The sequence below is a fragment of the Amborella trichopoda genome, chromosome 2 (assembly GCF_054954075.1).
Source record: "Amborella trichopoda isolate Santa Cruz 75 chromosome 2, AtrichopodaSantaCruz75HAP2 v2.0, whole genome shotgun sequence".
Classification (NCBI taxonomy): domain Eukaryota; kingdom Viridiplantae; phylum Streptophyta; class Magnoliopsida; order Amborellales; family Amborellaceae; genus Amborella; species Amborella trichopoda.
In genome coordinates, this window is record NC_142337.1 from 10,787,040 (window position 1) to 10,859,128 (window position 72,089).

At 36.0% G+C, this 72,089-nt stretch overlaps 3 protein-coding genes and 1 long non-coding RNA gene across 11 annotated transcripts; 2 read left to right on the forward strand and 2 right to left on the reverse strand.

The window, feature by feature from the left end:
• The first annotated feature begins 4,573 nt into the window (after positions 1-4,573).
• On the forward strand, positions 4,574-27,369 carry LOC18447933 (phospholipase A I-like protein). 5 transcript variants are annotated; one of them, XR_016049124.1, is made up of 19 exons: positions 4,928-5,764; positions 6,885-7,032; positions 7,323-7,401; positions 7,519-7,672; positions 7,807-8,016; positions 8,594-8,839; positions 8,937-9,099; positions 9,224-9,484; positions 9,678-9,799; positions 9,883-10,044; positions 10,170-10,231; positions 11,527-11,731; positions 11,908-12,044; positions 12,179-12,320; positions 12,428-12,625; positions 12,938-13,412; positions 14,611-14,827; positions 15,162-15,251; positions 26,639-27,369. XR_016049124.1 is itself a non-coding variant. In XM_020675897.2 (18 exons), exons 1-18 carry the CDS (start codon positions 5,294-5,296, stop codon positions 27,086-27,088), a joined length of 3,930 nt encoding a protein of 1,309 aa, XP_020531556.1. In that variant the 5' UTR covers positions 4,574-5,293; the 3' UTR covers positions 27,089-27,369. The 5 variants fall into 5 exon arrangements, 3 of the variants coding, with proteins under 3 accessions (XP_020531556.1, XP_088714093.1, XP_020531557.1); XM_020675897.2 differs by lacking the exon at positions 10,170-10,231 and having other exon boundaries at positions 4,574-5,764; XR_016049125.1 differs by lacking the exon at positions 15,162-15,251.
• Positions 27,370-30,751: 3,382 nt separating this feature from the next.
• GDC1 (Ankyrin repeat family protein) lies at positions 30,752-32,419 on the reverse strand. The gene is made up of 2 exons (XM_006858021.4): positions 32,056-32,419; positions 30,752-31,146 (listed from the first exon to the last, which is right to left on the reverse strand). The coding sequence occupies exons 1-2, from the start codon at positions 32,383-32,385 to the stop codon at positions 30,889-30,891; spliced, it is 588 nt and encodes a 195-aa protein (XP_006858083.3). The 5' UTR covers positions 32,386-32,419; the 3' UTR covers positions 30,752-30,888.
• A 6,882-nt stretch (positions 32,420-39,301) lies between these two features.
• LOC18447938 (nicotinamidase 1) lies at positions 39,302-44,771 on the reverse strand. Its single transcript, XM_006858022.4, has 5 exons — positions 44,576-44,771; positions 44,160-44,343; positions 43,265-43,398; positions 42,264-42,449; positions 39,302-39,603 (listed from the first exon to the last, which is right to left on the reverse strand). Exons 1-5 carry the CDS (start codon positions 44,714-44,716, stop codon positions 39,523-39,525), a joined length of 726 nt encoding a protein of 241 aa, XP_006858084.1. The 5' UTR covers positions 44,717-44,771; the 3' UTR covers positions 39,302-39,522.
• Positions 44,772-50,125: 5,354 nt separating this feature from the next.
• LOC110008446 (uncharacterized) lies at positions 50,126-52,292 on the forward strand. Of its 4 annotated transcripts, none has more exons than XR_016049126.1 (5): positions 50,126-50,452; positions 50,590-50,688; positions 51,479-51,530; positions 51,659-51,799; positions 51,911-52,292. It is a non-coding gene; the product is annotated as an uncharacterized LOC110008446 (long non-coding RNA). The 4 variants fall into 4 exon arrangements; XR_016049129.1 differs by having other exon boundaries at positions 50,127-50,452; positions 51,659-51,707; positions 51,911-52,039; XR_016049128.1 differs by lacking the exon at positions 51,911-52,292 and having other exon boundaries at positions 50,127-50,452; positions 50,640-50,688; positions 51,659-51,792.
• The last annotated feature ends 19,797 nt before the right edge of the window (positions 52,293-72,089 follow it).

Here is a 72,089-nt window from a genome sequence, read left to right on the forward strand (position 1 = left end):
TTGATGAAACCTTTTTTGTTTGAAAGTAGACTTAATTTTATGAGTGACAATCCAATTTCAGCTAGAAATAAAGTCATATGATTGGTGAGAAAAATCACGGAACTCAATGGATAGTTCTTGAATTTTGCATGGTCAGAATTAACACCCTTCATTGTTGAGTCCATAACTCTCAATTCCTATTGGATCTCCCACTGAAATTTTGTAGGTAAATCCTACTCTTAAAGACACAAAATATCACTGAAGTATGTAATAGAAAAATACCTCATTATATTCTTCATATCACTACTCCAAAATAGCCTAGAATGTTCATTATGCAGAGTGCCTTTTCGCTGTTGAAATATTTCAATAATTCTTAACCGTGGGTGTATTTCTTTACCATAAAGGTCATTAGCTTTCTTATATCTCATTTTCCAAGCTTGATCTAAACTCAATATCAAGTATCAATATCTCTGATACCAATGAAAGCAAGATCTACGAGATCTTTTATAGGGGAATACACTTTTTTTTTTTTTTTTCTTCACCCCTTTCTTTTGGTAAAAGATCACTTACATGTGGTCTTATAAGATAAATTTCAAAATAAAATCAACATAACAATAAAACCAAGATCTTAACAACTTGATGCCATTTAAACAACTATGCACTATGCTTGAGAATAAAAGATAAGATTGTAAGAAACAAAAGGAAGCGCACCGAAGATTACCTCAATCGGGCTTATTACACCCCACACGGAGTCACAACCATCCGATGGTGCAGGTTAGCGTCAATCTCGAACCGGGAAAGCAAATTTCGACCATGCCACACCAATGGAATATGAACCCCTTTGATCACAAACTCAAATCCTAAGTGAATTCTCTTAGCAACCTAGTTTGAGAGAGATAGATTCTCTTTTTGCTAAACCCTAAAACCCTTAACCATATATTCATATTTGAGAGATATGAGAGAGAAGAACTCCATAACCTAAACCCTTAGGCCATAACCTAAACTTAGGTTCTTTCACAATGTGGGAGAGAGAGATCAAACATGAGAAAGAGAAACTTTTTTAAGACAGAAAGAGATAAAAAGATAAGGTGTAGATATTTTGTATAGAGACAAATTTTTTTTTTCTAGGCTTGAATAAGACTAAGGTTTTTCAGGGTTTTCCTTGGCTTGCCTCTTCTTGTGAGATTGAACATAGACTGTCGATCAAGGGTGACTTGTAGGATGAGAGATCTAAGTCATCCATTCCATAGAGATCTGAGTCATCCATTCCATAGATGGGCCATCAACATTATGTAAGGTGCATGGACCATTATCCCCCTTTCCTTAACCATTTTCCCATCAATAGAAATTATATAAATTAAATCTAATTAAAATATTATGTATTGTATAAGCTTTCACAAAATATTCCAAAGATATATCAAGTCAATATACACTTTCAATATTTTTGTCAATATATGGTCAAACTATTCCATATCTTATTTGACCACATGCCATAACATAATATTACCAAAACATGAAATAACTTAAACTCCAAGAAAGAATCTAATGGGTGGGGCGTGCCACCCATGTGTGGCACATGTGAGCCCCACCCACTTGACACATGGTGGGCCCATGTGCACTATGGGCTCCTCCATGATATTTTATATAATTTTAGATTATAAAAAAAAATTCTAAAATATTATTTGAATTTTATAATTTTGTAAAATCAATATTTTAATTTTTATAAATCTAAAAAAATTATAAATAAAATATCAAATGACTCATAAAAATTCAAATAATAATTTTAAAAATAATTTCTATCATAAAACAAACATAATTAAATTAACTTGATGGGAAATGGATCCATATGGTTAAGGAATTTAATCTGCAATCATGAGACACTCTACAGTCCAAGCAGGGGCTCATTAGCGGGTCTCAAAAGTCTGGCGGATGAGCCAAGGGGTCGCAATCCCAGTCTGTGGATTACAGGTCCTCCCTAAGAAACAAGTAAAGGTCACCAAGACCTTAAGAACCACAGCTCTATGACGCATAGGGTTATCTCTTGTACATGCATACGTTTCACCCTAAAAGGTTGATTTCTGGCTTTTCCGAACGATCTATCGATACGCATGCCGTGTGATGGTACATGGATGAGGTTTTGGCCCCTGTTTCTGTAGGCCACCATAACAAACAAGGGTCACACAGTCCTTCGGCTCACTCATCCGGGCATGTTCTCAGACCTCATCAAGGGCTAACCCATAAACCCTCATTGGTTTGTTCTTCATGTCCATGTAACATGGGTTTTTTCCAACTGACTGGCCTAGATCGTTAAGCATAGATCGGTATCAGTAAACCATCGTTTGCTTAGTATGGTCTACGATGGACCACACTTCCACTGAGTTCATGTTCCACTATATCATTTCATTTTCCAAGTACTCATAAGGCCTTTAACGGCCACATAAACCCAACACTATAGAGATATTTTTCCTAGTTTAAAAGTGCCAACTAATATCTTCTTATTTCTTAATAATAATACTCATATTTAGAGAAATTTACTAGAAGTTGGAAATAGACATAAGAAACTTGATCCAATTTGACACAATCCATGGACAAAAGTACAAAGCTGCCCAGCAAATTTCATCCCTTTTTAAGTCTTTACTCTTTAGACTTTACTAGTAGAAGTTCTACATCATTACCAATTCTTGAAGGATGTTTTTAACGGGAAAGCTTTTTATGTTCCCCCCTACAACATAGAAGTTCTATCATCCCCCTACCATCCAGCCGTCTATTTTTTATCAAGAGAGCCACTTACCGTTTGATCTTAGATCCGATGTCTTAAAGTATTTTATTTTTAGTTTTTTTAAAACACTTTTTCTGAATATGAAATTTGAAACGTGCCATCTTCTCATTGGGGTGCATCTATAAAAAATATTAACAATAATTTTTCGATAAAATAGAATAACCAAAGTACCTCTTGAATATTTCAAAGGTATTTTTATTATTTATTTTATTGAAAATATTTTTTTTTATATTTTTCGTTAGTGAGAGTTTCATAGAGGAATGTACATCCAAAATCTGGTGTCAAAACAGTTTATAGAAAAATAAAATAAAAATAAAACAATATAGAGATGTGACATTGTGATTGGGGCAATCTTACCCTCCATTAAAAAATATACGGTTGGATAAAGAGGAGGAGAGAACTTCTATGTTGTCGGCGGGAACATAAAAAGCTTTCCCATTTCTAACAGCCCTCATCATCATTCAAAGTATTTTTCTAATTAATTAATTTAGTTACATGAATCATCCTTTGTCATTCAGTTCCAACGGCCAGTATGCTTAAAACTCGATCGTAAATAATACTCGAAACTCTTTGTTAATATTCAGTCGCTCTTGGTTAAGTTTACAATTTTGAATGCCCACCTTATTGCCCGAACCCAACCGAAGACGAAAGAAAAATTCAAAAATTGACTTGGTTTCATGTGTGGTCGGTAGAAGGGCTATCTAATAGAAATGTAAAAGTTTTGGTGGTCTGCTATATCACTCTCAAGACAAGGTCCAGCATCAATAAAAGAAAAAAGGGCACTTATAAAGCCTTAAAAATTTCAATTGGACACAATTTCTATTATGCCAGCTTGCATATTGTAGAAATGCGGGCTTGGCAATAAATATGCTTTTTAAATATAATTTGACCCTAATTTTTAGAAAACATATCATCTTTAACATGAAGATCATGAATAGGAAAAACTTGTTTTTTTTTAAAACTAAACATAATAATTATATCAAAAAATTATTTGGACAGTAAGTTATACTTTTTTTTAGATGGAACATTTATTTGCATCCATTTTTAATATGGATGCTTTATACCTCTGTACAGCATATTGTAGAACTGCAGTCCAATCCACATAAAACAATTTTCCTTTTCAATTTGTCACTCGCACGAAACAAATTTTTCTTTTAAGTTGTTCAGTTGTAGGAATCGAATTTGTAATGTAAAGGGCCATTCATCAACACCTAACGACCAACTAGACTCCTACAAAAGGTTGATTTGAAGCTCAAAACTCTATATCATGTACTTGTCAAGTGATGATTACATATAGGGCTCTAATAGATAAATTATTATTTTTTAGTTTTTGTTGATATAAATTTTTTTTGTTAAAAAAGTAAAAAAGCCCAAATGTTGTGTTTTTAAGTGGCTGACCATGGTCTCGGGGGACCAGCTGATGCAATCACTTCATAAATAAAACAATTTGTTTTGAAAAAATATATGAAGATATCATTTTTTTTTATACATAAAAGTGATAATCACTTTGATCGTTTTGAAAATAATTAAAATTAAAAGAAAAATTACTTCAGATTTTTTAACTAACTCAAGCTATCCAATTCTTTATAATAAAATAAATAATCTTATTGTATACCATCCCAAACCATAAACCTTCTTAAAAGCAATCAAAGGCCGGTAAGGACTAATACTTTTACTGAAATGACAAAATGTACACTTCTTAATGGTACATAGCGGAGAAAAAATTTGACATTCTTGTCCAGTAACAAAATAACGATCCAAGGCCCTGGTGCTCTAACTTCTAACTTTAAAAAAAGAAAATCCAAGGGTCCGAGTATTTTGGGAAAAGTTTATGTAAGGCTGCGAACTTATATTAAATGCCTCGGTATTGGAGACCTCCAATAGATTATCCCAATGTCCTAAAAAAAAAATTTTAACTCTAAAAAATAATATCTCTTATAATAAGGTTTTTTAGATTGTTTATTTTCAAAATTTGTAAATATTTCTTGCTCGTTCTCTACTAATTTTAAAGATTGTCTATTTCCAAATTTTATAATTAAATATACAAATAAATTTTCAAACCATCGCAAATTTTTTTAACCCCAGACTAAACAAATTTTCGATGTGCGCCATGGTTCTACAGTTTAAGGAGGTGACCTTATATAGATAGTCTCACCCTAAGAAGAGGCCATCTTATAGGGTGGGGAGGTTGTCATTCACCTTTCTCCAATTTCGTTGATTAAATTATGTTTCATGCGCATGGTTTTTCTTTTGTTTTTATTGCCAAAGGGCACGCACAAAGTCATATATGAACAAATTAAAGCATCCAAAAACCCAAATTTCTCTAAAAAATAAGTTTTATTTTTTGATTGACAACAAACGCTTCAAAGGACGCGAGTTCTGTCTCCAAAGTTCTGATTTTGATTGACGGCCGGGGCCCATCAATTTGCAGAGATCTCCGTTAAATCCCCACATCAAAATTCAAACCAAAAACTGGCTTTGATTCTCTCTCTCTCTCTGTGCAATTAACCCAACAAGAAGAAACCAAGATAAACCATGTCATGGGGGCTTGGGTGGAAGAGGCCCTCTGAGACATTCCACCTAACACTTGGTTATGGGCATTCCCCTGATGATGAAGAAGAGGAAGAAGAAGGCCCAGAATTCTCAACAAAGATTGATCTTGAATGGAATGCAGGTGATGAAGAGGATCAGGTGGCTTTAAGGCTCCAATCTAAGTTAATGGTGGCCTTGCCTCTACCTCAAGACTCTGTTTCTCTTCAATTACTACATCAGAGTGGAGATGGAGAGGAAGAGAGAGTGAGTGTGGAGATGAAGGTTTTGCAGAGGAGAGAGCCTCTGAGAGTGGTTCAGATGTCTAAGACACTAGGTTCAGGGCAACAGAGTGATGGGGTTGGAGTTTTAACGAGACTGGTCCGGTCTAATTTGCCTCAGGCCGAAGGATCGCTTTTGTTGGATCAGCATTGGTTGACTGTTACTGAGCTTAATCTCCGTGCATGTGGATTAACGGTACATTTTTTTTTTTTTTCTTTTTTATTTTTTCCGATCTGCTTTTAATTGTTGCTATATTTTCCATTATCATAATTCTTAGAGTTTTTGTTTATTATTGTTATGGGAAATTTGATCTTAATGGATTTTTTTTCTTCTTCTGGTTTTTGGTAAACTGAACTGATTTGAGTTGTTTGGTTTTCTTGAAATTTGGCCCCCATTATTGGATTGGTTCCTTTTCAGTGTAGGCTATTTAAAATTTTTTGTCTTTCTTACTCTCATATGTGGGTTTTGCTGGTTATCTTTGAATTCACTTTGTTGCATTGTGCAAAATGCGAATGTTGTTTTGATTTATTTAGCGTTCTTATCATAAACTCAATCTTGTGCGTCATGAATGGGTAGTTTAGCTCGCCTGGAGGCATGAAATGAGCCTCTGTGATCCCTTCCCTGTCTGTTTTCATTCCGCAATCCTGAATTTCTGATTCTGTGAGATCGTCCTGAGTTATTTGATTCTTTTGATCTTGATTGGGTTTATGAATATGTCTTATTCGGTGGAGCTATACTGCATTTTATCACCGAATTGGAAATTTAATTTATCTCTTTATGCATTTCCCTTACATTTGACATTTTTAGGTTCCTTGTCGGGGAGGCTCTTTTATCTCTTCTGCCATTGAGTATTTAATGTTCAAATTTGATTGTCTAGGAAATCACTTAGCTCTATAAGCCTTTTTTTAAGAATTTTTACTTTGATTTTGTCTTTAAATAACTTTGAGATAGGTGGTAAAAATTTATGTTTGCTTTTGTTTGGATTTCTTGGGTCTCATGAATCCTTGAGTGTGTTATACCCTTGTATATATTTTCGGTTTTTGGCCTGTGATCCTGCAATGTAGCCACTGTCTTTGAATATTATTGCAAACTCTTTGGAATGGTTGGGAAGTTTGAACCCATGCTTGAATGGATGGATAGTAATGTATGGTGGAACTAATTCTTATGGGAACTCCAACTCATACTTGTGGATTTGTTTTATGAGAATCTTGAAATTCATCCACACTAACTTCTTTTTCACTATATAACTAATGTCTGCAACCATGGTATTGCATTTTACCATTGTTGACATGTATTCTCTTCAAAATATTGTTAGGTTCTACCTGTTGAACTAACCCGATTGTCACTCCTGAAGAGGCTTTATCTTGACAACAACAAATTGTCACTCTTGCCACCAGAACTAGGTGTATTGAAACGTTTGAAAGTTCTCACAGTTGATCACAACATGCTGGTTTCCATGCCAGGTAAATTTTAAATTTCTCCAGGAGCATGTGATCTGAATGATTATTTTGATTTTGTCAAGTCATTTCATTTCGTAATCATTCAATACTTCTATTTTTTTTGGATTTAAGAACATATGATTTTTTTTTTTTTCTGTTTTCTGGCAATGAATCCAATTGTGTTTTTACTGTTATCATGTTGATCAATTTTCAGATACTGTGCTTACTGTGCCAAATATAAAATGCTTTGTTATTGAAATACATTGATATGAATCGTGATTATTCACCTCGCCATGTTTGAATTGGATAAGCAGTTGAGCTCAGGCAGTGTGTGGCCCTTGTGGAATTATCTCTGGAGTACAACAGGCTGGTTCGCCCTCTTCTGGATTTCAGGTCATAAAATCGGCCATTTTATTCTGTTGTACTGTCTAAGCTAATTAATATTATATTCATCAGAATTTCTAGATTAGTGCCCGCTCAATCTGAAGTTCCTCTTCAGTATATTGGCAGGGCTATGGCTGAACTAAGAGTTCTTCGACTGTTTGGAAATCCTCTTGAATTTCTCCCTGAAATTTTACCTTTGCACAATCTCCGCCATCTCTCACTAGCAAATATCAGAATTGAAGCTGACCAGGACTTGAAATCAGTCGATGTTCGGATAGAGGTAACATATTGTCACTATATCATTACTTATGTGACATTTATTCATTCACTTGCTTAATTCTTCCCATAGCAATTTTCTAACCTTTTGATAAGTGTTCATAATTATTTGTTTAAATTTTTTTCATTCTTGAACAGATGGAGAACAGCTCATACTTTGTTGCATCTAGACACAAATTAAGCGCTTTCTTCTCCCTTATATTTCGGTTCTCGTCATGCCAGCACCCTTTGCTGGCATCTGCACTCGCCAAAATGATGCAAGATGAGGCAAACCGTGCTACTGTTGGTAAAGATGAAAATGCTGTGCGGCAGCTTATAAGTATGATAAGCAGTGATGACCGTCATGTGGTATGTAAATCCCCCCTTTTTGCAGTAATTGGATTCAGGTGTTTTGTTCGTTTTGGTGCTTATTATTGTAATGGCAATAATCATAGTCTGGCAGTAAGTCAAACCATGAGGAGTATGGTTATGTCCTCCGGTTTTTTCCATATATTCACCTAGAAACTAGAAAGAAAATATTTTGTAAACAACTCAGCTAAACAATGTTTCATTTTAGCTAGCTTTCAATAAGTTAAGTTCATCCAAATGGGACTTCATTTCATGAAATTATCATCCAAAATTTGCAGTTGGTGTTTGTTTCATTTGAAAGAGAGGAGAGTTCTGATTTAGAACTGTGAAGTTCATCTTGAAATATTGGCAACTCTTTGGTCTCTGTACTTGAGTTACATCTTACACAGTGCAGGGATGTGCTTCCATTTCTGAGTTGGCTTGATGGTCCGATTACTGATTTTTTTAACCTAGAGACTTTCCAAAAAATTGCTGATCATGAGTACCAAATTCTTGAATCAATCTCTAGGTTTTCGTAAGTTCAGTTATATTATACTATTCTTATTATAGTGCGTTATTGTTCTTTTAATCGTTGCAGGTGAAACAGGCATGCTCTGCTCTTTCATCTCTGGCTGGGGATGTTTCTTTGGCTATGCAACTGATGAAATCTGACATCATGCAACCCATTGTTTCAGTTCTGAAATCCTTTGTTCCTGAAGAACTGATTTCTGTATTGCAAGTTGTTGCGACCTTAGCTTTCGCCTCGGATACAGTAGCTCAGAAAATGCTAAGCAAAGATGTATTAAAATCTCTCAAAGCCTTGTGTGCCCACAAAAGTGCTGAGGTATTTAATCTTGAGTTTTGTTACATAGATTAGTCGCTTGCTTCTGCTGGAAAGTTTATTGCATAGCTGAAGTATTGATGATTTGTTCCCTCATTAGGTACAAAGGCTTGCCCTTTTAGCAGTTGGTAATTTATCATTTTGTTTGGAGAATCGACGCACATTAGTCACTTCAGAGAGTTTACACGAACTCCTCCTTCGCCTAACTCATGCGACTGAGTCGCGTGTGAATAGAGCTGCTGCACGTGCTTTGGCTATTCTTGGTTGGTAGTTGTACTATCAGATTTAAATATCTTGGTCACATGAATAAAAAGGGGAGAGAATTTTTCACTCACATGGCTATTTGATGCCTCTCAACTGATTTAGAGTTTTTCATGCCTTCTTCAGGAGAAAATGAGAATCTCAGAAGGGCAATAAAGGGTAGACAAGTTGGAAAGCAAGGATTACGCATATTGGCAATGGATGGAGGTGGTATGAAGGGTTTGGCCACTGTGCAAATGCTCAAGCAAATTGAACAAGGCACGGGGAAGCGAATCCATGAAATGTTTGACCTCATATGTGGCACTTCGACCGGTGGCATGCTTGCTGTTGCTCTTGGAATCAAACAAATGACCTTGGATCAGTGTGAAGAAGTATACAAGAAGCTTGGTAAATACATGGTTCCACAACTATAGGAAGACATGGGGCATTTCTCCTTTTTTTCTGATGATTTTCATGTGCCCATTTTTTAACTTGTGGTTCCTTACGAAAGCTATGGGGTTCCATAACTCTAAGATACGGGGGAATTCTCTTTTTTTCTGATGATTTTCATTGGCCCATATTGTAACTTGTGGTTTCTTAGGGAAGCTGGTCTTTGCTGAGCCAACCCCAAAAGATAACGAAGCTGCTACTTGGAGAGAGAAGTTGGACCAATTATATAAAAGTTCTTCTCAAAGTTTTAGAGTAGTTGTACATGGATCAAAGGTACGGAAGCATTATGTGCACTTTTAGACTTGTTTTCCTTTAGTTTTTGGAATCAGGGTGGCTTACAGTGCATTTTATTGCAGCACAGTGCAGACCAGTTTGAGACGTTGCTGAAAGAATTGTGTGCTGATGAAGATGGAGACCTCTTAATAGAATCAGCAGTGAAAAAGGTACCCAAAGTCTTTGTGGTCTCAACACTGGTCAGCGTCATGCCTGCACAGCCTTTCTTGTTCCGTAATTATCAGGTTTGCCTTTTTGCTTATTTCTTCTGGAGAGAGTAGCTTTTGCTGACTACTTGTGATCCTTCTGTTTTTATCAGTATTATATCAATATTTATGTGTAGTCTGCAATTTTTGATGTTGGCTGGTAGGTGGTAAGAAATCTTGAGGACAAGAACTTTCTAATGCAGGAGGATGTGTATATTTGCTAGTGGTAGAGATCTATCCCTGAAAACCAATTTTAACAAGTAACTATAGATAATCATTTTTCCAATCAACCCCCCCCCCCCTTCCACCCGCTTTTTTCTGGTGCATTGGATGATTACTTTAATCAATTTGGATGTGAACTCTTAATTGGCACAAGAAGCTTGTGCTAATTGACTGCAACTCTCAGAATTGATGTAGCTTAACTCAAAATGAAAAGAATGGTGAGTCAGTAACTGGCTAGCTTGCAGTCTTGTTGATTCCTTTCCTCATGGATATATTTGGTTGAACTCTCAAAAATTTGAATGAGTGTGCATAACATGATATTTATGTACCCAATGGGACATAATAGTGTTTTTCCCTGGAGATGGAAAATTCGTCCACTTGGTCTTATCAATTTGCAAATTCTTCCTCAGCTAGTTAAAAGAATGAAATTGGCTGCTATTGTGCAAATTCTTCCTCAGCTAGTTAAAAGAATGAAATTGGCCGATATCGTGATGATACTAGGTAGTATAGATATCATTATGGGAGAAGTTGATCGTTGAAATAATAATTGATACGACAGATCACGTAGGTGACATCTTCTCGGGCTAAGATGCTATGATGAGGGGTACCAACTTTGTGGAAGGCTTCTATCCAAAGTACTAAGCTATCCAATGTAAAATCTCGATATACTATGGCCTAGATCTTGGCAGGTACGAAAAACCTGAAGCTAGGTTAAAAATGATTTAGAATTAAAGCTTTAGAATCAGAGTAATATGTTGCAAAGGATGGTCTGTCTCACATATCTCTGGTACATGAATAAATGAACTCCTATGTGTACACGGTTATTGTCCCCGGATATGTGTGCTCTTCTTTGTCATTGTCATTCAAGGTTTGCTAATTTTGTTGGAAGTCAAAATTGCTGTTTTGTATGGAACTCCACAAAACAACATTTACAAAAATATAGAACAACTTTCCGAATAGTGAATGTATACACATGAAAGTTCCATACTAATTAAAAATTATCCCTAAATATAGAACCTCCACAGATTCCCTCGTGAGCTACCATTAGAGTGAGGTGCACTCAAATATCTGTCTCCCAGTATCCATGATTCCATCTATAGCACATTCTGTTTTTTATGCATTAATTTTGTTTTTCTGTGGTTAAATAGTGGTCTATATGCTTTTTTAATTAATTTTAATCTTTTCATGGTAAAATATTGGTCCATATGCCCTTTGAATTAATGTTAACCGGCATTGGTTTTTTCAAAGTTTATTTGGCAGCAGTTCTACGGGGGGCTCATTTATCTTTTGGAATTGCAGTATCCTGCTGGAACTCCAGAGGTGACCGTTGGGGCATCAGAAAGTCCAGCTATAGGTGGGATTGGCACGCCCATTATAAATGGTCAATCACAGGGTCAAACTGGGCCTAAACGCTGTGCTTTTATGGGAAGTTGTAAGCATCACATGTGGCAGGCTATACGAGCATCATCTGCTGCTCCGTACTATCTTGACGATTTCTCTGATGGTATTTGGAGATCTTCTTATTGTTTCCTTTGATGGGTTTATTCAACTTAGTCTAGATGGGGTATTTGGAAATGAATTGTGTAACGTCAACCAGTTGGGGTTAGTTGGAAGTGAATTTTGGTCTATCAGTATTACTGGATCCAATTTGGTAATGCCTGCTGTCTTGTTTTCTTCTAGATATATATCGTTGGCAGGATGGCGCAATTGTGGCAAATAACCCCACTATAATAGCTATAAGAGAAGCACAACTTTTATGGCCTGATACAAGAATTGACTGTCTTGTTTCCATTGGGTGTGGAAGTGTTCCTACCAAGGTATGTCAGGAACATGCTTTTTGATCAATTTATTTGGTTTTCTGAATTTCGGGTGATATTTTGCCCCTGTATCCATATTTCCACTCCTTTCCTCCCATTTAATTGTAAATTTTGCTTTAATGTTTCATCCCTAGGCTCGAGGAAAGGGTGGCTGGCGTTATTTAGATACAGGTCAGGTGTTGATTGAGAGTGCATGCTCTGTGGAGAGAGTGGAAGAAGCATTAGACACATTGCTGCCGGTGCTTCCTGATATACAGTATTTCCGGTTCAATCCAAGTAAGCCTTTTTCACCTTAAATGGGTCTTTCTTACTACGAATTGCACCTTCTCCCACTTATTTTTTTACTGGACATATGAAAGTGTAATGGCTTGCCTGGTTTGCAGTTGATGAGAGGTGCGACATGGAACTGGATGAGACTGATCCTGCAGAGTGGCTTAAATTGGAAGCTGCAACTGAGGAGTATATAATGAACAGTAGTCAGGCATTTAAGAATGTCTTTGATCGCCTTGTTCTTGATGAAGAAAAGTGGTCAGAGAAGTTCAGATCACTTAATTTTTCAAACTCAAAGCCTAGCAATACAGGTTATTGTTTTTATATGCTCTATTTTTCTCTGTTAAATTAAATAAATTTGAGTTCAGGAAGTTCAAGTCTTGTTTGCTGATGCAGGGGTGGTTATAAATTAGTAAGTTTGAAATTGTAACTTCAGAGAAAAAGAGAAACTACTAGATAAACTTCAAAACTTGGGGCCTTCTTCTAAGTTGTATTAAGTTAGACACCCTATGGGGTCTTCTTCAAAGTCATATAGAGTTAGAGAAACTAAGGCTCAGAAAACTTCAAATTCTTCGTGTGATGATCTAGGGAAAAGCCTGAAATGTCTGATGTATTTATTACAGGGCATGATGAAAGTGGCCCATGCTTAGGTTGGAGGCGCATGGTGCTCTTGGTAGAATGCAGTCATGGACCAGATACAGGGAAATCTATTTCTCATGTTCGATCGCTTGAGACATTCTGTTCTCGTAATGGAATAAGGCTGACTCAGATGAAGCGAATGTTGGATTTCTCGAAGCCTGGAACAGCAGTTCCGACACCCTTCACATCACCATTGTTTAATGGAAGTTTCCCATCAACCCCACTCATGTTCAGCCCTGAAAATAATCAGCAGAGAGCAAATCGTATTGATCTTGTGCCACCTCTGAGCCTGGATGGTTCTCTAGCAAAGACAACTGTTTCTCCACCTCAATCACCACATTCAGGACCTAGACAACTCTCCCTGCCCGTTCAATCATTGCATGAGAAACTACAAAATCTGCCTCAAGTTGGGGTTGTCCACTTGGCCCTTCAAAATGATTTAATGGGTTCTATTTTAAGGTCAGTTATCTCATTTTTTTTTCACATGCTCATGGAGTTATTTACTTGTCCCAAATAACTTCATCATTCATATATATATATATATATATATATATATATATATATATATATATATATATATATATATGGAAAATGTTTCTGTGAGCCAATGAGCTCACAAGAAAAAATGAGCCCAATGGTTCAGATTGAATCCGGGCCGATCTAACGATCACAGATGCCCGATAGTGTTTGAATTTTAATTGTTTTTCTACAAATCCAAATCATTTGAAATTTTAGACGTGCGTTGATAAAAAATAGGTGAATATTCAAAAAATATTAAAAAAATATTTTACATGAAAAAATATGACCAAAATACCCATGTAAATTTTCGGGGGTATTTTGGTTATTTTTAATTTGCGGATTATTTTTTTTATATTTTTATTAGGTGAGGCTTGATGAGAAGAGTATTCACCTAAAATTTCAAGTGATTTGGATTTGTATAAAAAAAAAAATTAAAATTCAAATACTCTCGGCTGTCAGATCGGTCCAGATTCAATCTTCGCCATTTGGCCTATACTATTCTGTGAGCTAGTGGGCTCACCCTAGCATCTTCTTATATATATATATATATATATGGGAAAAGATGGGATTAGCCCATTAGGTCATATGAACAAATGAGCCCAACGGCCTAGATTGAATCTGAGCCGATCTGACGATCACGGATGTCCGGTAGTGCTTGAATTTTAGCTTTTTTTCTATAGATCCAAATGACTTGAAATTTTATGTGTGTGTTATTTTCATCAAGGCGCACGTAATAAAAATATAAAAAAAATTATCCGTAACAAATAAAATAACCAAAATACCTCTCAAAACTTTTCAGGGGTATTTTTGTCAATTTATTTCATGTAAAATATTTTTTTGCTATTTTTCGAAGATTCACCTATTTTTGATGAACACACACCTTAAATTTCAAGTGATTTGGATTTGTAGGAAAAAAACTAAAATTCAAATACTACTGGACATCCGTGATCATCAGATCGGCCCAGAATCAATCTGGGACGTTGGGCTTGTATGTTCATATGATAGTGAGCTAATCCCATCTTTTCCCTATATATATATATATATATATATATATATATATATATATATATCTATATATATATTGGACAAAATAACTTCATGGTTTATATTGTTTTTGGTAATTGGTTGAACATGGCAGTTGGCAAAATGATGTTTTTGTGGTAGCTGAACCTGGAGAGCTTGCTGATAGATTTCTACAGAGTGTTAAGTTGAGTTTATCCTCTATGACAAGATCTAGAAACAGGAAATATGCTTCTGCGATCACAAAGATTTCTACTGTGTCTGATTTAGTAGCTCACAGTCCTTATTTTCAAGTGGGAAATATACTCCACCGGTATATGGGGCGTCAGACACAAGTATGTTACCTCTCAAAATTTTTTCCTTCTTTTCCTATTGGGACATATATGATATGTCAATGGGCTATGGCCAAAATGCAGTCCATATGGCAATCAACATCCCTTAAAATGATGGAAGGTGATGAGACAAGTGGGACTGACCAGAACAGGACATGATCGCAGTTTTGGTCCCCACCCTCTCCCCATCTCTGTCTGTCATCTCAAAGATTATTATGACTAATTGGACTATGGTTTTTCCAGTGTGTGTTGGAATATATTAACAAAAAAGCTTTTGTATCTCTGCCCTTAGTTTATTGTAATGCATGATACGTATAATGGTTATGATGTCACAAAGGTCATAGAGGACGACCAAGAAATTTCAGCTTACATGTTTCGGACGACAGTCCCTGCTATACATTTGACTCCTGATGATGTTCGTTGGATGGTGAGTAAACCCTGATACTTCATTCTCCTTTTCTAACTTTATGACATCCGCTGTTTTATGTACTTGACAAATGATGTACAACTCTTTTACATCTAGTGCTGAATCCACATTTGGTGGCTGATAGGCTATTCTAGGTTAGGTTGTACATCAATCCCTCTTAAAATATATACAAGGACATTTCCAGAGGCCTGAAGAAATTTAGGCCTTTAGGGTTAGAAATGCAGAGGAAATTTCAAGTTGAAAATCCCAAAGATGCTAATTGAATTTTTGAAAAAATCTGAAGAAAGCAATTTTGTTTATCAAGCTTCTAGAAATGAATGAAGATGTTAAGTTATGCAATGCCCGTGAAAGGGCTAAAACGGCGCTGAAACTAGAGAAATGCATTAAGAAGAAGTTGTTTGGGGAATAAAAGAAAACTCTGTTTGGTTTGTACAGGAAGCATAGCTTTGAAGGAATGATCTGTTGTGTTTTCTTGTGCTTTTCAAGGGCTTCCTCTTTTAACTTGAAATCATATATTTATCTTCGGACATGAATGTGTTGTCTTGTTACGTTTGATATATGGTACAGAGTTATATTATTTCTAGTCAGAAACCTTGATATCAGGTTTGCAGTGTTCTGATGGTTAAGCTCTTAACTGATACTTGCTTGGATAAAAAGATTAAGGCCCTGTTTGGATGGACCGTAAATGTTTTCAATTCCAGCTTTTCTGGATGGACCACTAAACACTATTAATTCTAGTTTTTTAACTCAAATATGTGGAAACTATTACTCCACACATTTGACTATGTCGATTTTTGAACTAGGCATCTAAATCTGTTTAACCTCGCAACAAAGAACCTTGTTTTGGTTTCAGTTGCATTTGATGCTAGTCAGACTACATCTGCTGATGAATCAATTTCGCGATAAAAATTATTGGATGCTATGGCAAATAGTGACTAGGCTATCTTCTGTGTATATTTACATGCCAATGTGGATCAATTGACTAGTGTCTTAGACCCGTTGGCTCTTCATGTATGGTTACAAACTACAAACTCTTTCTTGGCAATGTCAGACACTTCAATGGAAGCATTCAGCTATTTCATCATATCTGAAAATAATCAGTTCTATATCAGAACATATTAATAAGGTTTCCTGATCATTTAAACTGTTGGAATGAGTGACAAGCACCTGCCTCCTCGAATTGTCAAAACTTCCACTAGAAGCATCTAGAAAGTGTACAGATACTGTCATGTAAGCAGTTTGTTGGGCTGTTGTGTTGAACACCTTAAGGATTTTTAACCAAATCAATGACAATTGCTCATATCAGCTTCACTAAGAGATACATAGCTTTATTAAGATTTCAAATTTTCAAGATGCTGCACAAATACATTTCTCTTGTTTGAGTTCCTCTTGGTTCCTCTTAATATTGCCTTTTATAGTCTTTTTAGGTCATTATCATCATCCTGTCATTGAATCACCCGATGCAGTTGTTAGGCCTTTGGCCCTGTATCTGTAAATAAGCGGCCCCTAAAATGTGCTAAGATTATAATTTCAAGCTTTCTAGCAGAAAAATCGTGGGATATTTCCATTATTCAACAGTAAGGAGCACCTTCCTTATCAATGGATTTCCAAATTCATGTTCCAGAAGATCCAATGTTTGTGTTCTGAAATTTGATCCAGTGAATGTTGATGTTCTTGGCACATGGGACGAATATATGAAACTAGAGTTGACTTCTATTGGAGAGTTTATTCCACTTGCAATCCTAATTAATGGGTTAAGTTTGGTTGTTTGGGATTTTTAGCTTATCTGGACTTGTTTGGTAACCTATCAATTGGTCCTTATTTGGCATACTCAGAGCACCACCCGAGTTAAATGGAGTTCTGATATGGCTTCTTAGGTGCCTTAAAATCTCAGCTATTTCTTTATTTGATTGTTGATTGGAATAGAATTTATGGTTTGTGTTAACTACAGTTGTTTCCATTGCATGATTTTCAAGTGACCTCTGAAGATGATTTGAAGTTCAACAGGATAAGGATTACGTAGTCAAGTCAACAAAACCTTGGCCTTCATAGCAAGAATTTACTACATATCCAATTTACTTGGCATTCATTAGCGACTACAATTTTGATGTGAAGAAACCCTTTTCCTACTGGGGTTTCTTGAATGAGGCATATATGCAACTACCGTTAGAATTCCTATGAGTAAATCTTGCTCTCTTCCTTGAAAAGCTCCGTATGGTCTTAGATTAGCTTGGTTCTACAAACACATAGGGTAGGATTTATGCCTTTCTGATTCGTGTTGATGGCATAACTCTTACGAGCAATAATGCTACTATCTATATCTCCTTTTTTGGGAATGTTAACTTTGTAGTGAAAATGGAAAAGTGTACAAAAATTACAAAATATCACCCCCGAAAGATCGGGGGCTATATACATCCAAAAACTAAGGCTCCCCTTAAGGGAGCCCTGTACAAAATCTCATAGGGTCTAAAAGGAGAGATACAGAATACTCCACCAATCTGAAATGGTGATTGAGACTGCAAAAAATTACTGTCACTAGAGCATTAGCACCTTCATTGGCGAGTGAATCTTCATGTGAATTACATTCACGCCAAACATGTTTCCAATATATTGAGAGGCCTGAGCAGTGGTGGGCAATTTATTTTAAGATATATGCTAGAAACCAGGGATAGGGGGCAGAGGCAGAGGCTCATCGGATTGCATTGCTTGAGTCGCCTTTGATAATGAAAGTAAAGGACCAAGTGTGGTCTAAGAGTCTTAGGCCTTTGAGCAGTGCAAGGGTTTCAGCCGATTGGGAGTCAAAAGTGTCTGATACGTTTGGAGTAGGAAAGGAGGATTTGACCTTTATGGTTCCTCAAAAGGCCACCAATACCTGCCGGCCCGGGGTGCCTAGGGAGCAACGGTCAAAATTCAGCTTGATGGCACCGGGGTCAGGGGGATTCGAGCTAGAGGCACGAGGGACCCCAGGCCGCGATAGGTGTAAAAGGGGTAGCCAATCTTCGTGGAAGGACGAATAGTGGATTCCCTTGAAGATATTATGGTTAGAAGCCCAAAAGTCACCAGTGATTTGATCTTATCAAACAAACCATCGGTTGTTGAGTACTGGCCTTGGAATATCCTGTGATTGCTCTCATTTCACACTGTCCATAAGAGCGTGAAGTGGATGCCTTCCAGAGGAGAATACCTGGTTTAGCCCAAGGGTAAGGGTGAAGAGAGGAGAAAAGCCCGGGTATAGATTTGGGGGTAACCCATTGCCAATGGAATGGGCGGAGTGGGAGACTTTAGAGAAGGGAGGCGATAGGATATTGGATGAATAAATGATCGTTGGTTTCCTCGGCTTTGAAACACATAATGCCCGGTTGGGTACGTCTAACCCTCTCCTCTGTAATGGGTCTACAACGAGGACCCTTTGGTGGAGGCCAATCCAATTGAAAAATTGGATCTTAGGGGGAGCAAGAGCAAACCAAGCTTTGGCAGTAACAGATGTGGGGTTCAAGGGGAAAGTGGGGATGAAGGTGGTATCCAAGAGTGCTGAGAGGTCAAGGAATTCTGGAAGTTCGTTGTCTGAAGGAGGCCTCCTAAAGATAGGATCCTTGGATGTTGAAGAGTTCAGCAACAGTTTCCTGCCAATTGACGGTTAACAGGAAAAGGAAGCCGAAAAGATTCATAAGATGAGAGGGTCCTAGCCACGGATCCAACCAGAATTTGGTATGAGTACCATCTAGGATACGGGTATTCTGTTTGAACACATTGAGGGTGGTAAGGAGAGTCCGCGACACACCTGAAGCTCTGCTATTTGCTCTGGAAGAAGGTAGCCAGGAAGTGGACTGAGTGGTATTTTGCAGCAGTACCTGCTGCCAAAGGTGGTTAGATTGGGTGGCATCCATTTCCCAACAGGGAAGTGTTGTTAATTTTGAGCTTTTGGATGCCGAGTCTGCCAAGGTGGCGAGCTGAACATACTTTCTCCCAAGCAATGAGGTGAATTATGTGCTTCTTTCCTTCTCCTTCCCAAAGGAAGTTCTTCATAAGCTGGTTCAGGCCGGTTATTACTGCTGCCGGCATCTTGACAAGGGACATTTGGTATATTGGGGATACTAGATAGAGTAGCTTTGATTAGAGTAGCTCTACTGGCCAGGGCGAGAAATCGACCTTTCCGAGCACCAAGTCTGCGTTCGAATTTATCGATGATGTGTGCCCAAGAGCTAAGCTTAGGTTTGCCAATGGATAATGGGAGACCAAGGTATGTAGAGGGAAGGAAAGATTGAATTGATTGGGGATTAAGAGCCACCCTGATCATCTTCGACTTACCCATGTGAAGCAGGGAAGAAAATAATAACCAGAGTAATAAAAATAAAAAAATAAAAAGGGTTGAGGGATTATACCGTCTCTTGGGGTTTGCAAGGGAGTCCATCCCAAAGGTCTTTTCACAAGACCTAAATTCTTTACTCAATTCCAATCTTTGTTTACAAAGAAGAGACATTTCCCCTTTAAATACAACTGAAATAATAAAAACATTAAAAATACATTTATCTCTCACCTACGATTTTCCTCTATCTCCTTTTTCCATCACGTGAACCTTTCTCTCTCTCATATGTGATGCTCATGAATCAAGGAGGTTCACGTACTATCTCTTTACATATCCTAACCAACTCTTTCATATGTGAAACCCGTGAATCAAGGCTCCTCAGATCGTGGTTCATCACAATGTGATCGTCACATTCAGGATCGGTACCCCTAGTTAGTAGTGGGCCTCAATTAATCTCTACGACGAAATCTGGTGTCAGATCTTCATGGTTGCGAGTACCCTGTTCTCGAATAGTAGTATTCTCTAACCGTTGCAACCTTTGTTTAATTTCGCTTGTCTCCTCATGGTCTTCTTAATTTGTTGACCCACAAACTCCATGATTTGCGATAATATATCCTCGAATATAAGATTGGATTTGGCGGCATTGCGATTGATGGATCTTACTTGCTCTGATACCAACTGATGCAAGGAAGAAAATAATAACCAAAAAAATAAAAATAAAAAAATAAAAAGGGTTGAGAGATTATACCCTCTCTCTGGGTTTGCATGGGAGTCCACCCAAAGATCTTTTTACAAGACTCAAATTTTTTACTCAATTGCATTCTTTGTTTACAAATAAGGGACCTTTCCCTTTTAAATACAACTGACAATAAAAATATAAAAAAATACATTTATCTCTCTTCTACGATTTTCCTCTATCTCCTTTTTTCCATTATGTGAACCTCTCTCTCTCATATGTGAAGCCCATGGATCAAGGAGGCTTTCGTACTATCTCTTTACATATCCTAACCAACTCTCTCATATGTGAAGCCCGTGAATCAAATCTTCCTTATCTTATTCCAATCAACCAAGCCTTATCCTAAAAACCCAACTCCCTAACCGTATAAAAAAAAACTCATGCCACACCCAATTCTTAAAAAAACAATTAATCTATTAAAAAAATAAAATTTTGATAACTCAGTTTTTATTTAATGAGCTTCACATATGAGAGAGTTGGTTAGGATATGTAAAGAGACAGTATGTGAGCCTCCTTGATTTATGGGCTTCACATGTGTGTGTGTGTGTGTGTGTGTGAGAGAGAGAGAGAGAGAGAGGTTCACGTGATGGAAAAAGGAGATAGAGAAAAACCGTAGGAAAGAGATAAATGTTTTTTTTTTAGTTTATTATTTCTGCTGTTTTTATGGGGGAAATGTCCCTTCTTTGTAAATAGAAATTGGAATTGAGTAAAAAATTTGGATCTTGAGGAAACATCTACGGGTGCAGACCTACTAGAGAGGGTATAATCTCTCAATCCCTTTTATTTTATTATTTTGGTTATTATTTTCTCCCTGTATCAGTTGGTATCAGAGCAAGTAAGATCCATCAATCACAATGTCACCAAAATTCGCTCTTATATTCGAGGATATATTGCCGCAAAGCATGGAGTTTGTAGGTCAACAAATTAAAGAAAGCATGAACACAACCATGAAGGGTATCCAAGGAGACAAAAGCAAAATTAAACAGAGGTTGCAACGGTTGGAGAATACTATTATTTGAGAAGAGGGTGCTCGCAACCATGAAGATCCGACATCAGATTTCGTCGTAGAGAAACATAGCTTACTAGCGGTGTCGATCTTGAATGTGACGATCACGTTGTAATGCAAGAACCACAATATGAGGAGCATCCACATGATCTTGGTATTCAAGTCGATTTTCCCAAGTTTTATGAGGAACTTAAAAAGAAATCTCGATTAAGCTCGAGATCCCAGATACAAGCACAAAGTATTTGATGAATTGGTTTATTGAATAAAAAGTACCGAGGCACATGGTGGGACTACATTACCAATTATTTGATTGGCCTCTGTAGGGTGTAAGCTCGAGGTTGAGCTTCTTCCAACCTTGGGAGAATGGTGCAAGTAAAAATTGGGTTAGTGGAATTTTATTTTTTCAATAGATTAATTTTTTTTAGGAATTGGGTGTGGCGTGAGTCTTTTTTTGATATGGTAAGGGAGTTGGGTTTTTAGGATAAGTTAAGGCTTGGTTGATTTGAGTAAGATAAGGGAGCCTTGATTCATGGGCTTCACCAATGTGTGTGTGTGTGTGTGTGAGAGAGAGAGAGAGAGAGAGAGAGAGAGAGAGAGAGAGAGAGAGCGAGAGAGAGAGAGAGAGAGGATCAAGTGATGGAGAAAGGAGATAGATGAAAATCGTAGGAGAGAGATAAATTTTTTTTTTTATATTTTTATTATTTCAGTTGTATTTAAAGGGGAAATGTCCCTTTTTTGCAAACAAAGATTTGGAATTCAGTAAAAAATTAGGGCCTTGTGAAAATATTTATGGGGTGGACTCCCTTGTAGACCTAGAGAGAGAGAGGGTATAATCTCTCAACCTTTTTTATTTTTTTTAATTTTATTATCAAGATTTTATTTGCATCACCATGTTAAACTCGAAGCCAGTCGCCCAATCAAAGCATTAAAGAAAGAGGAAGGGGTATTTGTTTCTTGAGAGGAAGCATTGCAAAAAACTAAGGTGTCGTCCACATATTGTAATTGTAAGATGGTAGGGGTGTGAGTACCACACTTAAATCCTTGGAGTAGGCCTTCATTAAAGAGACGGGTAACGGGGTGGCTAAAAACTTTGGCCACAATGGAGAATAGGAAAGGGGAGAGGGGGTCACCCTATCGCAAACCATTCGATGAAGGGTTTCGTCGAGAACCAGCCAGTCGACATGGTCGTAGGTTTTTTCTCAATCGAGCTTAACAATTAGGGCTGGTATTTTGGAACGATAGCCTTGAATGAATGCATTCGTGGGCCACCAGGGCCCCATCTAGGATATGCCGATCTTTCACAAATGCACCGTGATGTAGAAAGATCACCAGTTCGAGGACTTCTCTTAGGTGAGAGGTGAGCACCTTGGACAAAATTTTGTTAGAACTATTTATGAGGCTTATCGGGTGGAAGTCCTTGATTTCCTCAGGTCCTTCTTTCTTTGGGACAAGAGTAATGAATGTGGCATTAAGGGCCATGTGCAGTATCCCCCTGTTATAGAATTCCTCAAAGAACGCAATGACATTATGTCAAAACGAGCTCTAGAAGGTGCTGAAAATGGTGATTGGGAAGCCAACCGGGCCTGGGGCCCTATCTTGGCCAAGCTCATGGATAGCTTTGAGTATTTCCTCATCAAAGAATGGTCGCTCGAGTCATTCGACCGTCTCGGAAGGGAGGGTCAGGAAGGAAAGATTTCCCATAGTGGGTTTCGGGTCAAGGGGAGTCGAGAAGAGCAGTTCAAAAAATCGAGAATGGCTCTTTTGACTTCTACTAGGTGTTTGAAGATGGAGTTATCCACTTTGATGAGGGTGGTAGTGTTGTCCTGCCTCCTGCAATTTGCGGATTTATTGAAGAATGAAGTGTTGAGATCATTAAACTTGAGCCACATGACCGTTGACATTTGGTACCAGAAGATTTCCTCTTTCTTGAGGAGAGATACTCAAGTTTCTAGTTGGATCTGAGGGTTCTTTCATCTGCTGTGAAAGGTCGAAGTTCCTCTGACTGGTCCCAATGTTGGATGGCTAGAAGAGTAGTGCTTTTGGGTACAGAGATTGTCGGGCAAGCTATTACTCCATTTTTTAGGGAAATCTAGGAAGTTGGAGCTTCCTCTGTAATTGGAACCCAGCCCTATCAGAGACAATGGGGAGAAGGAATGCCACCAAAAAGTAGTGAGCTGTAGGATGTTGGGTTCCTCAAGCTAGACCAACTCGGACTAGAAAGGTTTTGGGCCCCTAAAGGGGGGTAGGGGGGGGGGGGGGGGGAGGGGTTGGGGTTGAGTGTCTAGTAGAGCGGAGGCAAAGGAGCTGGGGAAGTCTGCATCCCATTCGGGGATGAGAAGGAATTGATCAAACTTAGAGAGTGAGTGATTAGAGGAGTGCTTAAACCAGGTGTACTGGGCCCTAGAAGTGGATATCGGTGAGCTGGTTTCGAGCTATGAAATTCGAGAAGAGGGACATAGCCGCGGTAACCCTATATCTGGAATTTCTTTCAAAAGAGAATCTGATGACATTATAGTCACCCTTAGACACCAAAATGGTGGGGAAAAGGTGGCAACGAGGTCTAGCTCCTCCCAAAACTGTTCCCTGAGGGCGTTAGAGTTTGGGCCATAGATGACCGAAAACTTCCACTGGAAGCTGTTTGAGATTCTGGAAAGAACAACTGTGATGGAGTGAATGGCTGAGTGGGAATTGATGAGGGAATAGGTAGAGGGGTCTCAAAATGACCCAAATTCCTCTCGATGCCCCTGATGCCAGCAGACCAATCCATTGGCAAGGCCTGCGGCCCCATACTTACCTTACTTGCGGAAGAGAGGGGCCTGGAAGTTTAGTCTCCGTGAGGGCTAGGAGAGCCGGTGTGTGAAGGGTAGATACCACTCGGATGGCACTGCGCTGGGTGGGATTGCTGAACCCACACACATTCTAGGAAAGTATTAATATGATGAAGGGGGAAGGGGAGTTGGGGCCTGTCTGAATGATCGTCTTGGGCGAGAACCTCCTAGGGAGGAAGAGGGCAGGTGAGCTGACGAGGCAAGATTGGCCAGACGATCGTAATTGATTCCAAAGACAAGGTTTGATAGTTCTTGATTGCCTCTTCTAGTGACTTGGAGATGAGGGAGAGGATTCGCTCTAAGGAAAGTCTTGAAGGGTGAAACCCATCACCAGCATGACTTGATTAACATTACCCTGGGCTTGGTCGAGCTCAGCAACAAAGTCAGAATCCACCGAAAAAGGTGAAGCAGAAAGAAAGATGGGAGATGAGTTGGGGGTGGGTACTGAAGCCAGAAGGGGAGAGTGGGAGGATTGGGAGGGGAGAGGGGATGAGAGAGAAACCGAATAGGAAGGGCGGAGGTGAGGGAGGGGGTGGGGAGACACCAGAAGGGGGGGGTTGGGGGGTAATAGGAGCCAAGAGGGGGGTACTAGAAAGGGTTAGGGAACGGATAATGGATTGGGGAGGGTGGAAGGGGATAGGAACCCCAAGGAGTAATGGGGAGGGAAATGAAGGTGGGGGAAGGGGGGGGGGGGGGGGGGGGGGGGGGTTGGCATGGTGTAAAAGGGCAGGAGGAGACGTGCTAACTACGGAGGGTTGAAGTGGGACAAACCAGCCTAAGATGGTGTGGCAAAGGCCGGGGGGGGGGGGGGGGGGGGAGGTCCCAGTGCAAGGGAGGTGCCTCTGTGAACCAGGGAAGGTGGCTCTGAATCAGTGTGCAAGACTTAAGCAGCGGTGCTAGTTACATAGGGGGCCCAAAGAGGGGCAGAAAATTCCGTTGGCAGTCACCGGGGCATGGAGAAGAATGCGGTGGTTGCACGAATAGGGGGAGTTTGCCTGGAGGCTGCGACTGAGGTTCAATTGTGAAGGAGGTGCAATGAGCCAAGAGGGAGGGCCATTGACGAGGGAGTAAAGGAATGACGCTTAGTAGGGGCTGGGGTGTCGGGGACGAAGGAAAGAGGGTTTGGAAAGCCAACGGGGAACGGGTGGGGAAAGGCAGAAATGGGAGGAGGAGGCGGAGAAGGGGTTAGATGAATAGGGGAGATGGTGGGAGAAGGCACCTGCGTCAGAGTGGAGGGAGGGGAGGAGGAGAGTTGCTGTGGTGGTTGGCCCGGCTCATCAAGGGGAGATCCAAGAGGGTTGATGATTGGGATGTTGCCAGGTGGATAAGGGGGGAAGATGGAAAGAGGGGTAGCCTTGGATGACGTGCCGGTGAGGGAATGCAGGAGATAGTCGTAGGACCAAAGTCCATTGGTTGTGCTCCATAGTTTTGCTGGTGTCAAGCTATGCTGGGCAAAGGTGGTGGCGCAAAGGAGGCGATGCCGATTGCCACACACATTCTGTAGTAAGTGTCCCTCGACCTCCATCCAGAGCGAGGAGGGGATGGAAGAAGGGTTGAGAACTTCGATAAGTACCTGGATGAAGCACATGGGCAAATTTCGATTGATTTTCAGTTTATGGAAATGACGGAGGCGCACGAGTTGGCCAGGCTCTTGAAGGTGTCTGCTGTCCAGAATTGAAGGGGAATATCGAAGAACCTGAGCCATAACCTTTGGGGTTTGAACGCTCCAATAGCTGGTGATCAGGGGAAGAGAGAGGGATGCCCTCTTGAACTGCCCAGAGGGGGGCTTAGAGGCGAGAAGGGCACAGTCGGCCGAGGGAAAAGGAAGAGGACTTTGCCAGATGAGAGCCTTCTGCTGCAAAGGTCCGGCACTTCCCAGAGTCTCTGAGCCCACTTCTCGATGCCGTGGAAGTCGTCACGGCGAGGGGAAGAAGGAACCCACGAGTGCTACAAATAGTTTGGACAAGAGAGCAGGGTCACAGTAGCCAACCAGGTTCGCAAAGGGAGGTTGGGGGGTGAGAGGGACAGGGAGGGAGAAGGATGGGAGGGATGTGTTGGGGGTGGGGGAAAGGAGTAGGAACGACCATGGAGAGTGCGGGAGGGTTAGGCAGAGCAGCTTTGTTGGGACGGAGGAGGTGGGCGTAAGAAGAGTAGAGGGGAGGGATAGGCACTCTAGGGCAGCTTACTGGGGTAGGAGGCGGGGGAACCATTACTCCACATGCCATCATGGACCATCTATGGCTATTTCTTCTTCTTCGTTTTAAGATCGTCTTCAACTTCCATTGCATATTGAAAAACTTGAAATCCAATTGCTTGTGAACTGAAAATGCATACAATCTTATTCTAAATTAATTTTGTTGGAAGATTATTTATATCAAATAGAGATCATCCATCTCTCTCTCTCTCTCTCTCTCTCTGATAAACACGCACAGATTAAAAAAAACTTATGAACTTAAAAACTTCCTTCAATTTTCATTGGTAAAAACTTATCATGCTTGACATAATTTGCAGGTTGGTGCATGGAGAGACAGAATCATAATATGCACTGGAAAGTATGGACCAATGCCAAGCATGGTGAAGGCTTTTCTTGATTCAGGAGCAAAAGCCATCATTGCATCATCAATAGAGCCACCAGAATCCCAAGCTTGCAGTCGAATAGGGCCCAACGATAATTATACTGGTTTAGAGAATGGTCGTTTTGTAATAGGAGAGGAGGATGCTGAGGATGAAGAGCCAACAGTTCCAGTAAGTCCAGTGAGTGACTGGGAAGATAGTGATCTAGAGAGAAGTGAAGGTCCCATGAGTGGGAGAGATGAGGAAGAGGAGGAATTGTCTCGGTTTATTTGTGCTTTTTATGATGCTTTGTTCCGAGAAGGGACAAAAGTGGATGAGGCGCTGCACCATGCTCTAAGGACACATCCGAGGCAAAGGTACAAATGCCATCTTCCTAGCATACGTTGATTATTGCTGTGTGTGTGTTTGTGCATGAGAAAGAGAGAGAGAGAGAGGTTTAATCATTGGAAAATAGTGCAATTTATGTAGTATGCGGAAAAAATAAGTTCAGGAATCTAGTAAATGCCTTTGAAAATTTTGTCTTTTTTTGTTTTTTATTTTATTTATAACAAAATCCTCATTTGGGTCCCTGAGTTATGGTTCATTCGTATATTCACTCGCCCCATGCATAAGCATGTTTTGTGGGAAGGACTGATACCACACGATAATGAGATACAAGTTGTCTACCATCTCTCTCTCAACAAAATTATCTACCATCTCTCTCTCTCTCTACAAATTGTCTACCGTCTCTCTCTTTCTCTCTTTCGCGCTCTCCCTGACGAAATGAACAAGCTTGCAATGGAATCGGATAAAATTTAATTTGAATTCACATAGGTCTATGTATTCATATTGTTACTGGAAATTTTGAATATGGATGTACTCATATTCTATAAAATTGCATTGCAACGATGATTCAGCCATGGAAGTGTGATTTCTACAAATCGTATTAGGTGTTAGGCATGGTCAACGATGAAGTCTGAACTTTTGAAACTTCACTTCTGAGTTTCTAAGGCGCTGCCATCCCAAAGAGTCACCGAGAAATGTGAATGATTCACGAGGTAACTGTGTGTGTTTGTTGTTTCGGGTGTGGGGGTTGGGAAGCGGTGTGGAATAACGGCAGTGAAACCAACTTTTTATAGTTCTAAGCTCGAAAATAATATTATGCCCACATATCAGAAAAAACCAAGACTAAGGCTGCCAATGGTCAGGGCCGGGAGTTCCGGCCATTCCAGGCCTAATTTCAGGCTTATTATGGTATTTGGGCCTATGCCCGAGCTAGGACAAGGCAATTCCTCTTTTGGGCTGGGCCGGCTTCAAATAGGCCAACCCGAAAAGCCCGGAACTGGAAATGACAGAGACAGGTAGAGAGAAAACCACATAAAAGGCAGCAAAAAGAAGAGGATTCTCTTTACTCGAAATCCCCCCAAAGACCATTGCAAGACAAGTGAACCCAAAAAACCATTACAGAGAGAGAGAGAGAGAGAGAGAGAGAGAGGTTACCCAAAAAACCATTACAGAGAGAGAGAAAGTGAGTACATAACCCCAAAAGACCATTACAAAATAAGAAAACAGAGTTCTTTAAAAAAAAAAAAGGCTTCTAATTGGGCCACGTCAGGCTATATTTAGGTCCGCCCAAGCTCAACCCAAAAGACACTTTCGGGCTGGGCCTTAATAAGGCATATCCGGGGCCTGGCCTGTAACCATAAATTTCCAGTCAGGCCTCAATTTTTCGGGCTTTTTTTGGGCTTGAGCCTGGCCAGTTGATGCCTTATATTATAGAATTATGTGCACCTCAAAATCCATCGAAAAAGGCTATTTTGATGTTGGAAAACCATCTAATTGATTGAGATGAATGCATATGAAGAAAAAGAAAGAAAAAAACAGATTTTTTGTCTAAAAAACAATACATTATCAAGACTGCATTTTCAAGATTTTTATGCGTTTATAAATCTATTTGATTTGAACTATTTTTGGAATTTAAAAATTTTTATATTTAGAGATGAAAATAGATTCTCGGGCCAACCAAAGATTTTTTGTTGACACTAAAATTGCTTCTTATGACAAAGTTTGGAGAAGCACTTTCATTTGATTGTTTAAAGTTGCAACTTTATGCAAACCACACCTCTCTCTCTCTCTCTCTTTTTATATATATATATATATATATATATATATATATATATATATATATATATATATATATATATATATATATATGAGCAATGATTTCATGCAATGGTTGTATCATAGTATAATGTAACCACACTTTTAAAAAACCATGTTTTTAGCATTTGTATGACTCTAAATTTTACACACATTTTCTTCATCTTCATAATCAATCTTATGGGAAAAAAAAAAATCAATTTGCACCTTAGATATGGTAAAAATTAGTACCCTCTAACAATAAATCTCAACTATCCACTCGATGAATTTCAAGATCTAAGTCTTGATAAATTCAAAATCACTTTTTTCTTTTTTAGCATTATTAATCTAATGATGATAATACTATTTAAAAATTTTGAGAATAAAAAATCCTTTTGATGCATATATCTAATCATCTCGATAAAATGGACGGCTCATATTAATTGGGTTAGAAAAACACTTTTTAGAGCGTTTTTTCCAAATTTTATTTTTTGTGATTATTATTTAGAATGAAAAGAATATACATCTAAAAAATTGAAACAAACAAATATATCTACTATGGTTTTTTTAATATGGTTGCATTATATATATATCTATATATATACATATATATATATATATATATATATATATATATATGGAAACGATTGTATACGCGACGTCGTGCAGGTGGCTTGTTTACGCCAACGGTTCTGATTGCGTCCCTCAAATGGATAGTCCACTTCAAAAAGCTTCTCTCTCCTCGAGAGCATCTTCTACAGCTTGCCCCAAGACAAGCTTCTTACTCAGGCCACCAACTACACTCAAAATGGTCTCTCTTTCTCTCTAGTTGAAGCACACGCCTCTCTCGGTAAGCAAGCATCACTTATCCATCAGCAAGCATCACTAAAATGGCATAACTCATTCGTAAGAAATCATAACTAAAATGACATCACTCATCCATAATAAAATAGCATTTATAAGAAGGCTTCACTAAAATGATATCACTCATTCATAAGCAACAAAATGGCATCCATAAGAAAGCATCACTAAAATGACATCACTCATCCATAAAAAGCATAAGTAAAATGGCATCCATAAGAATATTAGTAAAATGATATAAAATGGCATGTAACATGGCATCCATAAGAAGTATAAGTAAAATGACATCCATACTTGAAATAACGTGCTTCAGATTTCACAGAGAGGGGCAGGCTTCCGATGAGAGAGAGAGAGAGAGAGGCCGGGCGTGCTTCAGAATCACAGAGAGGCGCGCGATGAGAGAGAGAGAGAGGTGCGTGCTGCAACTAGAGAGAGAGAGACTGTTTTGAGTGTAGTTGGTGGTCCTGAGTAAGAAGTTTGTCTTGGGGGCAAGCTGCAGGGAAAGGGAAAGTTGCAGAGAGAGAGAGATAGGGCAGGGCAGAGAGGGGGCTAGCGTGCTTCAGGTTCACAGAGAGGGGCGTGATGAGAGAGAGAGAAAGGCGTGTGCTTCAACTAGGGGGAGAGAGACCGTTTTGAGTGTAGTTGGTGGCCCTGAGTAAGAAGCTTGTCTTGGGGGCAAGCTGCAGAAGATGCTCCCGAGGAGAGAGAAGCTTTTTGAAGTGGACCATCCATTTGAGGGGCGCGATCAGAACTGTTGGCGTCAACAAGCCACCTACGCGACATCGCGTATACAATCGTTTCCTATATATATATATTATGCCCACACATTAAAAAATGAAAAAACATTATGCCAATGTAAAGCCTCTTGACGTGCCCAAACCATTTGGCCTGTCTAAATCACCGCTAATATTTTGAATAAGCAACTGTTCTTGATTCTAGTTCATCTTTGCACAGTTACAGTAGCCAAATCATATAAAAAAAAGCAGTAAACTCTTCTCTAACATAAGAGGAAGAATAGGAAGAAGATTAGGATAAACAAAACTTCATGTGGTTCTTCAAAAACACCTTGAATTTTGCAGAATCCATCCATTAAGAAGCCACCACACAGTCATCAAAGACACCAAAAGAAACAGACCATACAAAAGCATATGATTCTATTATCACAAAAAGAAACCTGAGATACAATTTTATTGTGGAAATCACTGTTATTACAACATCTTAACTGAGAAACCTTGAATGAGTTGTCGAATTTCATCGGAAGCTGCTCTATCAAGAGCAGTCCTTCCATCCATGTCTTTCACATTGTAATTTGCACCTGCTTTCAGAAGCTCCTCTATTTTGGGTTTATCCCCCTCAGAGGAAGCCAACATTAACAATATATCAACAGGGTGTATGTCTAGGCTCAATAGAGCCTCCATTTTGTCATATGAGCCCTCCACCGCAAGCATCCCCATATAGTTGAAATACTGCAAATACAAAGAAAACCACCCAATTTTCTTTCCAACAAGTGAGTATTAACCCTAAACTTCATGAAAAGGCATTGTCTGCTTCTTATAGAAAGAAGAAAATAACTTGATTGATCTATGGAACTCCTATGGATGTAATGATTGTTTCCATTGAGTTTTTCTTGCTGAGAGGTTTTAATCAAAGACTAAATAAAGTAAAAACCTACAACATATGGTTCATTCCCACAACATATCATTAATTAAGTACCATACATTCATACAACCAAAAAACAAACTTATGGCACGTTTGGTTAGCGTGCAAAAATTTGACAAGAAAAAATTCTCTCATGCGTTCAAGTGGGAAATATTTTCATACCTTTTGGCACCAATCCCACACTTTGACCAGAGATTTTTTTTGATGTGAAAACATTTTCACGCGAACCAAACATGCTTTTTTTATAGTCTGAAAAATTCACATGTAAATGAAAAATTCCCAAGTAATGAAAAGAAGAAAAGATTGTTACGGTATACTGGAAAGCTGTGTTTCTTTTTTCATTCTTTACGAGAAAGAGACAGAGAGAGAGAGAGACAGAGATAGGGAGGCTCGTCCCATAATCTCATGAATTTTATGAATAGAATTTACAAAAAATAGTGAAGATTTGGAGCTAGAATCTCCTTAAAACCATTTTTAGAAGCATTAACCCACTAAAAGATAACAAAAAATATTTCAAGAACATTTGGAAATCGCAAGAAAAAGGAGATTTTCGGAGGTTGCACTGCTTAAATATGCAGAGAAAACAAAAATAATAATGGTGGAGAGTGTATGAATAGATGAAGGGGCAAAATGTGAGAAATACCAAAAGAAAAAGAAAAAGAAAAAGAAAAATATAGAGAGAGGAAGAAGGGGCTAAATGTGAGAATTAACTATACCTGTTCCACATCGTCTCTGTCGAAATCGTCGCGCTTCTGGCTACCGTAGATTCCGGCTCCCTCAGCATCTACACCGTTCTTTCCAAACTTGAACCAGCAAGTGGCTCTGGAGCCATTACTTCTTGCACCCAAATTAACAGTGATCTTGTTGGCTTGGAAGTAACCCAATTTCTTAAACCCTAAAAATGGGGAGCTCAATCTTATTGCGCGAAAGGTAGTTGTGGGCGGAGGAAATGCAGGGGACTGTGTTAGTGCCATCACCTCTCTCTCCTCTGAGCTCGTCTTTTGAGCTAGCGAGATTTGGGGAGAAACTGAGCTCATTTTATCCATTATCTCATAAATGACCAGAAAGCCCCTGAATATTTCTTTGTTTCTTTGTTTCTGACAAGAGTAACGGGTATTATCAGAAGTAAAAGAAATTACAACAAAAAAAATTACACTAACGATAAATATAAGGAAAAGTATATAATGAGACCTTTTACTTTATATACAAGGTCGTCGCAATTAATTTTTACTATTGGATGTGTAATTTTTACTATTGGATGTGAAATTGGATGGCTGTATTTATTTCATTGATTAAACTCATAGTTTAAAAAAAATTTTATTGAATTTTATGAAACACTCAAGGTATCAGATTTCACATCATATAGTTGTAAGTAATTGTGACATTCATGTACTAAAGGCAAATGATCGCATTATATACAATCCCTACAGATAAAGATGTCATTGGTATTTCTTTTTTGGCTAAATCATCAACAATAGAATTTGTTTCTCTATAAACGTGATGAAAGACAACAGTAATACCAGAAAATAACTCAATCACTTTGTATAATAAGGTTAAAAGCTACAAAGAGGTCTTGACAAACCTTTATACCAATTAATGACATTGTGAGACTCTCCTTCAATGATTAGATTTTGCTCCATGCCTCTCTCCCTATAGATCCGCAATCCTTGTAGCAAATATTCAAATTCCGCATGATTAGCAGTAACCATCGCATGACCTCCGTGATTGCACAATGATTAGATTTTGCTCCATACCTCTCTTCCTATAGATCCACAATCCTTGTAGCAAATATTTATATTCCACATGATTAGCAGTAACCATTGCATTAAAGCACAACATAACAAAAAATTATCTGACCTTCGTATTTGTGACATACACCCTTAACTCCTGAAGGCCCCGGATTTCCAAAAGAAGAGGCATCAAAATTTATTTTTATGCATCCCATTGCTGGTGGGTTCCAATTACACCGTCGTCTCATCTGAAGAGTGCTTTGCATGACCAAATTAGTGAAGTTTAATTCAACATCGTTCCTTGAAATTTCTCAACTCTCCTTTGTAATACTAAACAAACTGCACGCAGAAAAATTAAATTTTCTTTGTAATTTAGCCAACCCGATAGCCATACCATCAAAGGGACACATGTTCCTTTCCAACCAAAGTTCCCATATAATAGTACCCCTCAAAATATACCATAACATAATGCCTATCTTTGGTATCCCTAGAATCTTCAGTTGACTCATTAAGTGACTAACCAAGGATGGGATAGGTAAAGCCACATCTATTTTTTGCATTGCCCAATACCATAAGTGAGAGGTAAAAGGGCAATGCAAAAATAGATGATCAACAATTTCGACTTCTTGTTTGCAGAAATGTCAAACATTAATGATAATCTTCCCTCTTTTCCTTAAGTTGTCAATCATTAGTATTTTCTTTTGAGGCATAATCCATATAAAAACTTTTACCTTGGGGTATGTGCCATTTCCAGATGTCCTTTAGAGTAGTTTGAGTCCACCTTACCCTGTCATGGAATAATAAATTGAATAGTGATTCTACGTGACCCTCCCACACCTATGTATGTAGGATCTTAGGATCACCATTAAATTTGGTACAGATCTCTAAAAAAGTTATCACAAGAGTGTGAGACTTGACTTTTCTAGAGATTTGTGCCAAATTTAATAGTGATCCTTTGGAGTACTACACATATGAGTATGGGAGGGTCTTACAAGGTCATTTCCCTAATATATTATATACTGATTTCACTGCAATGTGTTTCTAACTCCCAGAGAGCCATATCCTTTGCTGAATCAGATATATGAAACCGATCCAACGACTTGAGAATGTCAACATATTGATTCACCAAAATATTGAGGATACGGTTATAGAGGTAGTTCATATTCCATACTACAAATCAGTCTTCTTTAATACCCATCTCATTAACCTTAGCCACAGGAGGACATCTTAGAAAAATATTTGGATATAACCATCTAAAAGATATATCTGAAGCCCATTTAGAATCCAAAATCAGTACTGAATCTCCCTTTCCAACTACCCATCTCGAATTTGAAAGAACAAAACGCCTCATAGAATATATAGCCCTCGACATATATGATTGTTATCCCCTTTGTCCATGAGCAATAATCAGATTGCAAGGATCCCAACCATATTTAGCCTGAAGTACATCCTTTCATAAGCAGTTATCATTTTGTATTACATGCCACTACCATTTCGCTAGCAAAGCTTAATTCATAAATTTTAAATTTCTAATGCCCAAACCCCTTGCCAATTTTGGAGTACAAATTCTATCCCAACTGACCAGATGATATTTCTTTACATCCTTATCAGAGCCCCACAAAAAACTCATTAATTTATTCAATTGTTTAATAATATCACTTGGAATACACAATAAAGACATCCGATAAATATGCAAATTAGATAAGCATAACTTTATCAAAGTAACTCTACCCCCAAGAAATAAGTGTTTCGATTTCCATATGTCTAGTTTCTAGTTTGCCCTTTTAACAACATGGTCCGATATGGCCTTTGGCAACCTGCAATCAGATAAAGGTATTCCCAGGTAAGTAATTGGAACTTCTTATAATTCAAAATTTGAGCAAGATAGTTGACCACGACATATTCAAAATTTGAGCAAGATAGTTGACCACGACATCATGGCAACCCACACCAATTATTGAGGTTTTTTCAAAATTTACTTTGAGCTCAAAAGAAAATTCGCAACATCTAAGAAACATTCGTATAGTCATGATCTTATATATATCTGCCCCACAAAATAAAATTATATCATAAGCATATTGTAAGCGAGAGATAGTAGGCCCCTCACTTTTTATTTGAAAACCAAAAAAACCTTGATGATGAACTAAATTGTTAATCATCGACTCAAGGCCTCACCAACAAGGCTAAATAAGAGGCCTCGCCAACAAAGGTAAATAAGAAAGGGGAGAGATGATCCCCTTGTCTAAGACCTCTTGTGGTTTTAAAGAAATCCTTGGGGCTACCATTCACCAGAATGGAAAAATGAGCAGTTGAAAAACACCCAAAAATCCATTTCCTCCAATTAATACCAAAACTCATTATGTGCAAGATTTTATCAAGGATTCCCCGTTCTACTATGTCATAAGCCTTCTCCATATTCGGTTTGATAAGAAATCCGGGCATACCACTTACTACTCTTGCATGAATACATTTATGTGTTATCAATACACCATCCATTATCGTTTTCCCCTTAATAAATGCATATTGATTCTCATAAATATTTCAATCTAAGGTTTAAAAAAAAGAAAATTGTTTCACGCTGGCTGGACTGCATTGCTACAAAATGTGGTCCAAAAGTATAACTAACGGTCCAAATGTTTTCTTAATATCAATATTATTCCTAGTTTTCAAAATTTTTTCCCCATATTCATGATCTCCATGTTAAGGATTATATATCCTCTAAAAATTAGGATCAAATTACATTTAAAAAATATATTATTTGCCAAGCCCACATTTCTATAATATACAGTTTGGTCGCATAGAAATCGTATCCTTAAAAAAAATGGGTCGGTGAACTGGATCAGGCACCAAAAACTGTGTCGGATAAGTAGATCAGCTATCCTGATTGGAGAATTGGCTAGATCGGTCAGTTTTTGGCCTAAAAAATTCAAAAAATCACTAATTTTTTAAAATAGTCTTTTAAGTTTTTTTTTTTTTTAAAAGGGTGTTGCACTATGTAGTTTCATTATTTATAAAAATACGTGAATATTGAGACCTTTTTTTTCTTTTTAGATGTCTGTATAATTATTAATTATAATATAATAATATAATATAGCTTCAAATTTATTCAAAAAAATACTAAAAAATAGTTTCATATAAGATTAAAAAATAATACCCTTTATAAAGTGAAATTATTATCACTTCAAACATTTATTAGTTCTCTTTACTCAATCAAAATTATCACAACCTACCTAATGCATTGGAATTAGCATTATTGGCTTATATTTTATAATTATTTTACTATATAAATAAAAATAAATTTAAACTTTGACTTAAATATCATCTAATTTAAAAAATCTTATTTACAACTATAGAAAAAAACAATACATTATAAAACTTATACTACAAATAAATTAATAAATAAAATGTTGGATTTGGTTGTATATGTATAATTATTAATTATAAAATTGTAATAAACATGCTTAAAAAAAAAGGGAAATTATCGCTAATATACCCGTATTTTCAAAAAATTGGAAAAAAACCCCCAACTTCCTAAAACCTCACCTACACCCTTTTGCCCCATTTTCGTGAAATTTTGGATGAAAATGCCTTTTACGATAGCTGTTGTGCCGTAAAAACAATTACGCTCATTTTATGACGGTACTAAGAGTATCGTAATGCTCATTACGGTACTCTTAGTACCGTAATGGTTTTTTTTTTCTTAATTATCGATTCATCCTAATCTTGGGCTATTACGGTACTATTAGTACCATAATGTGTTTTAAGACCATTACGGTCACAAAAAGACCGTAATGGTCCATAGTCCATTGGAATTCCAATGGACTTTGGACCATTATGGTCTTTTTGTGACCATAATGGCCTTAAAAGACATTACGGTACTAAGAGTACCGTAATGCTCATTTCGGTTACGGTACTCTTAGTACCGTAATGTTGTTTAAGACCATTATGGTACTAAAAGTACTGTAATGGTTTTTTTTTTTTTTTTTATCTTGAAGCATTACGGTACTCTTAGTACCATAATGTTATTTCAAATCATTACGATACTAAAAGTACCGTCATGGTTTTTTTTTTCTCTTAATTATATCGATTGACTAATCTTGGAGCATTACGGTACTCTTAGTACCGTAATATTATTTAAAACCATTACGGTACTAAAAATATCGTAATGGTTTTTTTTTTTTTCTTAATTATATTGATTGACTAATCTTGGAGCATTACAACACTCTTAGTACCGTAATATTATTTAAAACCATTATGGTACTAAAAGTACCGTAATGGTTTTTTTTTTTTTCTTATCTTGGAGATACTACCGTAATGTTATTTAAAACCATTACGGTACTAAAAGTACCGTAATGGTTTTTTTTCTTCTTAATTATATCGATTGACCAATCTAGATTACGGTATTAAAAATATCGTAATTGTTTTTACGGTACAACGACTAGCTTAAAGGGTATTTTCGTCCGAAATTTTACGAAAATGGGGCAAAACAGGTGTGGGTGAGGTTTTGCAAAGTTGGAGGGGTTTTTTCAATTTCTTGAAAATATGGGTATATTAGCGATAATTTCCCAAAAAAATATTAGAAAACACTTGCTTATCATATGATTAAAAATGAAAATAAAACCCCTTATAAATTTCAATGTTACGGCATTAAAAAAAGGGAAATTACATAAAAATCTATTATACTTTGTGTTATTACGGATATACCAAATAGTTTCTATTATTACATAAATGTCCGTTTTTTACCTTTTATAACGTAATTTTTTTAAAAAGACCAATTTACCCTTTTACAGATGTTGAACATTCGAAAATAGGCCGAAAGTTAAACGTTAAATTTCCTATTTTCGGATGTTGAACATCTGAAATTAAGGGATTTTTGAATGTTTAACATCCGAAAATACCACGATTGTTGAACGTTAAGTATAACATTTTTGGATGTTGAACATTCGAATTTAAGAGATTTTCGGATATTCAACATCCGAAAATACCCTGATAGTTAAATAAATCTTCGTCTTCTCTGTTTTCGGATGTTGAACATCCGAAAATCTCTTAAATTCGGATGTTCAACATCCGAAATGTTATACTTAATGTTACACTAATGGGGTATTTTCGGATGTTGAACATCCGAAAATTCCTTAATTTCAGATGTTCAGCATCCGAAGATAGGAAATTTAACATTTAACTTTAGGCCTATATTTGGATGATGAACATCCAAAAATCCCACCAATTCGGATGTTCAAGATCCAAAAAAGGGTAAAGTGGTTTTTTAAAAAAAAAATTCGTTATAAAAGATTAAAAACAGATATTTATGTAATACGCAAAACTATTTAGTATATTGGTAATAACACAAAGTATAACGGATTTTGTGAAATTTTCTCTTAAAAAAGATTGTCAAGAAAATATTTTCTCCTAAAAAATGGAAAATAATAATATCAAAAGTTCGACAATTTAAAAACTGAAAAACATATTGAATCACACACCATATGCATCAATGAACTATATATATCAAAAGCTCCAATTTTATTAAAAAATTATTAATTTTCAAAATACGATTTCTCAAAATCCCCAAAATCGGTTTGCATTATGGCCCAAAATCCATGTTGTTTTCAATTCTATCCGTTGTATTGGATCTGAATACAGGTTCACTATGATCATTTTCAATCAAATTTCAAGAAATTTGATTCAAATTTAAGAATAGATTGGTATGGCGGAACCCTAAAATATGTGGTACATTCATGCAAATCAAAATTTGTAGAAAAATAAATACGAAGTGAAAGTTAAATATCCTTAATTTATATGATAATTAAATCTCTGTAGATCATAAATGCCATTCAAATTGGATAAAAATTGCCCCAAATCCGTATCTATCGTTTTCAATTTTACTTGACAAATTTCAGGAACTTTTCGATTTCTAGCCTTTAGCCAAATCGATGAGGAATCCTAGTTTAATCGAACAAATTTTAACAACAATACTGTATAGGATTCAATTATCTTAGCCCCCATGTCAGACTCGGGCAAGTTCTAGTCAGACAGGATTATATTTAACAAAAAATAGAATTAAAAAGTGGAAAACGGGGAGATCTAGGTGATTCAGCCCAGAATCGCCAAACCATCTGATTCTTTAGCACTCCTTGCTACACTGTCCTTTTATTGATTATTATACTGCTACATGTTGTCATATAATCAATATTTTCCATCTCAATATAGAGCACATTGCAGTAAGAAACACATGATGAATACATCAAACTATATAGGATCCATCTTTTATTTCATTGATATGAACATCCATCTTTTGCTACAAACCATATTTCATTGAAGCATAAAGCAAGCTCTTTGTTGCGAAGCACTCTATTACATGATATTTAGATATCTCATATAACTTTAGCATAGGGAATTAGGGATTATTTCATAAACACTTAAAAGTGTACATATTTCACATATTGATTATCATAGAGATTAATTTGGAACCGAGACTTCCTTCACAATCTTGGCTCCCCTTAACTTGGCAAAGTAGAGACCCATATGGTGCATGGTTTCCTACAAAACAATCACATATTCATCGGTAAGACTTCAAGATGATCAAATTCACATATCCAAAATATTTCTGCTTCATTCAAGCTTACAAACCTTTTCCAGACAAGTGAATTCAAAATATCCCAGCCTTAGTACTTCACACAATATTAGATTTTGAAAAGCAAACTTCTGAACTGGCCTCAGTTTGTCTCTGTTTTAGAACCTATGATTATTACTATTCTAGATAAGCATGAGTTAAATGTCAATGTACATGCTGACACTCATATAGAGTGCTCACTTGAAGCTTGTTGCATGTTTATATGGACCCAGTATCGCCTCATATTAGCAAAGCAATGATAACATGCAATTGCCTACTGCAAGTTACTCACATAACATGGAATTGCCTACTGCAAGTCACTCACAAACTTTTACAAGAGAAAAATATATGATTCGATGGAACATAATAACTAGTTAACGAGAATTTGTTGCCTTCTATATCAACTAAGTGATAATTTAGGAAGTAATAGCTAATTTCCAAGCATGAATTTGCTTTCATACTAAATCACTTTCAATAGTGTTATTTCATCAGTAAATCAAGCTAGTCTACGCTCTTTCATCAGCTTAATATCTTTTATTACCATTTAAGGCTTAATTTCTTGAAAGTACCTAAGTAATTTTTTGAGATATCATTTACTAACTATAATATTACCGAAGCCTATAGAGAAAGAAAAGAGTGAAATAGTAATATTCTTATGAAGAGCAACCCTATGATTGCTCTATTGATCTTTGTAGCATGAGGCACTCAAGGCCTTTACTGAGAAGGCCAATCCATTGTAGAAGGCATTAGTTTGAAAAAAAAAACCATACTTCCATAACTGATTGAAATCTCTCTCTCTCTCTCACGCTCTTGCGGGCACGCCTGCACACACATACACAACAAGTACATATGCAATGCCTCCCAGATAAGCACGTCTATACAAGAATATTAATATTAGGGATTGTATACAATGAGATCATTTCTCTTTGTTACAGGGAGGTCACAATTGCTCCGAGCCATTAGATATCAAATTGGATGGCTTGAGGCATGCACCACGTTTGAGATTCTTTTTTGAACTTTGAGTCTAGTCAATGACACACTCATAACCACTTGATTTGAAATCTGATGGATAAGATTGACTGTGACTTCTTTGTATTAAATATAACTAGTCTCTTTGCATACTTTTCCTTAAAATTATCAAAGAGTTTGCAAGCTTACTATACATTACTGCATAATATCAGAATGGCAGATGCTAAAAGGAAGTATTTGATGAACCATTTCTTCTTTTTTGGCCAATTGGCCCATTTAACTAAGAAATGGCCCCAATTCACTATTGGCTGAGTCAGATATTGCAAGTTTTTTTTCTGGAATTTGTATACAATGTTCGAAATTGGTTTGCTACAGTTCGCTAGCACCTCTCCAGTGGTCCAATGTCAACAAAGGATGGTTGGGATATGTCCTTCCTTGCTTAAAGTCCATCAAAAATTTTTGATGGAGTTTGAGCAAAAGAACTACTTACCCCAGCCATGTGTTGTTGACATCTGACGGCCGAGGAGGTGCTACCAGCTGTAGCAAACCCAAATGCCAGCACAGACTACTTTCCCTTATCCAATTACACAGCATAATGATTTCAAAAGAAAATACAAGTCCAAAAGTATAAACTCACCCCCGTCATGTGTTGTTCACATCTGACAGCGGAGGAGGTGCTACCAACTGTAGCAAACCATTGCTAGAACTGAGCAAAGGAGGCTACATAGCCACATCCTGCTAAAACTCTAGAAAGAGGCTATAAAAAGTCCTTTTGGGTAGTTTTGACATGGTACAAGGAGGACATTCCTTATTCCCTCTCATCTCATGTATTTGTTTCTCTTTAAGGAAATACTTCAACGAGGAGAACACTGAAAAAGTACAATGGGAACCAATTTAATATGTGCATAGCAGAGTGGGGAACAGAGGCTTTTCTAAGGGCTTTGGTGTTTATCACATCTCTGTCAAAGTGGTCGTCTCTAATAGACAACTATATGGGGGCTTTAGCTCATTGAAGGATGGATATTATCTGGACATTTTATGCGATCCCTAAGCCCATCGATTACTGAGAGAGACTCCCTTAGCATTGTTAGTTGGGAATATGTGGGGTGGATGCATCATGAATCTGACTAATAGGTTATTCAATCCAACTTGTTTCACCATGTTGAAAATTTACGCAGTTATCTTATGAATCATTACAAATTTTAATTAGTTTTTAAGGTCAATTTGTCCAATTACCACAGCCAAAGTGACATCTAAACTACAAGCACTAAAATCAAAGTCTCACAAGCCATGCATTCATCAGTAATAGAATCTATAAAAATAAATTTGGAAGTAGCATTTCTGTGAGAACCATACCAAAGTTAAGTCCCATCTTTACTTTTATTTCCTTCATTGAAGTTATCAAGTTCATTAACTTCTTTAGGAGAAACCTAGTATTTTTATTCTGATACACATCTCTGATAACATTCAAATTGAGCAAAATCAACCATGTAAAAATAGAATCCAAAATTCTTTAGGAGAATCTAGTTAAGCTCACATCAAGCAAAATGTATAAGAGAATAAATTAGACATTTCAAGCTAAGACAATCTACAAAGAGCTTAGGCTTATGATTAGTACCTGTGGATGGGGGTTAGATCCTTTAATAGATTGAGCAATGCTCGAGGGGAAATCAAAAGTTGCACATCCATTAGAATACACAGCAACATCTTTCAAAGGGGGCAGCAAGCCACAGTTTCTAGCAGATAAAGTAGCCGCAACAAAGTCGAAAACACATATATCTGTACATATCCCTACCACCAATATCTGAAAGGAAAAAAAAGAAAAATGAAAAGTACGTTTAAAGAACCAGTATTGGCATCTCCAATGCTTTATCAGATGGTCAAACATGTACTATTTAAGCAGGATAACTGTTCTTTGGAACATTAAAAAACCCAAACTTACATTCATTTAACTACTTTCTGCAATGTGCAATACACCAATGACCAATAACAAAACTGAAAATGTAAAAGGAGAATGCATCTAAAAGATGAAAACCATGCTTGATTACAAAAACAAGTGGAAGATGAAAAAATGATCAAATATGAAAGGATCAATGAAATCCAAGACAATAATGGATATCTTAAGTAAATTCTTATTGATAATTCTCAAGATTTCTGGGTGTTTCAAATAAATTTTGGATGTCTCAATCAAGTTTATCAAACCTCAGTAAAATTTGTGCGTTTTTTAACTTGCGTCATCAATTCTTGGAAATATATGAAATTAGGCAGTATTGATTTCTCATGACTGATGAAATTATGTGCGAATGAGGATAACTTCTCAGCTAATAACTTCTGGAAGATAACAGACAATTTCTATTGACTCATATAAAACAATTTCAATAGAACTTTCAAGTTTTTGTATAATATAAACAGCTCTTAATAAAAGATGACTGAGCAACAAAAGATCTCAGCTAGACCATGTTGGTCATCACCCAATCTGCAACGCTATTAGATCCATCATTTTGAATGCAACCAATGAAACCATTAATGAGAAAAGAAAACAATTTCAACGGAACCTTCAAACTTTTTGTATAACATAAACAGCTCTGAATAAATGATGACTGAGCAACAAAAACTCACAGCCTGGACCATGTTGGCCTTCACCCAATCCACAAAGGTATTAGTACCATCATTTTGAATGCAACCAATGAATCCATTAATACAATCCTTTCTCTGAATTGTGACATTTGGGTCCTTCTCCAACCATTGCAAGGCTGCAAAACAAGCGATATGATTACTTAGTACTTAAGTAAAAATCCACAGCAAGTATTATTTCTTTACAAGTTCTTTCTCTGTAGAATAGAACAGTGCCATGGCTTCATCAGTTGTATTCAAGTGCAGTCACTGGCAACTGGCTAATATGAAATCATTGAGCATGCATAAATATGAGCAGTGTTTCATGATTCAGTCAAGTTCACTCAGACTCAGCCGAGCGACTGGCTTTGGCCAGTCCCAGGGGCCAAGTAGCCTCCATTTAAAATGACTGAAATGCTAATTTTTGTTAAAAAAAATAAAATGATTTAGAAATAAATTTTTAGATAATTCATAACGTTTTTTTTGGGATTTAGGAAGTTTTCTCTCAACATACTGCAATTTTTTGATTTTCCTGAATATTTCAAGGTACAAACCAAAATTTTGAATGATCCATCTTTTATGTAATTCTTTGGATTTCTAAAGAATTCTATTACTTTTTTACATTTTCCTGATTTCTAACTTTTTTTATTTTCTTTTTTTTTTTTTTTAACCTTTTTTTACTTGTGCGGTACTTGGCAGAGTTCGAGTGTACTCACTGAGTTGCTCGGATCGGGCCAGGGTGAGTACTGGACCCAAATGGAGTTAAAAAACATTGAATAAGAGTTTGCGCAATTTGGCTAGTTCATAAGATTAGTATCGGGTGTTTCCCAATAGTAAATCATCATAAATTATAATGCAAAAAGAACTGTAAATTTCTGATGAAAACAAAAATATATGGTACCTGGAACCAGATTTTCTTCTCCTGATCCAGCTATACAGTGAGGGGGATATGGAAGCTCAGGCTTATTGGGGTGATGGGTATCGAGAAAAGCCAGCATGGGCCACTTCTTCTTACTAAAAATCCTTGCTAGCCTTACACTCTCATCCACCATTCTTGAAATTTGTTTATTGGGCTCTCTGGGAGCCTGCAATTTCACCAAAAAATAGAAAAAACTGAGAGATAAAAAGAGATTACAAACAAGAATCCATCAAAAGTAGAAAACAAGCTCCTCCCCTCAAATAAATAAGTCCCAAATCCCAAAACTAATCAGACCATGAGTTTGAAATTACCCATCAAAGATGAAAGCTGTGTTACATGAAAAAAAAAAGTCAAAAAATAAAAAAAAATAAAAAAAAAATGCAATGTTGATAGCTTACCAGATTACCAGCACCAGGGGTGCAAAAACCATTGTTAATGTCGACAAGCACAAGACCAGTCCTTTTACTTGGAGAGATAAAAAAGGACTCCTCCTGCAATGGAAGTTCAGCCTTCAAAAGATCAAAAACAGGGGCCACCATCTCTGTCTCTGTCTCTGTCTCTGTCTCTCTCTCTCTCTCTCTCTCAATCTCGAACAAAGAAGGCCATTGATATATAGCACCAGATATAAGGTCCAAATTTCAAATTCAAGACACCTTTTTTGGTACCTCGGAAAAAATTGATAGCTCCTCTGTACAATATCAGGAATTCAGGAAAGTAAGATGTGCTAATAGTAAAAAGGTTCGAATCTCTTTGTCCATACATGCAAGGTGGCTTTGTGCCATTGGTGTGCAGGTCAATGTTTTACTATTAAATTGTTCATGGTTTTGTTTTCTTTGGCTAAGTTCATAACTGTGATTCTCCTTTCTTTGGGATGTGGAGAATTAGTACTCTCTTTTACCATTATTTGTTTGGAGTAGGAATCCAACTTGCTCGCACCTATTGTCAATTTAAAAAAATTTGCATCAGGAATCTAAGTGTCTCGGACCCATTGTCAACTTAAAAAGGGCAGTATGATATTATTTTTAGAAAAAAGTTTATATAAAGTATTGGAAGTTTGTAACAAATTATTTAGATAGTTTATTATTATCCTAAAAATAAGTGTTCACGCATTCTTAATATCTCTTTTATTTGTTGAGTTTCAAATTTTATTGTTGGGGTTAGAAATTGATTTTAGAGAAATTTAGGTCAGGCTTTATTTTATTTTCATAAAACCTAGGCCTTATAAAAACTTCATCCAAAGTTATTATTTTTATGGGTCTCTCCTTGTTGCAGTAGGGTAAATTGAATGTTTTGTCCCTGTTCTAAAGAAACCATATGGTCTCATCGTGCACATTTTTTGTAGTTTCCTCTTCTTTATCTCTCTATTTAAAAACTCAATCTTTAAACTCTCATTTCTCTCATATTCTCTCTCTAAAAATATAAATTTTTTTTGGGTAAGTTAGTGGGAGAGAAGGTCTTCTACCCGATTTTTCATTAATAATGAAAGAAAATACAACTCATAAAGTTACAACCCTACAGTAGAGCATTTGTGCCGCATTATGAAATAATGCAAGAGAAAGAAAATCCGATATTCTAGATCGCCAAATAGTAGCATCTGAGAAAGCTCTAACTTTCTTAGCAAGTGTATGTCACTATATTGACGCCACCATATTGCCCTCACGATAAATGTGGACTAAGGACCAAACACAGTCAGAAAGCTTATAATAGGCAATTAGCAACAACAATATTGAGCGCCCATAGAGCTTTGCAACAATCGAGTATTATATTAACTAACAATAATGAATCACTCTTGATCCATAAATAGAAACAATTAAACTGGATAGCCAGGTCCATCCATGCTTGTAAGACATGAAACTCCACCAAATTATTTGATGTTATTCTAAAGGGATTGATAAATGCAGTAATAAAGGAGCCATCATCACTTCTAAAAATGCCTCCACCACCTCTAAGTCTAGGATTCTAGAATGAAGGCCCATCAACATTTAACTTAAAGTGATTTGGATGAGGAAGAGACCAACCAACTAGAACGGGGTGTCTGACTTTCTGCTAGTGCTATGTGATTTGGAAGTTATTTACTATTGCTATCTCTGACAAATGGAAGATCCGGGCTTTTTAGCATACGCCATCTCTCTGACATAAGAGATGATTCTCCTGAGTACGAAATCACTAATCCGGCTGACGTAAGTTCTAGCAGCGAAGGGTCCACTTTATTGAATGATATCTCTCTTATATATAATCCATTTGAAGCGAAACTTGGACCATTGTGTTCGTCTCTAGGTTCTCTACAATCTCTCCAACTTTCATGACCAAAGGGTTCACCACCAAGAAGAGATAGAAGAAATATGCAGACATGGTAGAACTGGGCTGCAACAGCTTAATCGACGATGGATACGAAATAACAAAATCCCTTATTTTTCTTACACAGTGTTCCTGCTGAATCTTAGAGCTTCGAATTCGAATTCAAATGTCAAATAAGATGAGCATTGACCAAGCATGTAGTTATCAACAAAGCCATCTATGAAAGCATTCACATTCAAACAAAGCTACATGGTTATCATCTATGGCTCAATTATAAAAGATGAAGGCATGTGATCAACAAATGGATAAACATGATAAGCTTTTATGCTTATCAACTATTGAATGACTATATAAACCTGGATTCTTGATGAGGAAAGGACTTCAATTTCATTGGATTGACAAGATTGGATCAGTTCAGCTCAGAGAGAGACTGAGCATACACACTCTTTGATGATATTTGCATGATTGAGAGAGATAGAAGAGAGTGATTGTATTTGCAGTAAGTCAAGGATTAGCCCAGTAGTACCACTGTTGTTGCTGCTACATTGCAATAATATGATAGAGAGAGAGAGAATCTATTAAATTTAGACTCACGAGAAGCTTGATATCGAATGAGCAGACCATACATATAATACCCCTGCATATTGTCAGGTATATAGGCTCATGATGGCCTTGGTATTGATTTATTTGATGTGTGTTTGTATATTTTCCTTTCCTAGAATCATATGTATAGGCTTCAAGGCCCGAATTTAGCTTTCAAGCTAATGTAAGTGGCAACATAGGTTCAAGCCTTTGGAACTCTTTCGCTCTCAGTATGATAGGTAAAGCTTGTATTTCTATGATATGGAATACATGGGTGAATTTGGCCCCGAATGTGTTTGCTCTCTGGTAGTTCATTAGGAGTCATGATGTTTTCTTTAAACATTTTAAATTAATGCTGCACATTTTTCAGAGCGACCAGACCGAAGTAAAGCGAAGCTTGGTACTGCCGTTTCAGTTAGATTTGGGCCGCTTCAATCAAATTTGGGTATGATTCAAACCGATTTTGCTGAAGCTTGGCCTCTTCGGCCTAAGCAAAGAAATATCTATAAAAAAATATTTTTTCTTTTTTTTGAAATTTTTATTTTTCATTTTTTTTTTTTTAGATATATATCTAATTTATTTATTAAATTAAAAATATTTGAAGTCTTCCCCCGATCGGCTAAAGCACGGAATTGTTTCATTTTCTCACCAAATTGAAGACGACTCCGATGCAAATTTGACAACATTAAGCGCATATAGTTTTCTCAACAATATAAACCAACTCCAAACATTACATAATCAACTCTCCATACCACAAAACATTTAAAAACTCAACAGTACAACAAATAAGTAAAAACTATCAAGGGGAAGCCAATTGTCAAACCCTTTGTGCCAAGATCACATAAGCGGACCTTTTAGGGTCTTAATTTTGTCGCATGTATGACAGCACAGACGACTGTGATACAAAGGGCTTGTCTCACTTATGTGATGGGAAGCTTATGCTCAATTATTAACCACTTTATTAGCTTCAAAATGAGAGACATAAATGTACTTTTGATGATAATGTTGATAAAAACAATGAGCATAGACATCTTATGATGGGGCATTGAAAGAATCACTAAATGCTTGCTAGTATGCATGAAATATCTCATATAATTCTCAGAGAAATTAGATTAACAAAATGGTAGAGAAAGTGGTGTCTAAATTCAAGATTGAAAACTAGACTATGCATATTACGTGGTGTGGATGCATAGTTTTACAAGGTAATCAAAGATCACAAACACTCGAGACTAAAAGGACAAAATTTTTATTGTAATCATAGATTTACAACAATAAAAAGACAGAAGAAATACTCTAAAAATAAAAGAGTAGAGGCTATGGGGATTACCTTAAGTAAGGAGCATCAAGTGGGCTAGACACCATAAAGAACTCAAATGGCCATAGCTATATTTGCTCAAAAGGAAATGAAGCCATTTCAAAAATTTCACCTGACCTTAGCCAATAGATGATGCCACACCAAAATGTGATTTATACTATGATTATCATCCAAGACTTAGGGGCTAAGCCAAAATTTCATGATGTATCCTCAACCCTAGACACATGTGAAAAAAAACTACATGAGTGTCAATTAAAGCATGTGGCGAAATTACTCACTTAAGTAATAGAACTATTTTTCATTTAAACTATATAAAACTCCTTATGCTAAAACACACAAATTCCAAGGAAAGACACCTAAAGGGGTTTTATGTCAGAGGCATGTGGGTTCCATGAGGTGTCGTGTGTCACCCTATAGCCACTTGGTAGTACGTGGGGCCTCCACAAGCTCTCATTGATTGGAATGTACCCCAAATAAATAAAAAAACCTCATATTCTTGCTCCAAAAAATTTTTAAAAATTACCAAAATTTCTTAAAAATCTCTAAATAGTTTGACTCTTAAGGGAAAAAGAGCTAAGATATAATTTGAGCTTTTAACTTAGTCCACTTTTGATTGTGAAATCGGCAAAGGAACTCATTTTTTTTCTCTTAAAATTTATATAAAAGAAATGAACTTTCAAGTTAGTTCACTTTTGATTGTGAAATCTAAGCGAAGGAACTCATTTTTTTTCTCCTGAAATTTATATCAAATAAATCAGTCTTGTACTCCAGGAAATACAAGTATGTTGTACACCTACAGGAGTACCGTTGTAGGTCCCTTCTATGTCTATGTGGAAGGGACCACATCTTTTCTAGATTTCTATTCTTTTTTCCTTTTCTCAAATTTATTTTTGTTTGAGGTATCGCCATCTTCAGATTGGAAAGTTGTTGTATGCACCAGGGGACAAATTCTTAAATTTGTATTCCCAGAGGCATAAAACATCTATCTTAAAGATGGATTCATATGGGTAGTTTCTCTCAAAAAAAGTTATAACCAATGGTCTAAATATTTCATTCGTAAAATTATCTGTTTCAACTTTTTAAATTTTTTTTTTTCCCAATAAATTCATGATATCCATGTTAAAGGTTATATATTCCTTAAAAATTAGGTCTAAAATTTATCTCAAAAATGAATTTTTAAGAGATGACTCATCTCTATATGCGAGTCCTATGACTCGTAGAAACCCTTTCCCTTTCTAATTACTATGTCTCCATAATTAGCATGTGGAAAATTGTTTCATATAGACTGGACCGCATTTCTACTTATGCGGTCCAGAATGTGTAAAGCATCCATCTTAAAGATGAATATAAAATAATACAAACTAACGGTCTAAATATTTTCTTATTAGAATTATTAATTTTAGTTTTTAAAACTTATTTATTTTTTCATATTAATGATCTCCATATTAAAAATTACAAGTCCCTAAAAATTAAATCTTAAAACCCATCTCAAAAATAGATTTATCAAGAGGCCCGTATTTCGACGTATGTGTGCTTGGCCGCATAGAAACTGGGTCTTACTATATATGCCAGCCAATGTTACCTAGAGAGAGAGGGCGAGAGAGAGAGAGAATTTTGCAAGAAGTTGCGAACCGTTGGATGTGTTTCGGCAGAGTCCAATGTCCCAACCATTGGAAAAACCAAATCCAACCGTCACAAACAAATGACCGTTGAGAACGGGCCCTTATATATCTCGACCAGATAAGAACAATGCCATTTGAAAACCAAACTTAACGAGCTTAGAGAGAGAAAAAGAGAAGAAGAGAGAAGAGGCAGAAGAATAGAGAGAAGAAGAGAGACAAAGAAGAGAGGAGGCAGAAGAATAGAGAGAAGAAGGGTTAGTGATAGAGAGGGAGATAGGACTGGTTTTTTCTGGCTCTCTTCTTAGTTCACTCTTCTCACAGTAGCAGAAACCATAATTTTTTAACCCATGTCCCTTTTTTATTTTCTTTTGTTATATCCGGTCTTGGAGCTGTTGTTTTTTGGCAAAATTTGGAAGAGGAGATGGCAACAACCAGGAATGTAGTGCCCCTAAACAGAGGTAATAGATTGTTTTAGGGTTTATTTATTTTATGGTGAACTTTCTAAAATTTTAGCTGCTTGCTCGTATAGAATCTAGTTTGTTTTTTTCATCAGGAAGGAAATTTTTTTGACTCATAGGAAATTTTTATATTCTAGTGTGAATTCTCTGAAATTTGAGTTTTGGAGCTGTTGTTTTTTGGCAAAAGTTGGAAGAGGAGATGGCAACAATCGAGAATATAGTGCCCTTAATCAGAGGTAATAGATCGTTTTAGGGTTTCTTTATTTTATGGTGAATTCTCTGAAATTTTAGTTGCTTGCTCGTGTCGAATCTAGTTTGTTTCTTTCATCAGGAAGGAAATTTTTTTGACTCGCAGGAAATTTTTATATTCTAGTGTGAATTCTCTGAAATTTGAGTTTTTGACTCAGAGGTTCATTTGCAACTGATTCTGTGAAATTTTCACAAAATTGATTCATAATCAGTTTCTTTTAAAATATTCTGTTAGAAATCTTAGAATACTTAGTGTTATTTTCTTCTCTATCTGATGTATTTTGAGGAAAATTTCCTTAATCAGTTTTAGGTTTTCATCGGCTCAGTTGTTTTATTTTGTGGCCTCACGATTCTTCCATGGCCATTTATTCTTTGTTTTTCCATGTTTTTAAAGAATCTATGTTCCATGGCTCTAGTAGCAGAGACATGACTACTAGGATTTATTTTTTATTCTCTATGTAAGGGTTCTTTCTTCTTCTAAAACTTGTTCTAACCTAAAATGGGTTTTCAGTGTTTTTCATATTTTTGAGCTCACAACCACTATTCTTAGATGCCCTTGTTCTTTATCTGGTTGTGCTTTGGAGAAAGATTTCCTGGTTGTGCTCTAGAGAAAGATTTCCAGATTTAGTTTTAGGATTTAACTGGCTCAGTTTTTTTTATTTTGTGGTCTCAAGTGTTCTTCCACAGCCAATTGTTCTTTTGGTTCGGCCTAATTTCGCATTTCTTATCTCTTTCTAACGAAGCTTTTTTAACACTCCAATTCCTGTTTTTGACTAGAATTCTTTTATAACAAGAAACCTCTCCCTCTGATCAACTGGTCAGTTACAAGGTCAGTTAAGAACCCATTCATATTTATTTCTTGTAGAATCACCTCTCTCTCCCCCCTTTCCTTAAGAAGTGGATTCTCTCTCTCTCTCTCTTTAAATCTCAAATTGCGTTTCTCTTTTGGTTTTCAAGAGTTTTGGAGCTTCTGACCAATGCACAGGGAGCTGTTACAGCCAATAAGGTAAATGAACAGATTCCCCCCCCCCCCCCTCCCTCCTTTTGATTATTTTCCTCTCACTGGCCAATGAACAGGTGGTTGTTGCAGCCCATAAGGTAAATGAACAGATGCCCCCTAACCTTTTTTATTATTTTCCTCTCAATTCTTACCATTTGAATCATTAACTCCCTTGTGAATGATTTTTCCTTCCATATACAATTTTCTAGACAGTAATAAAATCAAGCATTAAAGAAGGAGATTGTTTCTTCTGGCTATCACCTCTAATCAGATAAGCCTAGGCGAAATTCCATATTACTTTGTATGGAATTAAGCATAAGAATGGGTTTCTTCTTTTGATGAAAGGTATGCTAAATACCCAATTATGATAGTTCATCTAAATTTTTTATCTTATTTGTACTTGTTTTATTATTTTTGATGAGTTTCATCTTCATCGAGTTTGCTTGTAAATCAACAAGCATGAAAGCAACTTATCATCGAGGTGGATCTCTTTACGTTATTTGATATTTGAGATCTTGATCTTGCAAGCTTGATTTGCTTAATGTTTCTTTCTTCTCTAATATAGAACTGCTCTTTCTTCTTTCATGCAAATATGGAGTGAATTTTTTGGAGCTTTACTTGTGGTTTGCAATTTTATTAAGTAACTTTTTCTTAACATACACACACTCTTACTTCTTTCATGCAAATATGGAGTGAATTTTCTGGAGCTTTACTTGTGGTTTGCAATTTTCTAAGTAACTTTTTCTTAACACACACACACACCATACACCACACGCACACATGCACACATGCACACACTCACACTCATACTCACACACACACACACTCACACTCACACTCTCACACACACACACTCACACTCACACTCACACTCACACTCACACTCACACACACACCCATACACATGCACACACACACACTCACACTCACACTCACACTCACACTCACACTCACACTCACACACATACACACTCATACTCACATTCACATTCTCACTCACACACACACTCACTCTCACTCGTACTCTCACTCACACACACTAATACTCACACTCACACTCACACTCACACTCACACTCACACTCACACTCACACACACTGACACACACTTATACTCACACTCACACTCACACACACACACTGACACACACATAACTATATACACATACACACACACACTCACACTCACACTCACACTCACAAACACACACACTAACACTCACACTCACACTCACACTCATACTCACATTCACACTCACACTCACACACACACTCACTCTCACTTGCACTCTCACTCACACTCACCCACACTAACACTCTCACTCTCACTCACACTAACCCTCACACACACACTCACGCACATACGCACACACACACTCTCACACTCACACTCACACTCACACACACACATACACTCACACTCACTCATACTCACACTCACACTCACACTCACACTCACACTCACACTCACACTCACACACACTCGTGGACTCACACACTCACACTCACACTCACACTCACACATACACACACACACACACACTCACGCTCACACTCACACTTACAACTCACACTCACACTCACACTCGCACTCGCACTCGCACTCGCACCCGCACTTGCACTTGCACTCGCACTCGCACTCGCACTCGCACTCGCACTCGCATATATTTATACTACACATATATGCGTGTTGTGAATTTGCTGATGTGTGTATATATACGATCTGTATATACTGATATGTTTGTGCGTGTATGCATACAGTTGCTTGCTATCAGTTATAAACAATTATCAATGTATATACGGTGTATGTATATACTAATACATGCATTCTATATGCACTGATATATATGACCATATAAACACTTATTAGCAGTTTATATATATATATATATATATATATATACGACATGTATATGCTGATTTGTTTATGCGCGTATGTATAAACTTGCTATCAGTTATATATACAATGATATGCGCACGCACATGCACTCTTACAAATTGATAGTGCGTACATATATTTCTTTATACACTGATATTTATGACCATATAGACAATTATTATCGGTTTATACAGTTACTAGTGCATATGTACACTGATATGTATATACGTATACACATATGTATATGTATAAAGGGTTTATCAGTGATATATACAGTTTTTAGCTCAATTTGTGTACGTATTGATGTATAGCAACTTTTACCATTGTTTTCAGTGTATTTTTATATACTAATGCATATAACCATACAAAACATTAGTTATCAGCTCTATATATAGTTATTAGTGTGTACAAAATACATTGACATGTGTGTATGTGTGTGTATGTATATATACTGATATGTGTGTATGTGTAAAGGGCATAGCTGTATATATATAGTGCATTAAATGGCCATAATATATACATTTCTATATACATTGATGTATATGACCATATATATACACTTACTTTCAGTTTATACAGTTAGTAACATATATACACTTATTATCAGTTTATACAGTTAGTAATATATTTGTACATTGATTTATATACTACACACTCACACTCACACTCACACTCACACTCACACTAACACTCACTTACACTCACGCTCGTACTCACGCTCACGCTCACTCTCACACACATTCACACTCACACTCACACTCACACTCACATTCACACACTCACACTCGCACTCACTCACACACACACTTACACACACACTCACGCTCACACTCACACTCACAAATCTTTATACTACACATATATGCGTGTTGTGTATGGGCTATTGTGTGTATATATACGATATGTATATACTGATATGTTTATGCGTGTATGTATACAGTTGCTTGCTATCAGTTGTATACAATTATCAATATATATATATACTGATATGTGCACATACATGCCCTTACGCGTTGATAAATGCATATATAATGTATATGCATACACTTATACATGCATTCTATATACACTGATATATATGACCATATGGACATATATTAACAATATATATATATATATATATATATATATATATATATATATATATATATATATATATATATATATATATATACAGTGTGTATATATACGATATGTATATACTGATATGCTTATGCATGTATGTATAAACTTGCTATCAATTATATATACACTGATATGCGCATGCACATGCAGCTTTACGCATTGATAGGACATATATACATTTTTATGTACGCTGATAAAGATCATATATATACTTTTTAATAGTTTCCACAGTTATTAGCGTATATGTACATTGATATGCATATGAATGCACAGGTGGCTGTTGCAGCCAATAAGGTAAATGAACATATCCCCCCCCTTCTTTTTTGATTATTTTCCTCTCAAATCTTTCCATTCGAATCATTATCTTCCATGTGAATGATTTTTCCTTATACAATTTTCCAAACTGTGATAAATTCAGGCCTTAAAGAAGAAGATTATTTCTTTTGGCTATCACCTCTAATCAGATAAGCCCAGGCGAAATTTGATATTGCTTTGTATAGAATTAAGCATAAAAATGGGTTTCTTCTCTTGATGAATTGGGTATGCTAAATACCCAATTGTGATAGTCCATATAAATTTTTCATCGTATTTGTACTTGTTTTTATTATTATTGATGAGCTTCATCTTCATCAAGTTTGCTTGTAAAGCAACAAGCATGAAAGCAACTTATCATCGAGGCGGATCTCTTTACGTTATTCGATATTTGAGATCTTGATCTTGCAAGCTTGATTTGATTAATGGTTCTTTCTTCTCTAGTATAATACTTCTCTTGCTTCTTTCATGCAAAAATGGAGTGAATTTTTTGAAACTTTACTTGTGGTTTGCAATTTTTTTAAGTAACTTTTTCTTAACACACACACTCTTGCTTCTTTCATGCAAATATGTAATGAATTTTCTGGTGTATTACTTGTGGTTTGCAATTTCATTAAGTAACTTTTTCTTAACACACACACATACACACACCACATACACACACTCTCTCACACACACACACTCACACTCACACACACTCATACACTCACACACGCTCACGCTCACACACTCACGCTCATGCTCACACTCACACACTCACACACTCACACTCACACCCACACACACACTCTCACACCCACACACACAAGCACACACATTAACATGCACTCACACTTACACTCACTCTTAGATATATAGTACACTTATATGCGTGTTGTGTATGGACTGATGTGTGTATATACGATCATATATTTATACGTGTATGTATACAAACTATATACAATTGTCAATGTATGTATACATTGATATGTGCATGCACATGCACCCTTACGTGTTGATAAGTGCATATATACTGTGTATGTTCACTAATATATGCATACTATATACACTGATATATATATATATCCATATAGACACTTATTAGCACTTTACATATATATACAGTGTGCATATTTATGATATGTATATACTGATATGTTTATGAGTGTATCTAAAGATACCCTATGAGTTATATATACAATGATATCCGCACGCACATGCACCCTTACGCATTGATAATGCATATACATTTATATATACACTGATATATATGACCATATGGACACTTCTCATCAGTTTATACCAATGGTTTAAAAAGCGGATCGGTGACCCGGATCGGGCGCCCAAAAACCGATCCGGATCGGCGAATCGGTGATCCGGAACGAGAATCGGGTGAATCGGTCAGAATAACGCTTCAAAAAAATCAGAAAAAATTATTAAAATTCATTATAAATATTTTTTTTTAGGAATTAAATAAGAAATGAGGGTACTCCATTAAGAATTTTCATGTTTTTATATGAATATGCGAATATTTATATGTTCTTTCCCTGCATGAACTACTATTCAGCATTTAATTTACATCACACAAAAGGATAAACATAGAATTATCATGGAATAAGTATATCAATATACATGGACTACAATAAGGCATAAAATTAGTAACATTTGATCTAAAAGTAAAATGATAGACGACGTTGTTGTTCTTCTTGGTCACGCTGGTGCCATTGATTGAATTAGTTTGACAATTCATTGATTCGATCTAAAAATGACTCATCGATATTAGCAAGCTTCTGACTATTCCCAAATCCCTGAGTGTTAGTGTTTTGTTGTGTTCCCAATCCAAAATCCCTGAAGCTTGTCCATCCTTCATGCTCACCTGCGCTGTCATGCTCATCCCTACACTATTGTTGTTGGGACTCGATATGTGAATAATATGACTGGGATAGGGTGGCCTCAAAATCATCATCTCTCTCATTTTCTCTTAGCCCCCTTCCCACTCTCCCTCATTAGGTGTAATATCACCGACATCTCCGACGAATTGTGGATACGTTGGCTAGCTGCTTCCTCTTTCATGCTGCTCATTACTTTCTTCAAGATTTTCATCACCGATAGCCTCAAGGAACGCTCTCTTGTGCAACACTGGCTCCTCCTCTTCTACTACCTATTGGTCTACTGTGTCTGTGACAAATATTGTGTCTAAGTCTATCGGTCCATAGTCTTCAAGCTTCCTTCTTATTTGTCGCTCTCGAAGGTTTAAATTATAATGAACGTAGACTAGTTTATGAAGCTTCTCAGAAGCGAGTCGATTCTTCCTAGTAGTGTGCAACCATTCGAACGTACACCAGTTGCGCTCACAGCCAGTAACAGAACATGTTTGGGAGAGCACCTTGATTGCTATCCTCTTCAGGTGAGGTGCATCAGTACCATATATTTCCCATCATTCAGCTGGATTAAAATGCAAAAAGCATTGTAAGGGCAAGAACAATTCATAAGATTAAATATATCAATGAACAAAATATTAACGATGGGATAACCTGGATCCATCATAGTTCGAGAATTCCTGGCACGTCTAGTTCCAAAAGATCCTATAGCATCCCTATACATAGCAAGCTAAAACAAATATATTACATTTTAGTGCATTATTCCTCACAAATATAACAACTCAATGAAGTTCTTACCCAAACATTAAATAATACCTCTTGTATTGCTGCTACTTGGTTTCGATGGCTTCTCTCCAACCTTGTAATAATGTATCTGACCCCTTCCATAATCTTGTGAGGTTGTTCAGGTGTCAAATAGAAAAATTTTGGGTTGAAGTAGTAACCTACAAAATATATAGGTAGAAAAATGTCATTTACAATTTCATAAAAAAATGATTTAAAATGAAACATTGTAATGATATAATATATTTAGCAGCATAATGAATTAGACGTCCAAATTTGGTGTTCCACTTCCTTTCTATAATCTCGATCACTTTGCTAGCAAAATTACACTTCTCCTCAATAGCTGATTTCGCCCTCTCAATACCTTCATAAGGGAAACCCATGGTAGCTTTCTTGTCAGCATCCATCATTCTTAACACCGTGACCGAAGGGGCAGTGGCCTCTACAACATTGGAACATCGAGACCAGAACCGCCTATTTGAGACTATGTTGTCCACTTTTATACCGGTACTGGACTTCTAGAGGCGGTCATTTAACCACTCTTCACAGGTAAACAATCTCTTTAATGCACCTTCAGATTCTCAAATGGAGTCCATAGCTAAGTAATCGGTCGCAAAGCGGGTTATGGCAGACCTGATTATCTCTTTTTTCTTAGAGTGTTATCTAAACAGAAATAAAATTTTAGAGTGGTTGTATATAAATCTCGACTCCAACCTTGCTTCCTCTAGAGTCTCCTTCACAATTTTGATCTCACCGATCTCCTCTAACATAAGATCAATGCTGTGTGCAACACACGGGGTCCATACTAGATGCTTTCTCTTATCCATCAACTTGCTGCCCGCAGAAACACATGCACGTGCATTGTCCATAATAAACTAGACTACATGCTTATCTCCCACCTCCTCCACTATCTGATCATATAGCCGTACGTAGAAGTTTGCATCCTTTTTCGTCCCTGATACGTCTTTGCTAGACAAAAAAGCTGTACCTTTTGGAGAATAGGCCAAGAAGTTTAAAAACGTCTTTTTGCTAACTTTATTCAACCAACCATCACTCATGAGAGTAATGCCTGTCCTTGGCCAACTCTATTTATATTCTTCAATCCACTTTTTAACTTCCTCCACCTCTTCATCTAATATTGGCCCACTGAGGTCATATGCCGTCGGGGGTTTTACCCCGGGCCCGACTCTCTGGATTGCACTGACCATAGGTGGAAAATATGGGCTATTGGCTGCATAAAAGGGAATCCCTTTATCGTATAACCATTTACCAACATATTTCCCCAACATGTTTCTTGTACCTTTAACCATGCCTTTTAGGGTCATCTGTCGTGACTTAGGCTTTGAGAAAAATGGGTCTTTACGACCATGACCTGCAATACTGTCACTCCTAGGTAACCTAAAAATAATTTCTTCAACATCTGATTTTCCTTGATACATATTGCCACCAACCCCTCCATACATATTTGAGCTGGGCCCGCCATACATGCTCGAGCTGGGCCCGCCAAGCATATCTGAGCTAGGCCCACCATGCATGTCTGAGTTAGACCCACCAGGCATTCTGAACCCACGTTCCCTTTGATATTGTTCATGTAAACTCAATCTTGTGGCTATGTCCAGCTCATTATTATATTGCTCTTCTAGGTCATTATTATAGTGTTGTGCTGTATTATTCCTGCTTGATGGCGTATATAAACTAGCTATCTCCTCATTTATCCTATGTTTGGCAATTTTTTTACCTTTGTTAGCATTAAGAATTGCCGCCATTTGTTTTTTTACATTACTAGGGACACTAATGCATGCAGAAACTTCTCCCATAACTCTTGCCAAGTGTTGCTTGAACCTATGTACCCCATGTTGCCATACAGGGTCTTCTGCAGATCTTGACATGATTCAACTGTTTTAAGATGTAAAAAGTATAAAATTAACCTGACAGTTCAACAAGAAAAATAATCACCATGTGTAGTGATAATATGTTGGGGTAGTTCATGTAGTCATATTTGTTGTTATTTGTTATTGCAAAATACCTCTATTGACAATAATATTTTCGTACATACAATTACAAACATTAAGGAGAATATAATACAAAATGAAAGCTCCAAACATGGCTACAACTCAATTATCAAGAACATACATTTTTTGTATTAAAAAATTAATAATAAAAACAATTCTTCACAGAGCTAGCTAACATCAGTCATTCCAACTAAAAAATGCATTAACAACAGATAAAAAAAATACAGTTCTGCATTAAAAATATAATAACATGCATTTTTTTGCATAAATAATCTATCAACATACAAATTTTTCAACAAAAACTTTAACAATAAAAATTTTAAATATGGTTTAATACCTCAGGATAATTAAAACGATGTCACGATTTTCATATCTTTTCGAAAAATCATCATTTTTCAAAAAATTCGATCATGGAAAAAAAAAAAAAAATGTACAGCAAACTCAAACAATAAAAATTAAAAATTGGGTTTAATACATCATGATAATCAAAACCTTATCACGATTTTGACATCTTTTCAAAAAATCATCATTTTTCAAAAACTTATATCATGAATAAAAAGAAATTAAAAAAAAAAGTACAACAAATTTTCAAAAAATTCGATCATGGATTACAAAAAACAATTCGCTCATGGATTAAAAAAAAAAAATAACAAATTTCAAAAAATTCAATCATGGGTTAAAAAAAAAAATCACAAAATTTCAAAAAATTCGATCATGGATTTAAAAAAAAAATCACAAATGTTCAAAAAAATTCAATCATGGATTACAAAAAATTCGATCATGGATTACAAAAAATTCGATCATGGATTACATAAAATTTGATCATGGATTACAAAAAAAAAAAAAACAAAAAAAAACAAAAAATTCGATCGTGGATTACAAAAAAGAAGAAAACAATTCGATCATGGATTACAAAAAATTCAATCATGGATTACAAAAACTCTATCATTGGTTACAAAAAAAACCAAAAACAAAAAATTCGATCATGGATTACAAAAAAAAAAACAAACATTTCGATCATGGATTACAAAAAAAAAACAAAAATTTCGTTCATGGATTGCAAGAAAAAAAAAAAACATTTCGATTATGGATTACAAAAAATTCAATCATGGATTACAAAAAATTCTATCATGGGTTACAAAAAAAAAACAAAAAATTCGATCATGGATTACAAAAAAACAATTTGATCATGGATTACAAAAAAATCGATCAAGTATAACAAAAAATTGAATCATGGATTACAAAAAAAAAAAAAAAAAAAAAAAAAAAAAAAAAAAAAATTCTTTTCTTCACAGAGCCATCTTACATAAGCCATTTTAACTCAAAAATCCACCTCTAAGCGAATAAATTACATCCAATTGAGTACATTTTCTGATAAACAACAATATAAGGAATCAAAACCTTAGCTTTTGAACACATTATTTCTAAATATATCATGAACAAAAAATCAAAAGGGGCAAAAAAAAAAAAAAAAAAACAGCGGAAATTTGGTTTCGCAGACATCTCTGTGTTCATGTGAAATTTCATGCTGTAATTGACCAAATTACATAAAATTGAATATGTTAAATCATAATAGACACAATAAAGATTAAAAACCCTACAAATTGAACTCATTATCTTCAAAATATGCAATGAAATTAATCATATGGCGGAAAAAAAAAAAAACCAAACTTCTTACCTGGTTTTGTGAACCGGAGCCTTCCATCTCCAAAAAAACTTTGTTTTTCTCAACGATTATCACAAATTAGTAACATAAGGTTTTGATGAGCAACTTTACGACCAAAATGCCTACAAATTTTGAAAGATTCATGCCCTATTTGGCATAAAAAACAAGGAAAGGCGGAAACCCTAAAAATGCAAGTTTCGTGATCCAAAAACACAAAATTTCTCAACCATTTAATTCGTGTAAAAGCTGAATAAAGCTGTTTAAAGCCTGCAAATTAGATCGCATGCGAAAAAAAACAAGAAAAATGATAAAAAAATGACAAATTTCGAAGAATCCCGTGAAGAACACTGTGCAGCCCGTGTTCTTCACGGGACTAGCCGATTCCATACAGTGAATCGGCGAGTCACTGTGTAGAATAGTCCGGTTCTCTCTAGAACTAGATGATTCCCGATTTTTTTAACAGTTCGAGCCGTCCATGACGATTCTCGAGTCGAACCGGGCAAGTCCGGTTAGACTCGACGTTTTTTAAACACTGGTTTATACAGTTTTTGGTGTTTATGTACACTAATATGTATATACTCATGCTCATATGCATATGTATAATGGGTTTATATATGTGCTAATATATAAGGCCATGTATATACTTATTATCAGTGATATATATATACAATTATTAGCTCAATGTATATCAATATATACCATTCTTTTCAAAGTATATATATATACTGCTGCATATAACCATACAATACATTGGTTATCAGCTATATATACAGTTACTAGTGTGTAAAAATACATTGATATGTGTGTGTGTGATGTCTGTATATATATGATGTGTATATATGTGTGTGTATATGTAAAGTGCATAAATGTATATATACAGTGCATTAATATATACATTTATATATACAATGCATTAATATATACATTTATATATACATGGATGTATATGACCATATATATTTATTATTAGTTTATACTTTTATTAACGTATATGTACACTGATTTATATACTACACACACATCCGCCCACTCACTCTCATCCTCACACTCACACTAACACTCACTCATATACACACACACACACAAACCCACACACTCGCACTCGCACTCGCACTCGCACTCGCACTTGCACTTGCACTCGCACTCGCACTCGCACTTGCACTTGCACTCGCACTCGCACTCGCACTAGCACTAGCACTTGCACTCGCACTCACACTCGCACTCGCACTCGCACTCATACTCACACTCACACTCACACTGACAAATATATATACTATCACCTGTAATTTGATTAGCCTTGGCGAAATTGCTTATTACTTTGTATACAATTAAGCATAAGAATGGGTTTCTTCTCTTGATGAATTGGGTATGCTAAATACCCTATCGTGATAGTCCATGTAAATTTTTTATCTTATTTGTACTTGTTTTTATTATTATTGATGAGCTTCATCTTCATTGAGTTTTCTTGTAAATCAACAAGCATGAAAGCAACTTATCATAGAGTGGGGATCTCTTTACGTTATTCGATATTTGAGATCTTGATATTGCAAACTTGATCTACTTGATGGTTCTTTCTTCTCTATTATAATACTGCTTTTGCTTCTTTCATGCAAATATGGAGTGAATTTTCTAGAGCTTTACTTGTAGTTTTCAATACTATAAACGTTTCTATATACATTGATGTATATGACCATATATACATTTATTATCAGTTTATACAGTTGTTAACCTATATGTACACTGATTTATATACTACATACACACATACACACACACTCATACTCACACTCACACTCATAGATATATATACTACACATATATGCGTGTTGTGTATGGACTGATATGTATATATATACGATATGTATATACTGATATGTTTATGCATGTATATATACAATTGCTTGCTATCAGTTATATACAATTATCAATGTATATATACATTTATTCATGAAGATATTTCCAAAGGATATAATACAATGATATGAAGATATGATATGTCCAGAACTCATCATATGAAGGCTCCAAGATGCCTTTAGAGTCTTATTCATCAGTCAACTCATATATATCATGACTTATGACTAATGATAACGAGAGGAGTCAAACCATATCAATGTGAGACAAATTCTAGGATACATATACTCCTAAGGTTCATACATGTGTCTTCATAAGATATTAAAGGAATTTGATGCGGTATGACACTTTCCAATCTGACGTTGGTCTAATGTTCTCCTTGACTAACAATTGATGATAGAAGATACCTTTACCATCTCAAACGCGAGACAAGTTTTAGGTTATATATGCTCTTAAGGCCCATATATGCCTCTCCATATGATAGGTAAAAGAATTTGATACAGAATGATAAATTTGATACAGAATAATAAGCTTCCTAATCCATCATCGATCACACATGTGCATCGTGACTAATGATCGATGATAAGAGACCATGAAATCATATCAATTTGAGACAAATTAAGAGATACATATACGATCTCATGGCCCAGATACACCTCTATGAATGATACTGGAGGAGTTTGGTGAGATGCGATAAGTCTCTTTGAATCCATCGTTGGCCAAGGATAAAGTGTTTGATGGATGGAGCCTAAGGAAACCCTCATCTTATGACATCACAATGAGGTGCATCCGTGCAAATGTGATTCATGAGGCTTCATATGCCTTTAAGTCCAAGAATTATACAAAATGAGCATCATTCGGAGTTGACTTAACCCTAGCATCCGTATTCATTTGGTAGTTAAGATATTCCTTGACCGACGCCCCAAATTTTATGTTTGGGATGAAGTCGAGACTTTCAGGGATTCATATTTGAGCCATTATATCCCTCGCCTTGAAGTTTCACAGTATTCAGAGATGGTTTAACTCCTCATTTGTATTCATTGACAATCAAGGGCCTTATACGCTGTCTGTCAAAAGCCAAGATGACCTTCGGTCATCAAAATTGAGGTTTCTCTCTATATACGAGGAATTTTGTCATGGGTCCAAGACCATTAGATTCTTGAATTAATGCTGACCCATGACCATTAGATTCCTGACTTAATGCTTTATCACCATCAAGTACATTTATGTATATATACATACATATATGTATACGCACACACACACACACACACACACACACACACACACACACATATATATATATATATATATATATATATATATATATATATATATATATATATATATATATATATATATATATATATGTATATAGTATGGTTTGCACCTCGGTCCATATTGCATGATCCTAAATTGCTCTGTCTCACTCCATACTACATGACCCTAAATTACTCACCCTCCTTCCATAATGCATGACCCTAAACTGCTCAGCCTCGGTCCTTACTGCTTGACACACCACTCGATATACAGTGTACAAAATAAAAATACAGAAAGAGTAGAAAAGAGAGACAAGGGAGGAATAATAAGAGGTAGCAGAAGATACTAAGAGTAATCCGCGCAAAGAGTACAGAGAGTGTAGAGAGAGTTACAGAGAGTGCAAAGAGTAGAGTAATACAGAGAGTACCGAGAGTAGCACAGAGAGTGCACAGGGAGTAAAGGAATTATGAAGCTTCAAAATGGAGCTTTGGGGAGAGGATAGAAGCAGAGCTGTTAGAAGTACAGCTTTGAGCAAAAGAAGAGGGATGAGCAGAGCTCAGAGAGATAGAGAAGAACAAAAGAGGAGAGATGACTGGGGGAGAAGACTTGAAGAGAGCACTGAGGGAAAAGACTTGGATTCACTCCGAGATGTCCCCTTCGTTTGGTTGAGGTCCCCTTTTATAGGCCTCGGATTTCAAACTTCTATTAAATTTTCTTCATAATTGGACACCAGCTGAATGACAGGGAAAAGGAAAAAAGGTGGTTGAACACTAGGTGGAGGTGACAAAACGGATGACCAGTAACTGTCGGTGGCATCCTAGAATAGTAAAAAGGTAAACAGTGACTGTCGGCAGCATCCTGGAATAGTGTAAAGGTAAACAGTGACTGTCGGCAGCGTCCTAGAGTAGTGAAAAGGTGTCGGTGAGCTGACAGGTGGCATCTGGTAACAATGGCGGTTGTCGATGAGCTGACAGGTGGCATCTGATAACAGTGGCTGTTGTCAGTGAGCTGACAGGTGGCATCTGATAACAATGGTGGTTGTCGGTGAGCTGTTGGTAGACCTTTGTCAGTATTTTATGAGAGTATTGGCAGGCTCTTATTCGGATTTTATGGAAAGCTGACTTTTGGTTGTATAAGCCCACAATCCTCGTTTTCTTGTATATAATTTTAATCATTCCGAGTTGATGTGGACATTGCTTCATCCTCTTCACCGAAAATTTGAAGCAGTCTTTTCTTTAACTCCTCTTTGGTGGCCGTAGGGTTTTGTTGTCTCAATTTGCTTATGTATTCAGCCAGGTTATTCCTTTTTGTTTCGGGAGTTGGAGTATAGATCTTTCTCAGCTTTATGTTTTCTGGCTTAATGGCTTTGTTTTCGTATACATCCCACCATTTGATGTATACATGCCTCCCTAACTTTGGTATATATTCCCAATCATTTGTATAATTATCAGATATACTATAGGACCATTTCATGATCCATGATACTTCATAGTATGTCATGAAATACATGTGGAGGTCTATTTGGGTATTATTGTTATTATATTAAGCAAACTTGGTTTGCGAGGCTTGTATTTCTGAAGGAAGTATTTCTGTCCCAGACCTCCATATCTAGAACCACATCCTGAACCAGTTAGGAAATTCATCTATTAAAGGGATCTTTATTTGTAAAAACCATGTGTGGGAATTATTGCTATTTTGGAAGAAAAATAATTTATGCCAAGCGTCTATATACTCAGCATATCGGTAGTATTTATTATTGAATTTTTCTGCTTGCAATTTCTTGCACTTTACAGGATCTATCCATTCTTTATAAGATATTATTTTCCTTACTTGGAATTTGGAGTAGGCAGTTATATTGGTATTCTTTTGGTAGAAGTGAATCAGAGTTATCGATCCAGTTTCCAAAAGATTGGCTTCATACCATTCTCTGGTCTTATTTCCATTTGAGGGATATTAATGATTATTCAAATATATATGGGCTATGTTGACTGGATCCATATCCAGATGAGTATCTTCTATTACTATTTCAGATATAAAGGTGGTTTCTATAAATCTTGATTTTTCTATTGGTGTTTTAGTTACTGTTACTGGGTTAGGAGAGAAGACTATATCATGGGTTTGTCTTTTTATTAATTGGTTTGGGGTTGTAGGAGAGAGTATTAAAGGGTTTTTTGATGATGATGGAACTATTTCCATCTTTTCTTTTCCTTTATTTGTATTTGTATGAGGTATTATTTATCTGTCATTGTCTTTATTCCTGTCCCCCCTGTAAAAATTCATGGGTTAAAAAGTCAGGAAGGAAATTATGATTGCATTTGATGTGTTCAATGTCGAATTCAAAGGAGGATAAAATTGCTTGCCATCTAGCAAAAATTTGTTTGGAAACAAGATTTTTCACATCTTTATTAAGAATATGTTTTGCAGGTTTGCAATCAGTTCGTAGAAGGAATTTTTGATTAAGATCGCTTTGAAACTTCGTGACACAGTGTACAATGGCTAAAATTTCTTTTTTAATCGTTGAATAGTTTTGCTGAGTCTGGTTTCAAGCTTTGAAAGTAAATCGAACTAATTGTTCTTTTTCAGAAATTATTTGTTTCAGTATTCCTCCTAAGCCTATTTCAGAGGCATCACATTCTATAATTTTAAAAGCATTGGGATTTGAAAGCGTAAGGCAGGGTAATTCCTTTGCCTTTATTTTTATTTTTATTTTTCTAACAGCCAGAGTATGCTCATCTGTCCACTTTGGTGGATTCTTTTTCAACCTTTGGAATAAAGATTTAGCATCAATGGCTAAGTTTTCATAGAAATCGGCAATATAATTAAGATAACCCAGAAATTTTTGAAGTTCAGTTTTGTCTAAGATAACATCTAGGAATTTATTAGCAAATTCAATTGCCCTATCTATTGGGACAATACTGCCTTGGAAAATGTTGTGTCCCAAGAATCTTATTTTAGTTTGGCAGAGACTAATTTTCTTTGCTGAGACTACTAGTCCTACATTCTTTATAGCATTTATGAAAACATTTATATGTTTAAAATGTTGTTCAATATTTTCAGAAAATATTAAAACATCATCTATATAAACTATCATGAATTTCATGTAAAGGTAAAAATATCGTTCATAATATTTTGAAATTCAGAAGGGGCGTTTTTTAGTCTGAATGGCATAACATTCTATTCATATTGGCCAGATGGAACATTAAAAGCAGTTTTATATCTATCATTTTCAGAAATTTGGATTTGCCAATATCTTGATTTTAAATCAAATTTGGTAAATATACAAGTGTTTACCACTATATCAAGTAAATCCTTTTTATTTGGAATTGGATAAACTTTATTGAGAGGCTTATAGTTTATTACCATTCTAGGAGCTCCTCTCTCCTTTTCAGAGGCTTTCTCGACATAAAATGCTGAAAGGCTCCATGGGGATGAACTTTTTCTGATAAGCTGTTTTTGTAATAAATCATTGATTTCTTGTTTACATATTTCTAGCAGTCGAGGATTCATTTGGATAGGTCTAGCCTTTGTAGGTATTTTATTTTCATTAAACCCTTCTTCATAAGGTAGACTTACAATATGTTTTTTTCTGTTCCAAAAAGCACTTGATAGGTCTGCATAGATTTCGTTCTCTATTTTCTTTTTAATTTTTTCAACATATTTTATATTTTCAGAAACAAAAAGTTTTTCATCTATTATTTTATATTTTAATTCTTCTTTTAAATGGCACATAAATTTCTCCTTATTTGATATGATTTGTTTTACAGTATTTACTTCCCTTATTTTTGGTTTATCAATAAATTCGAATTTTATATTATGTCCTTCTATAGCAGTATGTATCCTTGAACTAACTATTTTTAATGGATATAAAAGATTCAGGAAAGGAGTTTCAAGGATTACAGCTTGACTTAATCCTTTTACCATAATAAAAGGCATTTCGAAACAGTTTCCATTATTACATACAACAGCATTAGATAATTTATAGTTTATAATAAGTCTGCTACCATGTGTAGTATTCAGTATTTGAGTTGTTTTGCTAAAATATTTGGTAGGGACTAATCCTTCATTTATGCAATTTAAATCTGCCCCTGGAGTCTATTAAGGCTAAAGAGTGAAAATTATATTCTTTATTTACTATAGATCTTACTAACGTAAACCGTTTTTTTGTTATTACCTTATCAATCATGTTTACGTAATTATTGGTTTGTACAAAGCTAGAGGATTCCGGTACCTCCTCTACCGGAGATAGCGGTTTTTTATAATTATTTATGAGGGTATAGAATTCTATTTCTTCATCTGTATTTTCTGGAGTGTTTTGTAGATTAGAAGTAAGTTTCAGAACTTGTATTCTATTTTTAAGAACTATTAACTCTTTTAAGACTTCTGATATTTCTTGTTTAAGCTCAGTAATAGATGGTCCCTTTTGGACATTATTTTTATTATTGATTCTTTTAAGAATTTCAACCAGACTATAGTCTTCTTGAGTTTTTATCAATGGGGGAGGTTTTTGTTTTGCTTTAGCTATTTGAATATATTGAGTTAAGGCTTCTTTTTTCGCCTCCGGATCTGTTATTTTGTCAATTATCTCTATGATTAAATTTTCTTCTTCAGAAAGCATATTGCAAAAACAATTATTATCTTCTTCAGAGTCAGAACTACTTAATATTATATTTTCATCTTCAATCTTTCCAACAAGTGGTTCAGACTCAGTATCAGACGAACTATCATCAGAATCATCATATATTTGTAAAATTTGATATAACTGGTTTTTTATATTTTCTTCTATTTGTAAGGCATTAATCTTCTTTTTTATTCGGCATTTATTCTTATAGTGTCATACCTTATCGCAGTTATAACATACATGCATTTTTCTTTTTCCCCTTGATTTTTTTAAATTATTTTTAGATTCAAATTTATTAGTAAATTTCTCTTTGCTACTCTTTTTTTTTACTAGACTTGTATCTATTATTTTTATATTGTTTTTTATTAGTTTTATTAGTCATGGGTAGCGTATTATATCCGAACTGTTCGCAGAAATCACCCAATTCTTTCTTGCCCGTCATCCTTTGTTTATCCAATTGTCTTTTTAATTTCAAGTCAATACATAAGGCAAGTCCTTTTGCGCATATTTCAACGAATAATTCTCCTAATTTATGTAATGAATACGGAATTATACCTCCATGTTTATTTTTCAATCTATTTTTGACTTTCTCGGCAAAGAGATATGGTAATCTGGCGATAAACTTTTCTTTCTAGTGATCAGCTCTACTATCTTCTCTAGAAAGGAGCAGGGAAAAGAATACATCTTTATACCATTTGTAATATGACAACGTCGGACACCTAAGATTAGACAAGAAGTCTTCAAATCTGGTGTCTAACAAAGCAGTACTCCCAACAAAATGGAGAGTTATTGTATATATGAGAGTATTTACTGCATCACTTTCACTATTAGGCACATCTAGTCCAAATTCATTTTTCACTGTCTACTATCTTGTGGCAGTTAATATTTCTCTTTTGGTGGTATCATTCATATAGAAATCCACCATCCTCTTAACCAACCGGTAAAACCACACACAATTGCCTTAGCTATTTCTTGGTCATGATTACCACTTATTTTACAGGCTGTTGAATACATGGTTATATGTTTCATTGTATCGAGTATTTGATGATCAGACATACCATCACTATTCCAGTTCACATTGTTCTTCCAGAGTAAGATACTGTACTGGATATTAGGTCTTCTTCAAATTGTATATCTACAGGGGTTGGTCTTGAATGATACATTCTAGTATGAGAGGTTGGTCTGAACTTTTTTCCATAATCTATGCTATGAATATTAAGATTTTCTTCTTTAAAAGCCTCTTCCATTTCTTGAATCTCATCATTGGTTGAGCTTTCTTCTTGTAATTCCATAGCTTCTGACTCAACCATTACACCTTTTCCTTTTATACCCAGTTTGGCTAATTTTTGACTAGTTCATCAATCAGATCTTATTCTCTTCTTTTTTCTTTGTTTCTTCCAAACTGAATCGTCCTTTATTGATTTATGGAGGAGGTTTGAATACGACAGCTTTCATGCTTTCCTTCTTATCTAGTTTCGTTTTGTTATTTTGGGTTTTACTTACTATATTTTCAATCTTGGTGGTTTGTTTTCCAATCGTCTGTGGACACAAATTGATATAATTATTTTGTTCAATTATAAGTGGTATGACATCTATTTTATGACTATGATGTTCGTTTTCTTTAGGAATTATTTTATGTGGAGAGGCATTGGTTTCAGGTTTCTCTTTTAGTGTTCCTTTTAATTGAAGGCTTCTATCAGGAGGATGTATGCTATGGATCTCTTCTCTATCAGTTGTATAAAATATTTGATATTGGTTTTCGATGGCATTAAGTCCAAAGTTAGGAATTAAGATTTCCATTTCCCTTAATATGGGTATAAGCCAATCAAAGAATCCTATGTTTTGCCTATTTTTCTTTATAAATTTATTAAATTTTATATGAAAAGCATCTAGCAGTTCTTTAGGAAATTTTGCTAAATACCAATTGCGTATTTTTTTATTTTTTCAGAAAGATAGTTATTCTTAATTTCTTCTATGTATAGTTTTTCTTCTTTCTGAAGTGTGAGCATATTAAAATCTAGATCAGACGGTGTTGGTTCATTATTAGATAAACTATGATCATATATTTTATAGACAGGTCTATGGATATTACTGTTTGTTCGAGTCAATCCTTCAATTATAGGTTTTTGATATACTGATGAAGTAGAATGTCTAGAAGGTGTAGGTATTCTTAGGGTTCTTATAGAATTTTCCGAAAGGTTCAGTCTGGTTCTTCTATCAGCATTGAATTGAATTTCAATATCTCCATCTGAATATTCTATAATTTGATCAGGTTCACGATTAACAGGGGTTCTATACTGTTAATTTTCATTATGCATCGACCAATTATCTAGAAGAGTGATTTGAGACTGACTAATTGATTTAGGGATTACTGTATTAGACTTTTCAATATTAGTTTGAAAGAATATTGTTTGAACTTTCGTGTCCATCTGGAGTACATTTGGACTTAAGGTATTCATTACCTTGTAACATACTCTATATATGAGGGCAATATTATGTGATCTAGGGTTCATGTCAAACCCTTGGGTTTTTAAATTTAATGTGAGAACCTTAAAAAGATTTGGATATATTAAAGACACAGAGAAATTCGAAAAACAATTAAAATATATAGGTTCGTTACACAAACTAGACTCAACTACTCCTAATAAGGAATCAGAGAACTTGTTATGACGACTATCTCTTAAACATAGAAGTATAGAATTATTTAATCCTAATCGGGTAAGAGGTTTTACAGCTACTTGAATAAGTCCTATATAAAGATACTTATATTCTTTGGATTTATGGTTTTGAATCATTCGGTCGAATAACAGTTGAAAACTTTCTTGCTCATTATTGACCGATATACTCTGTTCTACAGTCTTTATGGCATAGCTAGTTCTAAACTCAAAGGTTCCTTTTTTATAAATGTCAGTTATGGAAACTCTTGGGATGTTCTAATTTTGTATTTGTTTTTCAATATTATTTATTATTATTTCTTCTTTATTTTTTATTCGTAATGTTCTGTTTGATGAAGATGTTGTTCTA

Bases quoted from the DNA above. Each gene is read 5' to 3' on its own strand.
- LOC18447933 (XM_020675897.2), top strand. From the start codon at position 5,294: ATGTCATGGGGGCTTGGGTGGAAGAGGCCCTCTGAGACATTCCACCTA. The intron at 14,828-15,161 runs GTATGTTACCTC...GATGTCACAAAG, and splicing joins ATATGGGGCGTCAGACACAA to GTCATAGAGGACGACCAAGA. The intron at 15,252-26,638 runs GTGAGTAAACCC...CATAATTTGCAG, and splicing joins CTGATGATGTTCGTTGGATG to GTTGGTGCATGGAGAGACAG.
- LOC18447938 (XM_006858022.4), bottom strand. From the start codon at position 44,716: ATGGTGGCCCCTGTTTTTGATCTTTTGAAGGCTGAACTTCCATTGCAG. The intron at 42,450-43,264 runs GTGAGTTTTTGT...TTTTCCTTTCAG, and splicing joins AGGCCAACATGGTCCAGGCT to ATATTGGTGGTAGGGATATG. The intron at 39,604-42,263 runs GTACTAATCATA...ATTGTTTTGTAG, and splicing joins GATCTAACCCCCATCCACAG to GAAACCATGCACCATATGGG.
- GDC1 (XM_006858021.4), bottom strand. From the start codon at position 32,385: ATGGATAAAATGAGCTCAGTTTCTCCCCAAATCTCGCTAGCTCAAAAG. The intron at 31,147-32,055 runs GTATAGTTAATT...TTGTATTTGCAG, and splicing joins ACAGAGACGATGTGGAACAG to TATTTCAACTATATGGGGAT.